General features: G+C 45.4%; 1 protein-coding gene across 1 annotated transcript; it reads right to left on the reverse strand.

The window, feature by feature from the left end:
• Positions 1 to 323: 323 nt before the first annotated feature.
• On the reverse strand, positions 324 to 38,863 carry PARP1 (poly(ADP-ribose) polymerase 1). The gene is made up of 23 exons (XM_049833631.1): positions 38,686 to 38,863; positions 34,590 to 34,752; positions 33,591 to 33,709; positions 32,301 to 32,515; positions 26,672 to 26,768; positions 24,887 to 25,003; positions 23,722 to 23,898; positions 23,140 to 23,281; positions 21,368 to 21,508; positions 20,386 to 20,628; positions 19,302 to 19,370; positions 18,438 to 18,570; positions 16,810 to 17,005; positions 15,388 to 15,516; positions 7,484 to 7,567; positions 6,552 to 6,674; positions 5,990 to 6,118; positions 5,539 to 5,637; positions 4,821 to 4,973; positions 4,404 to 4,531; positions 3,948 to 4,009; positions 2,714 to 2,828; positions 324 to 1,171 (listed from the first exon to the last, which is right to left on the reverse strand). The coding sequence occupies exons 1-23, from the start codon at positions 38,803 to 38,805 to the stop codon at positions 1,090 to 1,092; spliced, it is 3,036 nt and encodes a 1,011-aa protein (XP_049689588.1). The 5' UTR covers positions 38,806 to 38,863; the 3' UTR covers positions 324 to 1,089.
• Between the last annotated feature and the right edge of the window lie 33,226 nt (positions 38,864 to 72,089).

Below are 72,089 nucleotides of genomic sequence, written 5' to 3' on the forward strand. Positions count from 1 at the left end.
ACCGCCAATGCAGAGCTGTGCCTCTGTGGGGATTAGCCAACTTGCCCTAATAGCTCAGGGAAATCAGTAATTTTTGAAAAGAACTGATGTTGCTCTATAGTCAAGTACTCCTATATTGCTCAATGACTTACTGAAAGTGAGAAGTAACAAACACCACTAAAACATTGAAATTATTAGTTTATATTAATGTTTCAAGACAGGGATTTCAAGACTACCCACAGAGTAGCAATTGACCTCACTCCAGGTCATGAGTGCAGCTTGAGCCCAAACTCAACTTACAGCTTTGTTAGGACTTGAGTCTACAACAACCAACTTACATCACGTTGAAGGTAGATATTAAAGGAGATTTATTGGGGCTAATACTAAATTCAAACAGCCACAAATTCATTTCCATGTTTACCACACCAACCGTTGACAGATGAAGTCTCAGTGGAAAGTCCGAATTTTCATTTCACCTTGACTTCCTGAAACGTGACTACAGATTCCAATATTTGGCATTTGATCTTCAGAGGGAGATATCATGTTTAAGAACATTCTACCAAATACATTTAAATCATGACTCAAAACCCAAACAGTTTGGAAGTTTTGAAACATAAAGCTGTTAGTATGAAATTAGCTTTTATTTTTTACCTCAAAATAAATGCACATTTATCATTTATTCAAATGAAAACTGAAAAAGGGTAAACTTAAACAAGAGGGAACCTTAACAGAGCAAATATCGCAAACATCCTAAAGTTCCTTCTCCTGCTATTGCCCAGCTCTGTTTGGCTAAAGACACAAGCTTGTTTTTTGTTTGTGGGTGGGGGTTTTTTTGGTCAGTTTGGTCAACTAAAAGAAACACTTAAAAGCCCCCAAATTAGAAGTGGTACAAAACAAAACCAGGTACTCGTTCTCATCAGAATTCAGGTCCATGTGTTGCCACACATTTATATAAAACTTTCACTAAGTGTCGTACTAAATAGGATTTAGTAACCTCTTCTGCAGTTTAGCTCTTGATATCTTGGTAAGAGAAGTCAATGCATAAGCATGTCAGAAGTCAACGCTATAGTGTAACTACAGTATAACTCTAACAGGGCTTCTAAATACTGTTCACCAGAGTGATGTCTTATAGTTGAATTTCAATTTCAGCAGGTACTTCAGATTTACCTGAGCAACATCATACACAATATATCTGGGAAAAATGTTAAGGAATAATTATAGTTGTTGATATTAGTAACACAGAAAAACCTCAAAACATAGTAAAACTTTACCTTTGAACTTAAGTTACAATACAGATGCTTGTGTAATTAAGCAGTTCTAACAGCTCAAACCACAACTTTAAATTTGACTTTTCTTTGAATCTGAAAGTGTTTTATACAATAGTTATAAACAAACAACAGTCATACGGAGAATTAACGACGGTGCAGCAGGAATCCTGAATGACAGGCAGGTGAACTGACTTAGATACAGGGCTGTAGCTCTTGAAGATTATTTTTTGTCAGCCAGAGCCATAACGCACAACATCTCTCTTGCTATCTCAACAGTGGAGTGACATAGCCTAGATGATATCTGCAGTTACAGACTTGGCATCTACAGTTATAATCATAGCTCTGTTGCTACCTTCCAGCACAAAGTCATTAATGTCCTCTTAATCTCCCACCAAAAACCCCAAACTGGAATCAGAGAGAAGAGCTCTACAATGGTTGGCAGTGCTTGCACATTCTATGACCACACTGCGCCATTTTGTTTTTTTCAGAGGACAGTCCCAGCTCGCCTATTTGTTTCTCAATGCTTTAGGCCTCAAACTTACCTCTAATCCCAATTTTAGATGAAAAGCATCCCCATTAAACACAGTGTAAACCAAAATGAATGCAGATCATCTTACCTCAATTAGCTATTAACTGTATTATATCTTATCATCTGACCAAGACAGATGCTGTATTTAAGAAAACTCAAGATAAAAAACAGTGCTGCCCTGAGTTCTGTTGCCAAGACTGCTTGTAAAAAGAAAACAGCTTACAAAGAGACAAGACAGTTTCTGCCCAACCCAGAGGTTGTATTAATGGGTCACTTGCTTCACTAGCAGTGAAGAGAATTATCTGGGACCTCAAACATCACTTATTCTTATGACCTCGTGTAAACGTTGAGCACACATTCATTTGGGGGCACTTCTGCCTAGAAAGAGGCTTAATGGCTACATCTCATACATTACATCTCTGATGGGCATCTGAGCTTTACCTCAACGCTTGCAAAGGGTCTGGGGAACACAAGAGAAGCTGTGTGATGATAGACTCCAACAAGCCACAGAGCTGGCTCCCCCACCTCCTCCCGGCCAAGCTGGCCAGCCACAGCACCACAAGGAAGAAAGCAGACTGGAGTGATGTGAAACCACAGGCTGCATTCCTCTCCCCTTGTCCTGGCACCTCTCTGGGCAAAGCAATACTAGGCTGTGCTGCCTGGCCACTCCGATGCTTTCACGTATTGAGTCTTGTTGGGGCAACAGCTATTTGCTACATGTATTGTTTCCTTTTTTTGCAGAATAATAATTGAAGAGTGAGAACTGTAAAATCATCTCCCTTGGAGAAGAGACTCTAAATTGTCTGCGAGTACTCCAAAGCAGATCTAAAAGAAACAAAACACAGTGTGCCAAACTCCTGACCGATGTTAGCAAGGTCCTGCTAAACTCAGCAACACTCAAAACACAGTGTGCAGCCAACGTAATAGCAAAGGATACTCATTATACAGAAGACAGGTATCATTAATTCCTGTTGAGATCCCATTCCCTAAGGGAACCTCTACACCACCAAGGGTGGTAGTGGCTGTGGGATCAGGTGCAGTTTTGCCCAAGCCTAGAAAGGGGAAAAACATTAGTTAGAAATCTAGAAGGCAAACACAGACTGTGCACATGAAGAAATGACTCAACCAGCCAAATACTACTTCACATAAATTTTCAAATGCTGACCAAGTGCAAAAGTATCTTAAAAAGAACACAAAGAATACAGTCTGTTTATTCAATTCAGCATCACCATACTTAGGGTAGTCATACTCAGCTATATTTAAAGTAGAGAATTTTAGACTTTTGGCTACTAATTGTCTAATCTGTATGATCAAACCTAAACCAGACCAGATTTATAGCTCTCATATCTGAGGTCCATTAATGAAAACATGCACACTGCGGCATTTTCGGAAGTATAACAAACCAATTCTTATTCTCTTTAAACTCTTCAATACAAATCTGATCTGACATTCATAATAGTGTGAGTAGTATGTATTGAAAAAGATGCTAAATCACATTTTATTCTATTTTAGGCAACTGATTTTTTAAGCCTCTCAAAATAAATAGTTTAAGAAAAGCCACTCATTACTGAATGTTACTGTTCTCCGCTCTCCCATCTTGGTACAGAAGATAGTCATGATTACCATTTCTTTTGCCTGAATTAGAGAGCTAAGTCTTTTCTCTCATCTTCTTTTTCAGTGCAATATACTGATACTTTTTGCAGATAGAAGTGTAATGAGAACAGCTGTTCTATCTGAACTTTTATTCTTAGCTTTTCCCTTCTCACCAAGCTTCTAAGGCACTTTGAAGGCTAAACAATTATTCTTCTGATCTACCAAACCTCTCATCTTTCTTCTAAAATACATAGTATTGTTATGATGAAAGCGAGTAAGAAGCTGGAGAACACACCTTACATTTTCTCTCGTGTGATGTCAAATGAAAGTTTCCTCCTGAACTTCAGGCAAGACATTAACTTCAGTCTTAACATTCCAAGCATACTAACTCGCACCTCAAAACACCACATACACATATACAGATGCAACTATAGGGCAACATTATGCAAACCCTTAAAGGAAGTACTGCAAACCCTTAAAGGACAGCTATGAAATTACTATAGTTCTCTTCGCTAAGCGGAGAGCCACAATAGTTTGCCGTCAATAACAGATAACCGATGACAACTGCTAATGCTTACCTTTCACACTGTGTTTTCCCTTGGGCAATTTTGTTATGTGAGAAGCATTCTTTAGCTCATACCTGGACAGCACAAAGAACACGCAATAGCATTTTACATTCATCTTAAACTACCTTGGTGAAAAAAAAAATCACAGTTTTTTCAGGCTTCAGTTTATGGCGAGTTAATATAAAGTTAATTTAGATTCTAGACTTCTAGAACTCGGCCGCTTTCCTTCTTTGTCTCAGTTACTGATTTTAATGATATTGGCATTTAGTACAAGACTCTAGACCTGCAACAGTGATTTCTGCCCCCCCCTCCCCAATAGCTCTCATTTTAAGAAAAAAAGAAATCTTGTTTCTACAGGAATACCATGTGCTCTTTCTTTACACTGAAGAAAAGGCTTGCAATTTTAACATCACCTTCTGCCATGATATATTAAGCATGTTCGGCAAATAGTCTTCATAAGTTACTTACATATTTCCAAGGGCAACTTCTCCCAGTAGTATTAAGCCTATGGGATCAGCCTGAGATGTGTGACAGTAGTTGGCACTCTTGGATACCATGTCTGCAAAATAGATGCCCTTCCCAAACATGTAGCCAGTCTGCAAGCAGCAAAAGAAGAAAAAAAAAAAAAAAAAAAAAAAGAAAATTGGGACAATAACACAAAGGCAGCATTGAATCCACCTGGCTGGGCTCCCAGGAGAGCAAAGCTGCAACTCAAGCTCTTGTGGACAGCAGTCAGCAACCAACGCTGGACACGCAATGTTGCCTGCATGCTGAGAGAAAACATTGACCCTGCCCTACAGAGAAATTCTCCTATTTAGGTTGTCTCCAACTGTGGCCAACTCTGGGCACAGGGATGGAGGCAGCCAGAGAAGCTGTTTAACGTACCACAGGAGCTTCAGGGGGAGCTATCCGGAGACCCTGTGAGAGGATACCAGCGAAGTTGGTGGTGCGGGAACCATGCCACAGCAGCTGGCGATTATGAAGCTGCTTAAATGGCTTGTAACGCTGACTCTCTCCTTCACGCTCAATCCTGAAGATCTTCAATTCAAAAAGAGATAGAAAGAAAAGAACAACCAAGCAAATAAACCATTACCTTCATGCAACTAATCAGATGGTGAAAAAAAAAAAATCATCTATCTAGTCTGGAATATACACTAATCTGCTAGGAAAATTGATCTGGATGGTTTCTAGTATTTGCAGTTTGCTGTATCATGCTAGCAAAAAAGAGGTAGCATTGATCACACAGTACTTGTTATTGATTAATTCTCTATCTTCTCTTCTGCATTTTCATGAGATCATAGTTTTCTGAAAAATCATTCAGTGGATGAAGGCTCAGTTTTAGAAGATGATTACTCCTCCACCTCCTTTTCAAGGCCAATTAAATTAAAATAAAAAACACACCCCCACAGACAGCTCAGTAAGCTTAGACTTATCTCTGTCTAGACTTTTACTATTCTATTAAATAGCAATTGGTCTATCAAACCATCCCTTCAACAAAAGAAACTAGATAAGCTACTCAAAAATAAAAGGAAACCGCAAACAAGTCAGTCAACTTAGAAGAGTCCGTCTTCACAAACTTAAACCCCAGTATTGCCCAGCTTACATCCACGACTTTGAGATCATATGCATTGTGAGTAGCAGCATGAGTATTTTTCACATATTGTTTAATAATCTTGGCTTCTTCTGAATCTTTGTCAACAACCTGCAAAGAGGCAAATGAGAGAAGTTTCTTTAGTGTACAAACTAGCAGGCTTCTTATAACGTGATGACACCCACCATATGCTTGCAACTCCCCAGTTTAAAGCCTCCTTTATCATTTAGGTGGAAATCTATTCCCAGCTAGAGAAGACGTACAGATATACAGACAGCACTCAGTCACAGAATGGCTGAGATGGGAAGGCACCTCTGGAAATTGAGATTTCCAACTCCCCTGCTCAAAGCAGGGTCAGCTGAAGGAGGTTGCCAAGGGCTGAGTCCATTTCAGTTGTTGTACTCTAAACTAACAGGAAACCAGCTTGTATTCACAGTCACTCATTTCCTTTTATTTCCTTTACCTTAATATCAGTTCGAAGTTTTTCATAGTTGATGTCAATTGGGTCTTTATCTCCATCTTCATTTCCACCTCTTAGAAGGCTGTAAGCAACCTCAATATCAAGCAAGTTGTCCAACATCTGTACTTTAGCCTGAAGAATTTGAAAAGGTTATTTTACTTGTGCCTTTGACATGTTCAGAATAACTCTGGAATACCCCAAATGATAAAAGTGTATGTGAATCACTGGCCACATACTGCTGTCTAACAACACAACATTGCCTTTTTTTTTAAAAAAAAAAAACCCAAAACTTAAACATCCTAAAATACAGACACATATACACATATATATAAATAAGACTATAATATATAACATATGTATCTTCTAATACTATACATATATAATTATTTGTATGTGTATACACACATATATACACATAAACAAAAAGGTATTCTGAAGAAAAACAAGCTTAACCTCATGAAAGCATGAGGTTAAAGCAAGTCTTAAAACCTCACAAATTCTCTGTGTTAGATGTCTGATAAGAAGACCTGTTGCCTGCAGACAACATACTGTTTCCATTCAATACCTGAATGTATTCCAAGTTATTTAGGAGAGGTGGTTTCTTCATCCCAAAGTCATGAGGAATCAGAGTGTAGAAGCGGTTGGAGAGGTCCAAGATCTGGGATTCCGAACCACTGTCAGAAACCGCCTAGACAAAACAAGCACCGAAGAAAATTGCTGAGTAAGATTAAGTCTCCATAGCAATAGACACACACAAGATACTTGAGGACTAATACACAGAAGCGGCAATACAGTGTTAAAGCTGAAACTCCCACAGAACTAAAAAGGGCAATTTATTTAATTGTTTTGCATGTAGTAAGTCACAATACGTGCACAGAAATGCACAGACTTTCTGGTACAAGAAAAATCTAATGGGGATTATGTTTCTGGAAGGCAAAATAAAGGCTTCTGGATATGGAAGGGGTGCCTGTCCTTGGCAAGGTACTGGTCCACTCTTAACATCTGAAGTAAAACCTTATCTGCACTTTGGCAGGGAGCCCATAACAAAAAGTAGGGTATACTGGTACACTTTTGCAAGCTGTTTAAGGCAATACTATGTAGTGATTCTTGGAATGGTCCAGATCATGATGTGTAAATACAGTAATGTCATCAAGCCAGACCCTTTCCTGTGTCAACGTAACCTTTATTCTCATCCTCAAACAGAATTCTCTGGGGTGGAAACACCAGCTCGCTACTAGATCAAAACTCTGGCTTCATTTGCTCAACTGCCATTTATGCCTGGCTCAGCCTGAAGTTTGTGCTACAAAAGTGTGAAAGATACAAGTACTGCCCAAACTGGTATAACAGGGAAGAGAACTAGTTACCTGTGGAAGCCACATCCTCTTCTCCAGCGAGAGCGCACACAGATCTTTATACACACAGCTCAGCATTCACCCCGCTCCAAGCCCAGAACAACTTCTGAATTCCCCTCTTGCTTTAAAACTCTTTCATGCTCACCTGCTGAACCTCATTAAGGATGGAGTATGCGCTCTGGATCTGTCGCTTGCTCAGTTTTCCCAATGGCATCTTCTGCAGGTCAATCTGATGAAGATTTAAATGATTAAAAGAGGATTTCACTACACTGAAACTATTGCAGGATTCCCTCTCTAGTTTTTAGGGAACAAATCTCTCCATCCTGGTAGGACTGACCCCATGAAGAATGGAAACATTTCAGACTTGGTATTAATTTTCTGTGGATTGAGGAATGATGTCAGAAGGACAGTGCACACTACTGAGAAGACATCCTATAAACAAAGGAATACTGCAATAGGAAACCAAGCATGCATGCTAGGGCAACAGAAAAATAAGGTATTAAGCATTGGCTAGAAGTTTAATATTGACCCGGTGTCAAATGCATGCCTCAATCACTTCAGTAACCATACATTTCAGGCTGGCAAAGAAGCAAACTGAATTAAATAGTTCTTGTTCATAAGATCATCTCTGTCTCTAGGTACAACCTAGCACACCACCTTCCAACATTACCCTACAATTATCAAGGGTCAAATGCAAAGAGGTTTTTAAGATGCTTTGTATTCATTAATGAAAAACAAATCAAAAAAAAGCAACTAAGTTAAAAGCGATGTCTTGTTTGCCTACATTTAGAATCACAGAGTCATTTAGGTCAGAAGAGACCTTTAAGATCGAGTCCAACTGTAAACTAACACTGCCAAGTCCACCACTAAACCATGTCCCTAAGTGCCACATCTACATGTCTTTTAAATACCTCCAGGGATGGTGATTCCACCACTTCCCTGGGCAGCCTGTTCTAATGCTTGACAACCTTTTCAGTGAAGAAATCTTTCCTAATATCCAATCTAAACCTCCCCAAGTGCAACTTGAGGCCATGTCCTCTTGTCCTATCATTTGTTACTTGGGAGAAGAGACTGACCCCCACCTCACTACAACCTCCTTTCAGGTAGTTGTAGAGAGTGATAAGGTCTCCCCTCAGACTCCGTTTCTCCAGACTAAACAACCCCAGGTCCCTCAGCTGCTCCTCATAAGATTTGTGCTCTAGACCCTTCACCAGCTTCATCGCCCTTCTCTGGACACGCTTCAGCACCTCAATGTCTGTCTTGTAGTGAGGGGCCCAAAACTAAACACAGGACTCGAGGTGCGGCCTCACCAGGGCCAAGTACCAGGGGATGATCACCTCCCTCCTCCTGCTGGCCACATGATTTCTGATACAAGCCAGGATGCCGTTGGCCTTCTTGGCCACCTGGGCACACTGCTGGCTCATATTCAGCCGGCTGTTGACCAACGCCCCCAGGTCTTTTTCTGCCGGCCAGCTTTCCAGTCACTCTTCCCCAAGCCTGTAGCATTGCATGGGGCTGTTGTGACCCAAGTGCAGGACCCAGCAGTTAGCCTTGTCGAACTTTATACAATTGGCTTTGGCCCATCAATCCAGCCTGTTGGCTTTGGCCCATCAATCCAGCCTGTCTAGATCCCTCTGTAGAGCCTTCCTTCCCTCCAGCAGATCAACACTCCCACCCAACTTGGTGTTGTCTGCAAACTTACTGAGGCTGCACTCGATCCCCTTGTCCAGATCATTGATAAAGATATTAAACAGAACTGGCCCCAATACTGAGCTTTGGGGAACACCACTTGTGACCGGCTGCTAACTGGATTTAACTCTATTCACCAGAACTCTTTGGCCCCAGCCATGCAGCCAGTTTTTTACTCAGAGTGCGCCCATCCAAGCCATGAGCAGCCATTTTCTCCAGGAGAATGCTGTGGGAAACAGTGTCAAAGGCTTTAATAAATTCCAGGCAGACAACATTCACAGCCTTTCCCTCATCCACAAAGTGGGTCACCTTGTCACAGAAGGAGATCAGGTTAGTCAAGCAGGACCTGCCTTTCATAAAACCATGCTGACTGGGCCTGATCTCCTGTTTGTCCTGTACGTGCCGCGTGATGGCACTCAAGATGATCTGCTCCATAACCCTCCCCAGCACTGAGGTCAGACTGAGAGACATGTAGTTCTATGGATCCTCCTTCCAGCCCTTCTTGTAGATGGGCATCACATTTGCTAACCTCCGGTCAACTGGGACCTCCCTGGTTAGCCAGGACTGCTGATAAATGACTGAAAGTGGCTTGGTGAGCACTTCCACCAGCTCCCTCAGTACCCTTGGGTGGATCCCATCCAGCCCCATAGACTTGTGTGTGTCTAAGGGGCATAGCAGGTTGCTAACCATTTCCCCTTGGATTATGGGGGATTCATTCTGCTCCCTGTCCCTGTCTTCCAGCTCAGGGGGCTGGGTACCCAGAGAACAACTGGTCTTACTATTAAAGACTAGGCAAAGAACTCATTAAGTACCTCAGCCTTTTCCTCATCCTTTGTCACTATGTTTCCCCCTGCATCCAATAAAGGATGGAGATTCTCCTTAGCCCTCATTTCGTTGCTAATGTATTTATAGAAACATTTTTTATTGTCTTTTACGGCAGTAGCCAGATTAAGTTCTAGTTGGGCTTTGGCCCTTCTAATTTTCTCCCTGTGTAACTTCATGACATCCTTGGAATCCTCCTGAGTTGCCTGCCCCTTCTTCCAAAGGTCATAAACTCTCCTTTCCCCCCTCTCCCCAAGTTCCAGCCAAGGCTCTCTGTTCAGCCAGGCAAGTGGTATGTCCCACTGGCTCGTCTTTCGGCACATGGGGATGGCCTGCTCCTGCACCTTTAAGATTTCCTTCTTGAGGTATGTCCAGTATTCCTGCACTCCTCTGCCCTTCAGGACTGCCTCCCAAGGGACTCTGTCAACCAGGCTCCTAAACAGGCCAAAGTCTGCCTGCCATAAGTCCAAGGTAGTAGTTCTGCTGACCCCCTTCACTTCTCCAAGAATCAAAAACTCTATCATTTTGTGATCACTATGCTCAACACAGCCTCCAACCATCATTATCACCCACAAGTCCTTCTCTGTTCCCAAACAAATCCAGCTGGGTGCCTTCCCTCGTTGGCTCCCTCACCAGCTGTGTCAGGAAGGTAACTTCCACGCACTCCAGAAACTTCCTAAAGTTTTCTCTCCACTGTATTGTATTTCCAGCAGACATCTGGTAAGCTGAAGTCCCCCAAGAGAACAAGGAAGGGTTAGTGATTGCGAGACTTCTCCCACCTGCTTATAGAATATTTTGTCCGCCTCTTCATCCTGGTTGGGTGGCCTAGAACAGACTCCCACCATGACATTGGCCTTGTTGGTCTTCCCCCGATTCTTACCCATAAACACTCAACCCTATTGTCACCATCATTAAGCTCTAGACAATCAAAACACTCCCAACATACAGAGCTACCGCATTGCTTCTCCCTCCTTGGCTATTCCTTCTGAGGAGTTTATAGACATCCATTGCAGCACTCCAGTTGAGTGAGTCATCCCACCACATTTCCATGGTGGTGACTATATCATAGTTTTCCTGCTGCACAACGGCTTCCAGCTCCTCCTGTTTGTTGCCCATTCTGGATGCGCTAGTGTAGATGCACTTTCAGATGGGCTATTGATCCCACCACCTCTTTGGGGGGAGAAGCCCTAAACCCTATGTGAACATTCTCAGGCAATTTCGTGGTTTCTAACACATCAATAACCCTTGCATCTTTGCTGCCACATGGATCTCCATGCCCTACCTCCACTGAGACAGCAGACCAAAGGACCTTGCTAGCATGCCATCCCCAAGATATTGGTGTGCCACCCCCTGGCTTATCTCTAGTGAGACTAGTTTTATACTTTTCCCCCTTCAAACCTAGTTTAAAGCTCTTTCAATGAGCCCTGGTAACTCCTGTGCAAAGATCCTTTTCCCCCTTTGAGACAGGTGTACCCCATCTGTTGCCAGGAGGCCTGGTGTCATGTAGACCAACCCATGATCACAAACGCCCAAATTCTGCCAGTGACACCAGGCTCGGAGCCAGGTATTGATCTGCTGGCTCTGTTTCTTCCCTCATCATTACCTGCAACTGGAAGGACAGAGGAGAACACTACCTGTGCTCCTGACCCCTTAACCAATTCTCCCAAGGCCCTGAAGTCTCTCTTGACTGCCCTCGGACTTCTTGTTGCAACTTCATCACTGCCTACCTGAAAAATCAATAATGGCTAATAATCTCAGGGCCATACCAGGGTAGGAAGCTTTCTCTTCACATCTTTAACCCAGGCCCCAGGGAGGCAGCAGACTTCCCTAAGAAGTGGGTTTGGTCTGCATATTTGGCCTTCTGTTCCCTTCAGAAGGGAGTCTCCTATGACAATGACCTGTCTTTTTTTCTTTACGGAAGCAGTTTTGACCCAGGGCATAGGCCAACGTAACCTCAGTGACACCTCCAAGCTAGACGAACCATCGTCCTCATTACCGTTCAGTTCCACTTGCAGAGCCTCGTACCTATCACTCAAGGGCACCTGGGAAGGTGGGGTAGTCACAGAGGAGACGTGCCGGCTACGCCTGGCAGGAACTTATCACCATTGCCCCCCTTAAGTCACTGCGTTCAGCCGGGCGGAGAGGACGGGGAATCCTCCGTACCGCACGTCCTGTCTGCCTGTCTCGCCTGTCTCAGGGAAGGTAGGGTGCAATTCCAGTAGTCTCTCTCACTCCCTGATACTCCTCAACCCACTCACCTCCTCCCGGAGCTCTGTCACTAAGTGGAGGAGTTCCTCTCCCCAGGCACATGTCTCACGGCTGCTGGCCACCACCGGCGTAAGAGCAGGGCACAGCCTGCAGCCTGGCACCGGAGTGGCAGCCTGTTCCCACCGGGCAGCTGCCTCGGTCGTGGTGGGTGCAGAGCTTAGAAAGGCCACGGCTTTCTGCCAGGTGGATACCATTGCTTCCTGGTTGAGCTGGCAGGGCTTCAGCAACCCTCCTGCACGCCCCTCTGCCCAAACTGCCGCCCCACGCCCTTGATGACGCACCACACCCCCGTATGCCCACCCTGATCGCTGGTCGTCCCCAGGGACTTCTTTTGTAGGCGTGTGGGAGCTTGCCTGCTATTGCTCCTGGCCCTGCCCAGGTCCCGTCAGCCGCTGTGGCGTGAGCTGCGGGCTCCCAATGGCTCTCTCGGCTCCCCCAGTTTGGGAAACCCCCTGTGCACTGCACGGGAGCACTCTGCTGCGGATCCTGCTGGCACCAGAGCTGCTTGCCTCAGCAACTGATTTAATTTCTATGCTGCTTTTGTTTGTGTATTGATGGATCTTGGGAGAGTTTTGGATTTGCATTAAATCCTTGCATAGTTAAGGACCATCTGAATGGAAAAACATTCAACAAAAGTCAAGTCCAATGGAGTCTTTTGCAAAGATCATACATACACCCTCTGGACCCTTGACAGTACTCACCATACACCCCGCAGGTCAGATTAGCTTTTACTTAACTTGATGGGTTTAAGATTCAGCTCAAGGACAGAAGATCCTATGAAACCATGTATATCATGTACCGTCTGGGTAAGTTCCACATTATTTATTCAATATGGAGCTAGGAAACCCAGCTTTATGCAAATCTTCTCTGCAAACTGAACTCAGGAGGTTCCTCCAAGCTACAGACGGGTGTAAAAACCCTGAAGCGATTTTGCATGGAGATTTCCACCCTGTACTGGGCTTAGGAGAACTTTCACCTTGAGCTGCAGCTAAGCATACATAAAACCAGATAGTAAGAAAAGCCAAGATAGACTGCAAGAGAGAAGACAAGCTTCAAAACTGACTGTGTCTTGGGGACACAAGAGGCACAAAGCCAAGATTAATAATCTAATGAAAAACAACTTGCAATAGATTTGTAGCTTCCAAACTTTTGGGGCCCATACTTTCTTGTTGAGTACCATCTATCCATATTATTTAATTATTAGCTGAAAAATCATGAAAGACATGTAAAAGTAAAATGGGCCATTTACCTTGGATGTGCAGAATAGCTGCAGACACGTATACTAACTGTAAGTTATATAAACCTATCAACTAACACACATAAGCACCAACACATAAACACTAACACATATAAACTAACACATCCTCCAACAATGCGACTGAGTAATGTATCTCTTACATGGCCCACATACAGCCAAAGGGCTGGAGTTTGTCTCCTATGAGTCATAGGAGGTGAACAGAGCCCTGCAGAGCTAATAAGCTGCATCCAAAGCTTTATCGTTAGACACATCAAAAGAGCACAGCAGCCAAGGGGTTGGGTCTAAAACAACAGCACTGCAATTACTGCCAGATGCACTGAGGGTAACATGAAGGATTAGCTCCACATCACAGATGTGCGCACCAAGATTGTCAGGAGAGGCAAGGGAGATGTTTGCCTTCCACCCAGGCAAGAGCAGACAGAGCACTGGAGTAGACTCAGCCCTCTAACTAGCCTTTTCATGTAAGGCTATGACACAGATAATTGTAATAAACTCCTGTACGCTTGGTGAGGCAAAACTCTTGAAAGCTAAATTTGAAGCAGGAAGAGAAATGCATCAGATAAATCTATTTTAACAGAAAGACTAAGAATTTGCTACAGTTTTGACAGAGCAAGAGTGCCTGGATGGAATGAAATACTTGAGATCAGGCTGATTAAAGGAACGAAGCAGCCATTTTCAGAGGATGCACAGAAACCTCTAACTACGAAAAACATTATTTCCTCTAATGGAAAACAGCTGTTCAGCAGCAAGAGTACAGGAAGATAAATCTAATAGGAAGACAGGCCCATCTGGACTCCCAGGTCTCCTACAGATCTGCAGCTGGTGTGAATTAACATTGTTTCAACAGAGTTCTACAAAGCCAGAAGACATCAGATGATGATCAGTTCAGAGTCTTTAGCCAGTTCCACTTACAAAGAATTATTAATATTTCAGGAGACTTTGATGTAAAGAACCACTGAAGATACAGGAGAACACAATTAACCCAAGGTACTACAAAACGTTGGCCAAGCCATCTGAAAGCTTTCAGATAAGCTGTACGAAATGGTGCAAAGCCTGTTCTGAAAAGTAGATACATAAAATACTGATACAGAGAGCAAACAACAGCTGCTTAAATGTGAAGTCTTAGAGCAGGATAACTAAGCTGGCTGAAGAAAACTGAAACTTGTTATTTAGAATTAACCCAGTCTGAATGGCTGCATTAAAACAAACTGCAGGACCTCTGAACACCAAGTAAAACTGTTTCTACGTAAGGAGAGACAGATGATACTACCAGACCACTCTCTGAAATCTTGTTAGAAACATGGATCGAGAAGTATGGAGGAAAGAAGAATGAATGAAAACAGGGTATCATTACAACAAATAAGAAATAGAACAAACAAAACCCCCTCAAGTTTGGCCCTGTTCAGACAAAGATCTGGACTTTTGTCAAGGCACTTCATTAGTGCACCTATCAACTGGCAGCATTTCTCAAGCCTGAGCTGCATGTTCATTTGCTACCTAAATTAGTAGTAGTGCTGCCCCCCCACCCTCCAATGTGGTTGACAGCTTACAAAAAAAAAACCTCCTGCCTCACATCACCAGCAAATTGGCTGTGTTAATATTTTAAGAGCATTCAGCAAACAGTGGTCATGATGCCTGTGTCACTAGAAAACAAACAACCAAAAAAACCAAAACCCCATAGAATGATTACTGATTCCAGGACTGGCAGATGAGTTTCTCATAGGCTTGTTAAGTTGAAGATGCTGATACAGACGTTTGTTTCCCCACTGAAGAACAAAAGGCAGCACCTACATTTTAAAAACTGCATGCATCATGGCTAAGTTACTATTTCCAGTGCTTGGCAAATTCTGGTCAGACTCTTGCCCTTATTATAAGGCTGATCTAAAACTCACACTGACTTCTGGGAAGTATGATGCACCCTGGATTGCAAAAAACTTGCTTCTGGCTGTATAATTATGATGTAATGAGAGAAAGGAGGATTAGAAGTGGGAAACATGAACATGTGTGGTCACCTCAAATTCCACCATTGCTTTCTTCATGCTCTCCACATCAAAGATCATCTTAATAAGGTCTTGGATTGGCTTAGCAAGTTTTGACTTAGTCCCGGCACCCACTGTCAGCTTCCTGACAGCTTCTTCATCCTGGGAGGTAAAAATAGTATCAGAATTAGCAAAATCACAAAGGATAAAAGTAACAGGCTGGCTGCCATGGTAACAACTCAAACCCAATTTAGTGTATGCATGCTATGACTAGCCTGAAGTTCATGGGGAGCGTGCGACATTGCTCTGACATTTTGGAACCAAGTGGATTTAAAAATCTACCTACTCAGTTATTTGGTATACATTATTTCAAGAGGTGCCACTGTAAAATATAAGTAGAATTAAGAGAATAGAAACTCTGTGTGCACCTCTGCTTCACCTCAAGCAATGGTATTAATTACTTTTTCTGCAAGCTTCCTGCTGCACAGAGACCTTGATGTGAAAAAATGACTGTTTACTTTGTTGCTTTTATGATAAAATAGAGATGTAATAACTAGTTTCACTAAGTTTTTGTAATAAAAACTGTGACAGATGAGTACAGGAATCATCAATTAGCCACAATTCCATCTAGATGCTTTATTGGTACAATGCTCTATTCATGAAAGCACCTGCCAGATGCTTCAGAATATCACTGTACATTGCAGTGTAACAGAAACTTTGCTGCTGCAATATTCAAATTTCCAAAAATAAAGCTAAGCATCAAGCACTTCACACTGAAAGATGACATCCAGTAATTTGGCCACAGAAAAATGCAATGGCTTAAAAATATGTTCTCTGGTACCTTTACAGCTATTAAAAGCATTCAACTATTTCATCTGAAAATAGTTTAAGTTATGGCTATGCCTTTAAATAAACATACAAACCCCCGCTGGGCAGAAGGAAGAGAATTCTCATTTAGCTTAGCTGTCTAAATAGCCAAATCTTACTGGCAATGAATAATTTCTCTTTCTCAGCCTGCTCAATATGTGCACTAAGCAGAATGCTGCATAGGAACTGCTTCACTGTTTGGGAGGATTTTGGATGCAGAAGACAGATGAGAAATATCTATTTTAAATAAAAGAAAATGGTGTTTTCAGACAGGATGTATGTGAAATGTCTGCCAAATTAAATTCAAATTAACATCCTTAAAAATTAGAGTAAACAGGAAAGCACTAAAGGGACTTCGGACTTGACAACGGAAAACTACTTGGGTTCCCAAAACATCTATTTTAAAGTGTGACGCTCGTTGACCTACAGCCCTCTTTCTATAGCACAGAGAAGATGCAACAGTTGCATCTGCACTTCATTCCTCAGGTTTGTTCAGTGCAAGTGATCCAACAGCAACTGCTGAACAGCACAGCTATAGCAAAGCACCTGAGCAATGCTCTGTCTGGTACAGGGACATGTCAGAGTTACCTGTCCATAATCTATTTCCAGTGGGTAGAATTTTTTTGGATATTTAGTGAAGTTCTTTGAATGCCAAGAATTGCCAGTTTTCTCTTCATACAAATTCAGGAAGTGTTCAACGGCATCTTCTTTTGATGGCATCTGCTCCAGCTTGTTACTCCCGATTACAGTGCCCACGCGACCCCAAGATCTGAATACCCAGTATCTAGAGAAGTGAAATGTGACAAAGGAACAGACATAAGACACTCTGGCTCTAGATATCAGTCCAAATGAAACCGACCCTGCAAGAACCACGCGACTGCATGCGAATCCGCCATTTGCATACAATTAATTTTATGAAAGACAGTCCCTATCAGCAACTGCAGGAGAGCAACACAGGAGCCACCACAGAGCATATGTCCAAGGACTGGTGTAAAAAAAAAAAAAAAAAAACAAAAAAAAAAAAACAAAAAAAAACAAAATCAGTGTTAACACACCAGACCTACAACCCTGAGGATAAGTGTGCACAGCAGGAACAGAGAGGATAATATCTCAGTCTTAATGTTTTGCAAATAAAAATCTTCAGATTATTGGGGTCATATATTTGAAAAACAAACACCATGCATCTTTAAACCTGTGACTCAAAGTCCTGGAGTCCAGATTTTTAGAGACATCAAGTAATTCAAGTATTTGTTTGCATTACTGACACCACCTTGGGTGAGCTTCCATAGTATTTATAGGGATACAATCAACCTTTCCAATTCATCAGGCACAAAATGTAGGCAGAGATTCCTCCATGTACTGCATCACAGATCCAGTTACAAACCCCACATGCAAGAGCCAGCAATAAAAGCTTATTATGAAGATAGTAAAGTGTGATAAATCCAGAGCTGAACCAGGGTCATCACTGACAGACATTAGCTCCCCTTAATTTCTGTGCATCCCTTATGTGCTATGGGGAACAGTTTCACCTTAAAGAACCCTCTCCATTTCTTTATCTATTCAGTAACACAACCAGCTCTCCCATGCATTTGATGAGACTGGAAAGCTAAATACATGCTTGTCCCCTGACAATTTCAGTGCATTTTGTCAAGCCTCAGGGCACTCAATTCAGGACTACATGTGGCAGAATAACCAGAACCTGGTTTTGTTTCCCAAGCTTACAGCTCTGCAATTAGAAGACAAGAGTAAGTTTGAAAATATGGGAAAGATTCCCAAAATCACAGACTTTACACGTGGGGTCTTGATGTTAGACCAGAGGAACCTTCACCAAATTCTGCTTCTGTACTTTCAAGGGCAAGAGCACTGTGGCCCTCCTGTGAGCCAATTAACCCAGACTCCAACCATACGTGCCTTGCTTATCCCAGGATGCAGGAATGAGCACTACCAGAAGCAATTCTGCAAACTTACTCACCTCCCAACTTAAACTTTGTCAACACCACAAAGAAATGTCTCCATGCGGAGCAGAGATCTCCCCGGGGGTGGTTTGTTGTTTGGTTGTTTTGTGGGTTTTGTGTTTGGCTTTTTTTAGATAAATATATCTATTCATATCTCCTCACAAAGACATTTTACTCATACTTTGATTTTGTAGATGCCAAAACCCCGGTATTTATTGGAAAAAAGTGAACAAAAGTATTTCTAGTCAAAACTAAACTCACCTGTTCTCTCTGTCATCCTCTAGCAGTTGCAGTTTGTAATAGGAATTTGTTCCTTTCACAATATCTACTAGGCCCAGGGTTGCACTGAAAATCTTTCCACCTTTTTCAAAGACATGAGCAGAATCCTCCAAACCTACAGAGAAGAAACAAATTAGAACACAGAGAAGGTTACCATTGTAGGTCTCCTTCCTACATTTGTGCTTACCCAAACATTTTATGAAGTAGTGTGGATCTTAACAAAAATACCACAAAACCAGTAACTACGTGCTCATAAATTGTGTGCATGCACCTTTAGACACACTGGAGCGAACATCAATCCTAACTAGAGAACAAAAAAATTGTAACTTTTGATAAAGGACTATCTAAAATCTAGTATTTAACAGTGCGTGCCTGGCTGAAGGAATTCTCAAGAGAGATACAGCTCTGCAGGTGTCACGTTAGCAAGTGGACTGAAAACCCAAAGGCTAGCCTTGGATGCAGTATGAATTCTCAGAACATCATCTGTGCACCACAGGTTTGGAGAGTAGCATCAGCTGCCCCCTGGAGAGTCTGGGGGCAGATGCTCATGCCAGACCTGTGGCTCTGCTGGCTGAGCCTTTATTCACCCCACTGACAGATGCTCCTGAAGTTGACCAAGGTGCATGCCTTAGTTGAAGTGGTCCTTCTGAAAGCTGCACTAGAAAATCCTGGAATATCCAGCTTTGAATGTCAATCAATATCATTCCTTTGATAGCAAGAAAAAATGGTTAAAACGTTCATGTTCCTTTTATGCAACGCTTATCCTTTCACAGAAAAACATTTTGCAAACAATCCCACATCCTGAAGACTGTGTGTGGTGCAGGCGCAGCCATTGTTACCACTCACCAGAATCAGGATCTACTGCTGCTCCACCCTTAACTGTTAGCTTCATCTTCTTTTCAGACTTGCTAGGTCCTGCAAGGAAATAAGAGTTAATTTTTTTTTCCTAGGCAGGCAACACAGTCTGACTTAAATCAGCATTTAAATTCTCAGTTTGCATAATTATCACCCTAAGGAGACTTCAAATTGGATTCCCAATATATGACTTCAATGGCTTTCTTAACCTGGCTTTAGCAGCCAATTCATAGCCCCCACGCCGCCAATTAAATGAAACAGATATAACCTGGGGAGATCTTATCTCCTTCCTCCCGGCCCCAAGGGGTGGGCCATATCATTTTTTTCACCTGGACAGCAGACAAAAGTCACATTTGTGGCTGTGTTTAAGTGGGATTTAAAAACCTCACAGGGCATGGGAGGTGTTCAGGTCCCCTGGAGATGCTACTGCTGTGACAGAGTCTGGCAATAAACATACCCAATTGTATGACAGAAACCTATGCTTGGAGGACATGGACAAGAACAGGGTCTGAAGACAGGCAAGCATATCTGATGGTTTTGTTCACTGTTCAGCATTAATTATGCAAGCTCGCTATGGCACTGGTGAGGAATGCCACTGGTATTGGCTATTTTTCCTCCTCTGTTAAAAACTGTTATGTTCTAAATCAAGTAGAACAAAGACCAATTGCTCTGGACCCCATATTTTCTCACTTGCTAACACCCCTTGGGAGTCACGGTAGTGTCTATCACATCTTGGTACCCCAGCAACTCCTTCGAGCTGCAACACTGACCCAAACTTGCAGAGAAGCTGAGGTGTTATGAGGAAGAGTCTAGACGGATGTCAGGGAGCCTGGGCACATACAGCACAGGAGATCTCTGAAGCAAGACTGAACTAGGGGAAAAGACAGCCAGCTCAGGAGACAGCTTCATGTTTACTTAAAGGTAGTCTTGCCCTGAGGTCTCACTATTTAAATTTATTATGAGAAAAAGGGCAGAGAACTCAAGGAAAGGTCAAGAATAGACTATACCCAAGTTTGCTTTGTGCATGCACAGCATTGAGAAAACAATGCGGCGAAACAACCGCTTTGCTCTTCACCTTGTTCTTCTTTGACCTTCCCAGCACTCTTCGTACTTGGGGGCTTGCTGCACTTCCCATCCACGGCCATTTCCTCATGCTCCATTTTCACCTCCGCACCCCAAGGTGAAAGTGCATGGAGAGACACAAGCTCCTGGAAGTCCTTGCTGGAGGATTTCACATCCTGAAGAAACTCCTCTGAGACCACACGGACTTTGGCCTCCTTCACTTCTTCCATCTTCTTGCTCATTTTCTCCACATCCTCTGCAGAGGCAGGGTGGGAAATGGAGAAAAAAAAAGCATCAGTGATGTTTCAGACTTTAGCCCCTCCCTCTGGCCACGATTCAGGGCTTTGTAATGCTTCGCGGAAACACAATTCCACCACAATTTGGATTCACCATATTCTTTGGAGACCAAAATCCCCATTGGCTCAAAGCTGCAGCATGGGCTAGAGCAGGAACACTCCTGTTTTACCTGGCTGGTCCAGCTCTCCCCTTCCCAGAGCCGGGCTGGGGCTGTACAGTCCCTCTTGGACCTCCTGGCAGGTGGTAGCAGATCTCCTACTTCAGCAGCCAGTTTGCACCTTGACTCCAACAGGGAGCAAGAGCAGACCCTAAGTTGCTAGCAGAGAAAACTGCCCTCAGGCACTCACAGTCAGCTCTGCAGCTTCTCCAAGGCAAGCACAGATACAGTCCCCAGCACCCATCACCTCAACAAGGGTGGCTTGCACACCACCACGGTCTGCACATAGACCAGAGCTCCAGCTGCTACAGACCCAACAAAGCCTTACGGCACAACCTGCAGGGTTAACGTGCTAGGTAAGTAAAAATCAAACAGCACACATCTGTCTTTACTTTTCCAAGCATGCTGAGGCCACGTGCGCACACAACACATTATTCCTAATCCAAACACCGATCTCCAAACAGCTCCGAGGACACTCGTCCTCTGTAATCTGCTCAGCTCTGTTACCAGCACTACCAGTAACCACGGCACGGCTGCTCACTCTGTGTGCTGATGCACAGGGTAGCCTTGTTAGCTGTTGTCGTCATCTTTCCTCCCAGGTCCTCCACAATGCTCTTCACCTCCTCCTTGTTCTTTGACAGTTTTCCAAGAACCAGGATCTTCATGTTGGTCAGTGGTTTGTCTAGGGGTTCAGAAATAACACAGCATGTTAGCAACAGGCACAGAGCCCCCCAGACAAATAACAAGCACAAAGGGACAGCATCCCCCACAGTCAGTATAATCAGCCCAGCTGGCTGGGAGACAAGGGTCCAAAAACAGGTCTGACCTGTGCTAAGCAAGTGGGAGGAAGCTCCCCTTCACCTAGGAAAGGCAACAAAGCTCAACACCTGTCAACAAACAGAAGGGATGAAAGGCAGGGAAGATGGATATGTAGGCACATTATTTGCCTGCCTTTTTTTTTAAATGGAAAAAAAAAAAAAAAAAAAATCAGTCTTCTTCAGCACTGTGCTACTGGAAGACTGTGCTCTGCTTTCCTATTCTTTTGATGCCTGGACAGCATGGGAGAAACTCACTATAACATGAAAGCTCCTGCCTCTTCAAAACAAAATCTGCTTTTGAGAGGCTGGAGAAAGACGATTGTCTCTCAAGCAACAGTGTTCCTACATTACAGTACATTAGATTCTTGACCTTATAGACAGCACAAGGTTGTATCACGCGAACCCATAACAAGTCAGGAAACAAGCCAGGAGCAAACTGCTAACCATCTGAGGCTCCATCACATCATTGTGTTAACGCTCTGCAATGCAGGTGGGTCCAGGACATGGCAAGTGCCTAAGAGTATATCTGCACTGCTAAAGATAAATGCTATTAACTCTGGTTGACCAACTGAGGGTTTTGTTTCCTCTCCTCCCCTCAACTCAGATTAGTTAGGTTGCTTAGCAAACAAAACAACCTGGCTTTAATTCTGGTCAATGTTTTGACTTTACTTTCAGGGCACGCTGGGGCTGGAATCAACTTGCCAATCAGAACCAAGACCTGGGTTCCTTTGTCCTCATTGCTAAAATAACACGATCTGGCTAAAATTAGCTTTGCAGAATTGCTCCTCCCCTTTTCACCAAGTAACAATAATCCCCTGCTCCCAAAACTATCGCCAAGGCTAACAAGGCTGAATAAGAAAGAAGTCAGCATAGCTCTTAGAGGACAGGCTATATCACCAAAGCATGCAATTCATTCCTACAGCCTACAGGGAATTTCTGGTGTCCAACCTTTTGCCAGTTTGTGGGCTGGAGACAGGACGTTAATTTTGCATAAGGGGAGTCAGTGATTCGTAAAGCTAAATCCCAATGTAGGATTTAAAAAAACAAAACCAAAAAAACCTCTTGCCCTTAAAACCTAACACAATATGGAATATCTGGCATTATGGAGGTCCCTGGACGTTCCCCAAGAAACCAAGCAAGAAGGCATTTCACAGCAGGTCTCCCTTGGGACACACTTTGCAAGACTGGCACTTAAGTTTCTGATACATTGCAAACACATCATTTCCTCGCCATCAACAAATACCCAAAATGATTTGTTAGAAAACAACCAGGACCTCAAGCCCATGTCCTCAGGCAACCTGCCATATCAGGGTCTACCTGCGCTAGGAAGATGAAGCACATGAGACTCTGCTATGCGTTTTTTTACCAGGAGAGCTCTGACATGCTTGGGGGCAGGAGAACAGCACACGCATTCAGGGTGGTGTGTTCATCTGGCTGGGAATGGCATTACACACCATCCTGAACTCCACTGACCCATGCCCAGCCAGCTGCTTACCTCTGGGTGCGGACACAGTCTCTGCCAAAGGAGCAGATGAGGAGGGAGGAGGCACAGAGTTCACAGTCGCAGCATCTGGAGGGAATACCCTGTCCTGCTTCTTACACTTAAATTTCTTCAGGTAAGGAATTTCCCGAAACTCCTGTGGGATGGAAGTGTAAGGAGAGTTTAAAAACAACAAATACTATTATAAGATTTAAAGGCTCAGTTGAGCACTGGCCAGATGTTGGCATATACTGCACGTCTTGGAAAGGATTTCCAAGACATTCATACTAAGGTAGGCAAATACCCACTTTACTGACTGGGAAAACAAAGCTAGAAGAGGGTAAATGATGGGTTTCAAATCAAATCAGCAACATATCTTTCAATCTGGAAAATATATGATTTAGTTATGCATTAGCTGCCTACCCCTGGAGGGATGTAGCTGTGACAGGACTTCCCCACTGTCACAGCTGCTCAGCACTGCAGCACGCTCTGCTCTCTGGCATCCAACACTGATTGCTGCTTATTCAATCTCCTTACAAGAGGCAACACCAGTTAAGAAACGTGCTTCAGATCATCAAATTTGCAGTAAACACCCACCTTTGGGATTACCCAGTCCTTCCTGTTGGGAGTCTGCGTTTTAGCAACACACTTAGTCCAGGCAGTAATATCCCCTGAACAGTAGTATGCGTCACTCTTGAACACAAACTGCCCCTTACACTCCTCGCAGGGAAGAAGAGCTCCAAACGCCATCCCATCTGCTACTCGGTCCAAAATCTAAAGCAACAAAGAATACAAAACAGGTCATGGCAGAGGAAGCTGGAAACCCACACGCTACATTACACTGGGCTGCACAAGAAAACTACTGTCAGGCTGCTGGCACGCAGACATAGACGTTTCCAGTGCTTGTCATGCATACACTGCACTGTAAGCCAAGACTCTGACCAGCGCTGATTGATTTATGACCCCTGAAAGACGTTGACACCAAGTTTCCCCGGTCACACCATATCTGCTCACACCCACGGCTCGCAGTCTCTCCTGTCCAGCTTTGACACTCAGGTGAGCATACCTACCGCACAGCACCTGACCAGGCAGCCGTGCTGGAACAGCCGAGGAGGAGATGTGAGCTACTGCATCTGAGCACATGAGTAGGTAGGTGGGAATGTAGGCTCAGACAAGTCCCTGTTTTCCTGCCTAGAGAGTATTTCTTGACCATTTTGGGTCTAGACACTTCCCACATCCCAGCCCACACTCCTTACAAAGAATCTTAATAAATACAAATACTGAAAGTGATGTGTGGCTCTGAAAAAGAGACTTTCACAAGTTACAGAGACTGAAAACTGACTGTTTTTAGAAAAGATACCAGGAAAGAATTTGTGCAGGTTTTGCTTCTTTTGGCGTAATTTAACAGTTGAGGGAGGCAGTGTGAAGCGCCTTGACTAACCTGCTCTTGGAGAGCCAGCAACAAAAAAACCCCCCAAAACATGGACCAGTTTGGGCATAGCAGAATAAAGGCACATCACCGAGACTTAACACGTAGAATTCAGTATCACACGCCACAACACAGACCTTCACAAGCAAGCATAACAGCAATATCATCAGAGTCCTGGGACAGAAGTCCCAGGACTTCGCACTGAATTTCTTTCTGAAGTGTTATGTTAGGAACCTGCTTCAGACTTGTGGACCTTGCAGCAATATTGGTTCGGGTCGGCTTCAGTGATTCAAAGACCCAGCACGCCTGCAAAGCAACTACAGACCAACTCACCGCATTCTCCCCTGAAGGAACTTCCTGCTTGTTGGCGATCAGCAGCTCTTTCAGGTCATTAGTGGAGCAGACCTTCCTCAGCTCATCTTTGATGCCCCAGATCAGCTCTGTCTGCTCCTGTTGACAAAACTCAGCAGCTTAGCTACTTGCAATAGATTGCTTTCTAAGAACATTCCTGGAACTGCAGTATGTGGACAAAGTTTTGGCAAGCCTATGGTATCTTAAACACAGACGGTGAGATAAGAGCACCAAGAACCAGTAGCTTTACCAAAAGGGAGAGTCATGCATTTTACCCAAAAACCTAGAACAGGACTTTAAAGCCACATGCTTCAGATTCCAGTATGAATTCATGAGCACATTGCGGCTTCAGCAAATACTCTTCTCTTCTCAAGATTATATGCAGAAGGACATCCCTATGGGATTCTGTATAAACCAAGGCTTCTCTGTCATGTACACGTGAAGAAAGGCCACAGAGTAACTTTCACAGCACTACCCCACATAAGAAGGTACAAGCCATACTAACAAACAGCTTCCTTTTAGGTAGAGTGGAACCCACGTTTCTATCACAGTTCTACCCTTAGCAAGCAAGTATCACCTAACTAGTTGACACTGACAACAGCGGGGATGTAGCTGCATTTGAACTTTGCATTAAAAGAAAAATCAGAAATGCTGATCGGCACTGTTCTTTTAAGCTACCTAAGCAGAAGAAGAATTTCTACCAGATCAGTCACCTGCAGCAGTGCAGAGGAGCCTGTACATTCTTTTGGGCCTTTCTACAGAAGGTGAAAGGGTTACACAGCAAAGCAGCACCCTAAAATATCAGAGATAGTTTCTGAATGTTATTCACTGGCTACAGTCAAAAATCCAGTCTACCCCAGAAGAACTGGTTGACTGTGTTAAATGGTTTAATTTTCAGTATTAATGATCGTGCTTGATGAAATGCTGTTAAAAAGTATTAGAGAACCCAAAGTTAACCCTGATCTACAAATTGCCTTGATCCTTCCGAAACATCTGCACTGCAGCAGAAAAACCTTGACAATGTCTTGGCTAAGTTTTGTTGAAAATTAAGGTATTGCCACACAACAAAAAAGAAAACTTTTGTTCAAAGGCGGACACACCATTTTTCTATAGCTCCATTAAGACTTCAACTGCAGCAATAGCAGCTTGTTAATTTTTTCTTGAAAAGTACCTATGCCAAACTTTCAATAAATACAAAATTCCTGATGCTCTGTTGGGAATTATTCCCACACGATTCTAGAAAGTGAAAGGCATAAAGCTGTGATCTATCACACACTTTGTACCCAAGAACCAAACACGGCTCCCCAGAGGGTGAAAGAGATGTGATTTCTCATTAATCTAGTTCCGCATTTTACCTCTGTTTAATTTTTAAATGAGCTATTTATTGGTTTCCAAGCTCTTCTGCAACAGCGCTTGGGCTCAGAGCTTCAGCCACCACAACCAGATGATATAGGAAGGACCACAGAACCAACCTCCCTGAGAGAGAAGGTATTTAACGTAATCTATTTAAATCCAATAAGCACAAGTCCTAGAGAATTTCCTTCCTGTCTTTCAGGAGAAAGCAGCAGGGTGAATTGCCTTCAGCAAAGCCTTAGTGACAGGGCATCTCCTGTGCCAGGACACGAGGACCAGCTGTGCTGCGAGGACCTCTGCTTTGTCTGGGCACGAGGTACAGCCCCTCTCTAGGTGCCACAGCTCTTCGGTTAGTGCCTGACACTGCACTCTTCTAACGAAGGAGTTTTTAGGATGTGATCAGCTAAAACTCACCTTCAGCTGTTTTTCCTGCTTTGATTCTTTCTCTTTTTCTTTCTTCTGTTTCTTTTTCGCAGTCACATTTCCATCTACCTCTTCTCCTTTTCTCTTTCTAATAGAGAAAACCAAACCAAAACACACACACATGAAAGGAAGTTATTTAAATGCCTGTCCAGCAGTCCCCAGAGCTCAGTTTACTGACTGCTGATATCTGCAGAGGCTTGAATATCCTCAGTTTTGGCAGGCGAACCCATTTTTCAAATTCCTCAGTGCTAGATCGTAGACACATACTTGGCTCTGCAACACTAGCTGCCTCAACCAGGTCATGTACACTTCGAGCTTTTCCACAGGGTAACTGTATGGTCTGGCAGAAGAGCACATGAAATACTGCAACATTTTCAGGCATATTCATCTACATCTGTATTAGTTACACCAAAGGCATACCTAAGAATCACTGAATATAAGTGTACGTCTCCAAATCTGAGGAGGTGTAGCAATGCAGGTTCAAAGACTATAGTGTCTTTCAGCTGAATCAACAGCTTGATTTTTCAGCTTAGACAGTCCATATTGAAATAAAGGGTAGCAAACGTGGTAACTTTAGTAAGCTAACACACTGGGGAAACGAGGTACTTCCCAGCTAGTTTCTCTTCAGACTGGAATTAAGTCACGTCTCTGAAATCAGACAGGAGGAAGTTTCTACTCGCAAAGTGCTCCCAGGCTGATAGTGGTTTTGTGATGTACTACTGTGCAGTTGTGTGTGAGGGAATTTATTGTTACTCGCTGGGGCCTTAGAGCTGTGCAGCGAAAAGTTACAGAAAACGCTGCTTGAGAAAGACTGCAAAGAAGAGGAAGCCAAATGAAAACTGGGGGATTTTGGCAGACTTCAGAATGACAAGAGACCGCAGAGGAAGATAATTTCTGTTTCCAGAGTCATGTCATCCCCTTGGTCTGCCTGGCTTCAAAATACATCAATATCAATAAATCAAATCAGTGTGTGTGCTCTCTTGAGGAAATAAAGGGAAAATTTGCCCCACTTGAGGCAGGATGAGCCTGCAACTTAAGGCAGAGCATGAACACAGCTTGGATCTTGCACTTCATTTTGACAGAGCTGCTATGGTTTTGAAACATCAGCCAGGTTTCTTTTTAAGAAAGCATCTGTCTTAACTTTATAAGCTGTGGCTGATGGTTAAGCTGTAAAGTTGACATTCTCTATTGCTCTCCTACTTATAATTTTAAACACTTCACTTTCTAGCACTTCGCTACTGTTAAGACTAAGACTGTATGACAGCTTATTAGCTATAAAACTGCAGGAGGATGTCAAAAGGTACTCTTCTCCCAAAGACTCACGCATAAGAGACCTGTAAGTTCTAGTAACTGTTCTGGCCCTAAAATTGGGCCAGGTTCTCATTTTATTTGCAGTGGCCACCACTAGCCTGTCATTAGCACCTCTGACCAAACCAGATTCAGAGCACTTTGCAAGTCTTTAAAAGGGGCTGGTTTTGCAAAAGAGCTCCGTCTTTCAGCTGTCCCCCTGCAAGGTCCCATCAGTCCAACTGGGGCTATGCTGTAAGGTGCACTGCCTTAGGCAGGGACAACAGCTGCCCTGTGCTACTAGCAATTGCTTGCATTTCTTGAGAAAAACTCCCGTATTGTTTTCTAAATCAGGCAAGCAGGAACCAGCATGGCAGGACTGGATACAGCACGCACCCAGCCATGCCTTCGAAAGTCCCCAGGCCGTGCAAGTCCCCTTTCTTCCCCGGCTGCAGCCCCTGCAAGGGGCAAGACCAGAGAATCCACTGGGCCCCACCACGAGGACAATGACATCTGTAAGTTTTAAGAGAGTCACAGGTACGCAACATAATCTGGGAAAAACGTATCGGCTTGAGTGCAAAGCGCTCTGCTGCACCTTCGCAAGCCAGAGGGCTTAATAATGCAAGAATTTAGGATGGGTGCCCAAACCCTGTGTATCTGCAGTGCCTCTCCCTCGGCAGGCTGACAGCCAGGCTGCCTCCAGCAAGCCAGCGCTCACTCCCATGCCGTAACTTGTCTCCCAGTCTCCAAAAGGAGGAAAGCCAGTCCACCAACTACTGGAAGGCGATCACCCTGCTGAGAGGCCCTTCGACCCAGGGAAAGCATCCAAATTCCAGCAGGGACTCACACTTTTGGCAGCTTTTCCTCAGAGTCAAGGGGACAGCGGGTTGCTCTCCCAGACAGTGATTACTGTACCTGTTCCGGTCACTTGAACAAACTGCAGAGTGGGAGGGATCATCCCAATTGCAGAGAGGCATAAAACTGTCAGTCACCACCTTATCTTTTGTCCCTGGCTATGCCCAAGGCTTAAAGCAAACTCTCATCATTTTCTACAGCCTGGAGAAGGGGATGGCAAAGCCAAATTCACCTCGCATCGTCCCAAACCAGCAAATTTTAGAACAATCAACAAAATACACACTCACTGACACACACATCGATTTTATCTTCCATTCTTGGGACCAAACACTCTGTGTTGCTAACAGCAGCTGGGTGCTACTGTGTATGCCCTTTCTCCTGCTGGGGAAGGGACAGACTTCCCACGTTCAACGGGTACGACCCAACAGCTTGCTTAGACAGACTGGTACTTCCCAGCCAACGTAAACCACTTCTTCTCACCTTCATGGAGAATACACAACTAAAAGATTTGTTTCAACTTTCTAGAAGATGAAGAGGCAGGTAAACTGTCCCACTCTAGCCTGGCCCTTCCTTACCACCTACTCTCCATTTCTCTATGTTCACCACCCCACTACAATGAAAATGAAGGGCGGAAAGGACAGTCACGGCAACCCTGGATAAAGCAAGCAGCCAACGCAGGGAGGAACAAGAAGTGCCCTTTTCTTCTCCTCGCCGTAAAGCACCACCAGATTGCTGCTGACCTGCGTACTTACCCTCCGCCTCAGGCAAGCCCTGCAGTTAATCCGGTACTGCATGACATCTCCAAAATGACATTTTGCTCCTGTCCTGGGCAGCAATTCTACCCAAACAAGTGAGGCAGAAAATACAGGAAAGTATTAAGCATGGAGCAGGAGGGTGAAACACATGCTACCAAAGTAGCACAGTCAAAGGGAGCTCGCAAGCTGCTACTGCATTTCCTACATCAGTACATGAGCGCTCTTTCCACAGAGAAGCTGCTGGCAAGGACACAAGATCCTCCTTCCCCAGGCCTGCAAAGTGCTGGCGCTCAGGCACGACAGCCCGTAGCCCAGGGGAGGGTCGGCATGTCTCACCCACAGCTGACCCAGGAAAGAAGCCAGGATCCTTGCAGGAAACCTTCCCATTTTTGCCCTTCAGAGGGAAGGGATTTTTCCAACCTATTCTCAGCAGTCCTGCTCAGCACCGCACTTCCCTCATCTGCAACAGGCACATCAGACCACTGCTCTTACAGAAAGGGCTGACAAGGCAGTCCCAAAGTCTGAGCTTCTCCTTGGAGCATGGGCTAGATATGCAGAAGCAGCACATGAATTTGGATGTGTCACGTCTGAATTGCAGAGACATCTGAGTCAAGATATAATTTGGACACAGTGCAATTAGAAATATCTTTAAAGATCATTTTGAGAATCTCACCTACAGCAGATACTGCAATATCATTTCTGCAAGATGCTGTAACTTCTGTCGTTAATTTCTGTTATCTGATTGAATGTACAAGATGAATTATCAGAGGCAACTGCATCTCATTCAAGCTTCTGGGGTGTTTTTCTTTTGGCTTCTCCAGAACTTCTGTGCTTTCTTGGCAGAAAATCACCAGGTAGGAAGCACACCACACCTCTCCACTCCTTCTGTTTATTTACACTCTCATTCATTCAGTTTGTTTGACAGACAACTATTTTTCCAATTGACCCTTAATACCCTCGGCTCAAGCACGCAGCCCAAACAGGAGAAGAAAGGTAGCGGAGTGTAAGAGCTGGCCAGCACCTTCACGGTTGAGGGGCTTGTTCATGCAGTGCTTGGAAAGCACGAAAGATGAGACGTCCTGCTGCTTTTCTGGCGCGAGGTTCTGGTTCACATTACCCTACATCACCAGTCTAAGCTTTTTTCCACTGCAATTCTAGGCTTTTATTTACACAGTGACTTGGCAAACTACTCTGTGGCTTATCTTTACAAAGCCTTCATATTTTCTATCGCATCCCAGAAGTGGCCCAGAAAAGCAGAGTCAGGGCAGACAAGAGAAACACTTACACAGTCAAATCTCTAGAGCTTTGCTGAAGACTTGGGAGAAAACTACAAATAACCCTATTAAACTCACACACTGTTCTAGGACAAAGTGGAACACTCACCTCGGTACAAAAAGCAAAGGACTACCTGAAAAGCTGCAAGCGCATTAAAACACTGTACTTGTACTCACACCTGGCAACACACACAGAGGTAAAATGCCTGTGTGAAAAGATGGCAGGCTGCCGGGCAGACGCAGACAGCTCATCTCAGCCTCCAGTGGTTCAGCCAAGTGAGGTGAACAGTGCGGAACCTGATGGGGCTCCGGCAGGAGCACCCAGTCCGGCGGCACTGCAGGACCCTCCCCACAGCATCCGCACCACTGCTGAATGCTTCTGGAGCAACTGCTTGCCAACCAAGAATAAAGCATGGAAGTTGCAGCCTCTTAACAACACATACATCAGTTTATGCACGCTCCGCTCTGTTACCTCTGGCCAAGGATGACGTTCACGTACACGCCAGGCTCTGAACAGTACGCCACACCCATCAGCCACATATCTGGAGGACCAATACTGACAGAGACTGCACAGATTTGACTTGGCTACAGCTTCTCAAAATCCAACATCAGTCTCACTGGACAGTTTCATGGTCAATCCTTGCAAAAGTAAAGCTGAATTCAGTCTACAAAGTACACAGGGAAGCCAACCGTTTTACAAGAAGATCTCTCCTATTTCTAGGACCCAGAGACACCTTATGTTCCTTCCTCCATGGGGACAATGCAAGGCTGGCTTGTGTTATGAAGCATGACTCCAGGCAAAGCCACTTTGAAAACAAACAACAAAAGCCTTCGTTAACAGAGAAAGATTGACCAAACCTAGCAAGTCACCTGGAAGTGCTTCTCTGTCAGTACAAGTTCTGTCAAGAGCCTCCACTAAAAAATTCAATGCGAGGCAATGAAATTTCAGATGTACCATAAAAGATTTAGCAAACAAAAGCATCCAAGTGTAAGCACTACGCAGCCAATAAACACCATTATCAGATTCGGTGCCTGTCACAGATCCCCAGCTCATAGATAAGAGATGTCAAATCAATTCTCTAACAAGTGGTTAGAGCAGAGAAACCATCACTGATAACAGCATCACACAAGGAGGCACAGAGCCCAGTATCCATTTGTATTAAGCATGCATTATTTTATGGTTGAAAGCCCCACATCAGTCCTCCAAGTCACAGCTGCTGGTCTCTGCATTTTCTCAAGGCAGTCACAGGGGGCAAGTGGACTGTACGCTTCCAGGGACAGGGAATTTGTCTGTTGTCATCTGCCTAAGGTCACAGGAAGGACCAAACCCTCCTGCGACCAATATTCTTTTAACAGAGACAACAATGTCACAAAACATTTACCATGGATGTATTTGAAGGCAAGCAATGGCTCCTCTAGTCAACGCAATTTCTTACATTGCTCACGTACCCTTCACTCTTGGTAGCCGGGAGCTGCTTCTTAAGAGTTTCTTTATCTTCAGCTTTCAAGATGCTGAAGCCCAGGAGCTGGGTGGCCCCATATGCCGGGAGGAAACCCAGCTCTGCTCGGCGGCTCACAAAGCAGTCCGGATGGTACCAGTTATCTATCATTCCCAGCTGCGGCTTTTCAGGATGCACCATCTTCTTGGAAATCCGAATCTGGCCCTGAGGTAGATTAAAGTGACAGAAGAGCAATTGTTAGGCCATTCTGGCTAGAGCAGGATGGTAATAACTTACCGACATGCTTCCCCTTGAACACCCGTAAAATAGCAACAGTTCCTTTATCAAAGCCTGCAACTTTTGTTCAAGCCCTTTCACTACAGCTCCTCTGTTCTCTTCAGTACTCTTTCTAGGTCAAAACCCCCAGCTTTTTAGGTAGTTTTCTGTTCAAAAACCACTCAAAACTGGTAATCCTGCAGTCTTTACTTCAACTCCCAGTAAGCTTGAACAAGCAAAACTCACATGACCAAACCCCATGTAGGCAACTCTAAAAATTAACTTTATGTCCCTACCACTCAAGCATCAGTGCTAATACGATGTCACCCTGTCTTACTGCAAGTTACTTTGCAGATGCCCAACAAGTAGTTGTTTTAGGTGCTTTTAGGCTGCAATACTTCATGCTCCAACAAGCAAATGTCTACACAAGTCGCCAATGTTTCTGCAGATACAAGCATACCAGCACTGGTGTTTGGCCCTTGCCAACTTTACCCAACTGGCAGGTCTATTCACATCTATCAGAGGCTCACAACTCCCATTCTGCCAACTGTCTTTAAAAGCAGAACACCAAGACGTGTTAAACCACAGGGCCGCATCATTAGTCAGCTGCATCACTGTTTTTCTCTGCTTTCATGGAGTTAATGTGGATACACTGCACACAAACCGAGCTGGTCTGGCTGAGGAGGAGGAAGAGGCCAACACCTTTGCAGTGCTGCACCAAGCAGGAAAAGCTGCAGTTAGCAGTGGCTTTCTTGCTACGGAAATGCTAGCGAGCCACGTTCCCTCCTGCTCTAAAACCCAAGAGAAAGGAAGCATCAGCAGGTTTGAAGGCCAGGCTACAACGCCTGAGGGATGCCTTTACTGTCAGCTGTCCAGGACGCAGCTGCTCCTCAGACACAGAAATGCAGCTCTGCGAGTGCTTTCCACATGCAGGACAGACAGGAAGCAATTATAAAAGTCACTGTTTGAATTGGAACTGGTGGGAGAAAAGACAAGAGATGGAGAACTAAGAACGGCTTTTTACCTTTTCTATTTTCTGTTCACAGCCTTTGCAAGTACTTCTGTTAGACTTGGCATATTCTGCAGCAAAGTCGTTCAGGCTCTTCTCAGCCTTGCCACCTCCTTCCTGTTCCCCTCCTTTTCCTGGAGAACAAAGCAAATACAGAGTTCAGCTTTAAGAGGCATTCTCCTATTTTCTTATTCTCTGCCTCAGATTGTTAGCAGTCTGGATTAATAAACCTCTGTGTTCCAGCAACTCATCTGTCAAGAATTTGAATACAGAGCAAGATAAGCAGTCCATGCTCAAAAGCGCTTTTAAAATAGAAAGAGTTCTTTAAACGGCCAAATAGCAATTGTACAGGATTGCTTATTTAATGATTTTAAAAGACTTTCAAAGGTACACAGAGCTGACCCTTTTTACCCCTTTCCTGAAAGCAGTGTAAAATGAGATCTTACTGGAGAGCTGACTGTAACAGGAGTCACAAATAGCTCTGCTTCAAAGCAGAACTCCTCTTCCCAACTGCTAGTGTCCTTTTATTTTTTTGTATTACTACATTTCAACAGGCAAACATCAACCTAAAACTTCCCAGCATCCTTGGTTTACGCAGAGACGTGGTGAGTTTAGTCTGGTCTGTACTTAAGACCCTTCTCACTTGTTCCTCTGATTCACTAGTTCATGGTATAACAATTTCAAAGAGCCACCATAACCATACGCTGCAGTGAAGGTACCATTAAAACAACATACTACAACAACTTTTGTTAATATTGAAGAACTGAAAACAAAATACACCAATCATGGTAACAAGAAATATTTGGCAGTACATCTGCCAACTGACTTGGCTTTTTACCTTGTTGATTTTACATGCTGGATCATACTGCCAGTGTCCTAGCCCTGGAGTGCAGAGACGCCACAACAATTCTTCCGACACCACTTGCTGAAGGGACACGGCAATCAAATAACCATAACAGCAGCTTGACAAGAGGCAGCATGGTTCCAGCCAAACACCAAGAGACCTCTGCTTACCTCCTCCAGGGCCTCCAGTTTCAATGGCTTTCTTGATTTTTTCCTGATCTTCCCACCGGAGCTCAGGGAAGCCATCAATGTCTGCATGGGACACAATTCGAGCCCGCTTCCAGAAGCAGCTGTAGTGGTGCCAGTGAGGGACTTTGCCATCAAACATGGGTGACTAGGAAGAAAGCACATTAGGCCGAGATGAAGCAACTCGGACAGAATTAAGGAGAAAAAAAAAAAAGAAAAAAAAATCAAGATAAAAAGGACTATCTGGGTAAACACAAGTGATTTCTTTTTTTTTTTTTTTTTTTTAATTAAGAGATGGATACTATTTAGGACAAAGTCTAAGAAGAAAATCTAATATGACAGCCAAGCTGCTGGAGAGATGTCCGAAAGGGGATAAACGTGGAAGGAGCATTTACCTAGCTTAACCAGTTCATCACCCTGCTGCTTAGCCGTCTGTTTTACTCGAAACAAAAAGGTCATAGCATCAGCGTGGCTATACCAACCCTGAGCAGACAAGGAGAGACTTCTTCTCTGTGAGAATCAGACCATCTGCAGGCACGAGCACAGCAGAACAGAGGTTGTGGAAGAAGTAACACCAGTAGCAGCACGTGGCTCATCTGCTACAACCTCCTTTGAGACTGCTGCAGCACAAGAGGCTGCTGGCCTTGCTCTGCTGGACCTTCAAGTGCAATGCACAATCCCTTTGAGAGCCACTTCAAGCAAACTGCCCATGGCCAGGCACAAGACAGGAGGAGCAGCTCCAAGGACTGTGGCCTGAAGAAATTCCTGAGGGGGCTGCAGGCAGCAGAGGCAAAATTTAAGGGAAACACCAGAGCCCAATGAAGTCCTGCATCAGAACAGAAGCATCACCCCAGTCCTCCCCAAAGTGCAGCTCCCGAGTGCCCTGCCTTGCACCAGCCCCGTCATGGAAGTGTTCCTCCTGCTTATGACTCAAACACGTTAAGTACCAACCTGGCATCGTTCCAGCTACCCATCAGACAAAATAACCGTATAGTGGCTTGGCTCCAAGTAATGCACAGAAACAACTGCTGTACTAATAATACTCAGTGTTGTATAATTATTATTACCAATGATACAGAATTAATGACCTAGGAAAGCATTCTACATATCACTTACCAACAGGAGGGAGATCTCCAAGCTGAAAATAGCAGAGTTTCGTGCATGAGCAGGAAGGAGGAGGAAAGGGCTTTGAAGACCACAGCGTGGGACTAGGAAAGCTGGGAGCCCCAATTACAACTAACCATCAACCAAAACCGCAAGAGGACTTTTGTATTTCCAGCCGGACTCTTCCCACAAGCCAGCATTCGGGTTACCTGGTTACCCTCACAGTAGAACAGCCACACGACAGTCACTCTGGGGTTGCTCTCGACAAGGCTGGAAGTCACACGCAGCTCTGGCACTGAAAGTTGGTCACCCCTGAGCTCTGGGCTCACGTTTGGAGTTTTGCTGGAGGTCTCCTCATGGCTCTGTCTCTAACACAAAGGCTTTGGGGGCACAAGGCACTGGGGTGCATGGAATGGGGCAGAGCAGGCTCAATCTTTAAGACAACCATGCAGCGAGTAGATCTCCTCCGTTACATAGAGTTGCGCACCTGGAGCACGACTTCTCTCTGTGTGGGAAATGAAACTTCCAGGCAAGCTAGACCTTGTTTACACAACTTCCCTCAGCTCACCTATCTCTAGACCATAGTTTCCTAAACAAACTATGGAAAAAGGAGAGACCAATTTGCTTTCATATCGCACATGCAGGTAACAAAAGCTGCTCAGTTGCAGCTGGAAGCGAAAGTCAAAGCTGTGTCGGTCCTGCAGGATGTGGGTGCCCACCCTGTGCCAAACACCGAGCATCCCTCTGTCATTCAGAGCTCTTCACTTGAAAAACCAAAACAAAAGGGCTGTTGTAGTAGAAACCCAGCTAATAACTTGGTCTGAGCCGCCCTTTAATTTCTTCTGCACGATTTGCTAAAGACCTCCCATCGCAGAGGCTGCTCTGCAGGGGACTTCCCCAAGAGGAAATGAGGGGCCCCCGGGTGCTCTGGTCTGGTGAAATTCGGGCCCCGTGGGGTATGCTCAGCAGCAGGGTGTGAAAAGTGCTCTGCTGGCACAAAAACTGGCAATGGGGAAGAAAGAGGGAGCCCTTTGCAGAAGAGATCAAGCAAATTCAAGAGGGTGGGGGGGGTGGAAATTACAAGTGGTTGGTGTAAGACCAGCAGTTTGGCGAGACGGCTGGCTAACAGGCAGTGGCTCTGTGAGGGGTCCCAGCTGTCCCCCTCCACTTGCCCCCAGGAGATGGCTCAATAAACCCGACCCTACAAAACCAACCTCACTCCCTGAACTAAGGCGTGCCTCGGTCCCACAGGACCCTGTGCGGAGGACGACCAACCTGCCTCGCATCAGCTTAAAGTGCCGGGAAAGACAGCGAAGGATAACAAGTGTGAGGGATACCGGAGAAGCAGCAGCTGGAGCAGAGGAGGAGGAGGAGCGGAGGAGAGCAGCCACCTCCAGCGAGCGACTGAGGGCAGCAGGAGAAACAAAAGAAAAAAGGCAGCAGGAACACGTGCGAGCAAAGGCTGCAGCTTGGCACCGCACGATTAAAAACGTCGTTCCCAGGGGAGGGAGGGAACAAAAGCGGAGGCAGGTTATTTCCCCTCCGGGGAACCAGCCCCTGCCTCCAACCTGGGCAGACCTGGCCAGCCCTGCCCCCCCCCCCCCCCCAGCCGGGCGTCCCCTCAGGGGGAGCCAACCCCCCCCTCCGCCCCAGCAGCCCGGGGCTAAGGGCGACCGGGCTCTTCCTCGCCCCTCTCAGGCGCAGCCTCTGCCAGGGGGCTCAAGCCGCTCTCGGCTGCGCAGGCTGGCCCAGAAATTGCTCCTCAAGCGGCTGGGAACCACAGCACCCATCTGCAGGGGCTCTGCTCTAGCGTTCGCATCCCACGTCCTCGCTAGTCTGCCATAAAGATACATCCACGCATTTGCTTATCTTTCACAAGACTCGGCAACAGCCCCGCTGTCCGCCAGAACGCTGCGGGTGCCTTTTCACCTCCCTTGCCTAGGGAGAGGCCAAGGCCCACAGCCTGGGCAGGCAGCTCTCCGTCCTTCCCGAGCAAACCCCCACCTCCCGGGAGAGCCGCGTTTGCCTCCCCTGCAGAGAGACCGATTCCGCCCCTCCATCCTCGCACGACAGGGTGCCGAAACAGCAGCGCAGGTCTGTGCTCAATCCCCAGCCCTCCCAACACCAGACGGGGCCCTCCTCTTCATTTTGAAAGGAAGCCGAGCAAGCCTTTTCCATCGCCCAAAAGGCAAAATAACCTGAGGACGGCTGACGGCAAAACACGCCTTCGCGTTCAGTTTGCTAATTGCGGTTCAGCTCTCCGTTTCACGTCTGCAATGTACCACTCGGCTCTGTAAAAACACCCCTCTACTGCTGCCAGCCGAAGCCTGACCGCTGACCCCACAGCTCCCCGTGCCGTAAGGGGAAACGGAGGGGAAAACGCTGGTCTGCGCACGACCTCCAACGCGCTTCGGGTCTCGGTTCTTCCGTCTCGTATGCAAAGCACGCACCAAACCCAGACCTTCCCGGACCCGGCACAAAACACGCCAAGCGACAGACGCTTCTCAGGGCACAGAAAAGTCGAGCCACGCAACACGCCTCCCCCTCTACGCCCACCTCCCGCTCCCCCGCAGGACAACAAAGAGCCTCTGCCAGCGCCCCCGAGCCGACCCCTCCGCCTCTGCAATCCTCCGCTAAGGCACTTAGCGGTGAACTTTGCACCGCTTCACCTCCGGGCGCCTTTACAGCCCCGGCTGCCGACGGCGGCAGCTCCCACCCGACCGCCCCGGGGGCGGGAGGGCGGCGGGCAGGGGCGCCGCGGGGACCGGCGCTGCAGCGGAGACCGCGGGCAGCGGCGGGCCAGGGCGCCTCTGCTAAAAATAGGCTGCGCTCGGCTCCCGCGGCGGCGGAAGGAGGCCCGGCCGAGCGGCTCCGCACCGCCGCGGCGGGCGCAGGGAGCGGAGCCCCGGCCTGGCCCCGGCGCGGAGCCGAGCGGTCAGCCCGCCCGCCCGCCCGCCCGCGCCCCGCCACGCGGTACCTGCACCATGAGGGCCAGGCGCAGCGAGTCCTTGGCGATGCTCTCGCCGCATTTCTTGCAGGAAGCGCGGCCGCTCTTGGCGTACTCCGCCCGGTACAGCTTCTCCGCCGGCTCCGCCATCGCCGCCGCGGAGCCGCCCCACGCCGCGCACCCACCGCCCCGCGCTCCCCGCTCCCTCCCGCCCGCCCGCGGGAGCGCTAGCCGAGCGCCGAGCGCCCACTGCCGCCTCAACGGCGGGCCGGATCTGCCGCTCGGGGATCGATTCGGCGCGCCTGGCGGCGCCTGGAACGTTCCGGTTTGCTACAGTGTATCAATGGGGGGGTGGGGAGCGGGGCGGCGGGTCACGTGGCGGCGGGGACGCGCTGCCCGGGGACACCCGGGAGAGGCCGGTCCCGGTCCCCGCCGCGACCCTTCGCCTCCCGTCCCGGCAGCGGCCCGGGAGGGGAGGGGGCGGCCGGTTGGTTCCCCGGCCCGTACGGGTGTCCCCTTCCCCGTAGAAGGTCCCGCGAGAAGTTAACTCGGTAACAAGAACGGGGGGGGGGGGGTGCGGAACGGTAACCGGCTTCTCCCGGTGCCGCTCCCGCCGCGCCCCTCGGCCTGAGCTCTGCGGGCCCGGCAGGTCATCCCGTACAGCTGCACGGACGGCCGCGAGCTCCCGGAGCCGAGGAAAGGGCTTTAATTAACGCCGAGCAAACGTTTAATTAACGCCGCCTCCCGTCCCGCTGTCTGTGTCTGTCTGCCCGCGGGCGTTTTGTGTCCAGACGCGCCGGTGCCTGAAGTAGCCGCTCCGGCCGGGGCCGGGCCCGCCGAAGGCAGGCTGCCCAGGCGGTGGGAGAAGGCGTGCTTAGCGGCTGTCCCTCAGCCAAACACGGGACAGACGGCTTCGCCCCCAGGCCCGAGTTCCTTCCACAGTGTGGGGGCTGAAGGCAGCAAAAAAGAGCTCTTCGGCGAGTTAAATCTCGGCTTTTTCTCTTGCAGGAGGCAACAGCCTCTCGTATCAGCAGAGGGCGTTGCGTTGGTTCTGCAGCTTCGCTGGAGAAAGGACGAGGAGGGCACTGAAGTTACGCCAAACCCTTGCCACGTATTTGTCGTTAGTTTTGTACTGACTCTGGAATTGGGCTCCAGCTGAAGCAGGTTGTTCGGTCCCGGGTGGGCTTCAGACACCTCGCAGGCATCAGTCGGAGTTGCACACCGACATCTTGGCAAACCCGTATGGCCTGAGGTGTTAAGGCACCGCCGACCTTGTACTTTCCATCTCCCAGGTTGTCACACGTTTGCTATGAACGTACGCAGCGTTTGCCTTCGCGGTGAGCCCTCCAACAGCCTGCAGACTAGCAGTGTGCCGGGGATGAAAGGATGTATCCTGAATACATCACTACACGTTTGGGGATGGAGGAAGAAAAAAAAAAAAAAAAAAAAAAAATCTCCGTAAAGCACTAGATGGTGCTGCGTACACGCAGTCATATACAGGCGCTCGACACAGCGGGTCTTCGTTAGTTCTAATTGCTTCTTACAGAAGCTCTTGAACCAGACGCCAGCGGTGCAGAGGCAGATCAGCGCATTTAGTCTCACGCTGGAGAAAAGTGAAAGACCCGGAGAGCTCATCCAGATGATCTGAGCGGGAGCCAGGGGTGGTTGCTCCCCGTGCTGCCCGGCACGCCTGCCAGGGGCTTTGCCCGGTTTGAAGGTGACTAGCAGTGAAGTGTGGAGTTGCGTTCACCCATTTCAACAAACCTACTGCCACCGTGCTCCATCCAAGGTTTTCCAAGGGAAAAGCAAATTACATGTCAGCCAGGAGCTGACATAAGAAAGGTCAAGCAAGCAGTACTTGCTCTCCCAAATATTTCCCAGCTTCCCAAGATGTGTGGCTCAGGGATTTCCTGCATGCCATCATCCTGGGGGGAATTTTTCTTCCAAGAAATTGTCCAGTTTCTCTGAAAATACTCTTTTGTTTATATGGTATTTATTTATAGGGTTTGAGCAAAAGAGAAATGGCTTCTTGTTCGTGTTTCCTTGGCTGGGGCCATTTTCACTTCTAAAGAAAGGCAGCCCTGTTTAAATACCAAAGCGCTGTTCCACAACCTGCAGCCCAGAGACCAGCAGGGGATCTGTAAGAAATCATGAAGTAGTCTACAGAACCATACACAGACATTCACAGGCACGCAAGCATGAAAACAAGCAAAGAAAATGACAGTAACAAATGGCTGTTCAAAGTTCAGCGCAATTTTTTTTTGGTTGTGAATGCAAACCACTGAATTAATACTAAACAAAATGGGGTTTAGTGGATTTTCTTTTTTAAAAAGGGTAGGTGGTTCCTCTGTATGAATGAGCTCGAACTGCTTTAAAGGATCAGGCTCAAAGCTCTGGGTGCTTTACCTTTTCAACCTTACTTGAGAAGGTGTACAGGAGTTTGTATGGTTATAACCAGCCCGAGTCTTGCTTTGAAACAGGAAAGTCTACACAAAAAATGACATTGTTATGATTCTTTTTACTGCAATGTAATTTCGTCTGTAGGCAAAACATCATCCCGGTTTGTGGTGTTAGAGTTGCCAAATCGCGTTAATCCCTTTCATAAATCTATTGATCTCGACGGACCTGCCTTGCTCTGTGTCTTTGTTTCCCAAGTGTGGATCACAACACATCCCTTCCCCTCTCCCAGGGCAGTGGGAGTCCAGCGAGTTAGTGCTCACGCAGGGCCCTCGGTAATACAAACAGCGCCGAGGGTGCTAAGTTCTGTTACAAAACAGAGAATGCTCTGGTGGCAGCATCCGCAAGGCCACTTTCCTGGGGGACAATCCCTTTAAGTAAATCCAGTATTTCAAGAGCCCCGGTATTTGGCTGCTGGGTTTTACCAGAGGCTGCAGCAGGAGCAGGGGCAGTTAAAGAGGGAAAGATTTTTATGATCCCATACAGGCTGTCTACATCCTTGTCTAATAATATTTCCACCTCAGTGGACCGCTGACTTTTGGGATCTCGTTGGATGACAAGTGCTGCACAGACATGTGAGACCAGTGGTTTGTTTTTCCTCTCTGTTACCAGAGCAGAAGTCATGGGTTACAGCACCAAAATCCTTAGAGATAAGTTTTGTTTATCTCCAAATACTGACGCTGAGATGCCAAACTGGCTGCTGGTGCTTACAATGAGGTGCTTGCCAGGAAAAACCCATATGACACATGCAACCATAGACTCCCATAGCTCGCTGTGCTGCGGACAGGAGCGTAGGTGAGGAAGGGGATCTAATCAAAGGGTCTGATTTGCAGGCTTCGTCATAAATGTCAGTATATTTGGCATTTTTCTTAAAGCCTCTGTTTCTGGAGTCATGTGATTATATAGGAATCTCACTTACCTTTAGGATGCCGCCAGCTATTTCTGACCTCCAGAGGGAAAAACCCCCAAAACAGCAAAGAAGAAAAGAGCAACCCAAGAAACACCAGCTCTGATAGTTTTGAGTATCTCATGATGTGAAACTCAATGCCAAGCATTCAGGTGCCTGGCTTGTGATTTCAGGGCACCACAGAGAATTGTCTTTTCCTTTCTGGGCCACTTTGCATTAGATTCCTCTGGAAGCCAGAGGGAAGTGGGTCAAACTCCTGGTACCAGGAAGCCATAAGATATCTCCTCAGTGTCACAGGACCAAATGCTTCCCCTCACATTGTGCTGACAGTGCCCTGAGCACTAAATCTTCCAGACTGCATTGCTTTGGGCTCCATTTCTGACACATGCTTGAGATGCCTTCCTACAAGATTTCCACCCCACTAAGCATCTCATAAAGGGTGAGAAAATGTTCAATGTATAGAGGGAGCATTATTGCTTATAGCCTGTAGGGGAGTCAGAACGGTCCCTGCTCAAGTCTGGATTTGTTGCTGGGGTAGATGTTACATTATCTGGACTTTGATATTGGATAGCTTGAGAGTTTTGTTATAAAAACCCATGCAGTGCTAGGTTATCCTGTCTATATTGATGATCCAGTTCTTTCATGCCACTGCACATAATCAGCATGGCTGGTATGACCCTGTTTGCATTTAGGCAATAGGCTACAGGCAACAACTGCTATGGCTTGGCTGTGATTTCCTTGCTTATGCAACTGATCGTCCAATTGACATCAGTGAGACTACTCCAATGGAAAAGGGATGCAAGATCATGCACCCCACATCTAGCTGAGTGTCATATTGTCTTTTCTTTCCACTGAATAAATCAGAGGTCTTACCTTGCTGTCTGGGGGTTCTAAAAAATGTTTTGAATAGCTTAATAACTTCCCATGGCTCCTCTCTCCTGGATGATAATTACCATATGCAATCTCTTAAACTGAATTTAGAGTGTTCCCACAGTGCAGAGGTGAAGTTTTGGTGCCCAGAGCTGACTTCTTTCTCAGACCTCCTGAGCAATTTGGCATTACAGACCAGCAAAGAGGCCTCTAGGAAGCAGCTCTGATGCTTCCTCCATTCTTTAGAAAGCTTCCTTAAATAAACCTGTTTTTTCAGCTTTCCAGATGCCTGGGAAAATAGATGTGGGAAGAAGCAAGGAAGGAGGGGGTGACAGAGGAGAAGCAGCATTTCAGACTGACTGGGAGCTTAACTGAGCAGCCTTCTCTCAGTAAATTCAGTGGTAACATAACAGTGGTGTGACTTACACGTCCTGAGTCTGGGGAAGTTCACAGTCTGAAGTCAGTGGCAGAGAGCTGAGTGCAGCTACAGTATTTGCCATAGTTAGTAACTGGGTACTTGCCAGGCTCTGAGGATATTCACTCTGACATTAGCCCCGTAGAGGAAGGACTGTGCCATTATCCCTGTTTTACAGTCCCCATGTGGCAACTGAGACACAAATGACTATTTGATGAAATTAGGGAGTGGGGAATTAAAAAAGGGTAAAAGGAAATTTGTTCTCATGGCAGGTTAATTAAACCAGAGTCTATAGCCAACGGCACATGTTGTGGCAAAGTAATGCTGAAAGAAATTATTTAGAGTTCTCCTAACTGCAAATGTTAAAAGCGACATAAAACACTGAGCTTTGGAGATTAAGCTCATACATAATTAATGATGGTCATGAGAAGACGTAACATGGGGAAAAGATGATCCTCAGTCTGACTGTGGGGCCTTCCTTTGAAACACCCAGTCCAGTAAGTTGGAGATGGATAAGCACTCGCCGAATAGGCAGCTGTGGTCCATTCTTGATTTCTGCTACCTGCCAAGAAGAGTAAGAAATCATATCCAAGCAAAAAGCAGATTGCAGGTCTCCCAAATCTCAGGCTAATCCCACAGCCATTTGGTCAGCTTTGGGCACAGTTCATGAAAAAATTACAACAAACTCCTTCTTGGGCTACCTTGCTACTTTTTTGTGTGGATGCTGCCCAGAAGCTTGTTCCCCCACCTGAGTTCCTAAGCATCATCTTTCCCCCATGTGGTGTAGTGTGGCTGTTAAGCATCCTGCCTGTGTGGATGCCTCTTGTAAAACACTTTGCTGCCAAAGGAATGAAGCACCAGCTGCAACAATGGAAACGTTCAAGAGCAGGAACCAGGAGAGAGAGTTGGAAAGTTCGTGCTCTGAGACCTGTATGTGCCAGTCCCAAGCTGTAGCGTTATGGAGAAGGAGTTTAGTTAATGCTGGCAGTTTCCCCATCCAAAGCTCTAATCTCAAATACATCTTGTCTCCCCATAGGCTTGAAACCAAGCTGTGAATCCTGACTAAGAGCACCACGCTGCTCTGGCCCCGTGGCAGATGACCACACCTCTGGGGTGGCAGATACCTGCTCTACCCGTGCCAGCAGTCTGGGTGTCCTCTGGCCCAGCACAGCTGCTAAAATATGTATTGGGCAGCACAAGATACCAACTAGAGAGTCTGGATATGGCTCCCAGTCTGTGTTCTTGAAAATGAATAAACAAAAGCAAAAAAGAAGAGCCAGGGGGCTAAAAGGGATGGAGTAGCCAATGACACTCTCAGTAGCATTGCGCTAATGGGCTACAGAAGAAAATGACATTTCCACTGTTTTGTGTATGCTTTGTGGTAGATTCAGGCTGCATGAATCTATAGGCCCCTTCCACAGGTATCACCTGTCTCTGAAACAAATCTGTCTTTGAAATGGCGATTTCTTACAGCATCCTGTGTTCTGTTAAAAAGCAGTGAAACTGCACATGGAGTTGAAACATGTCAAGTTACTGACCCACCTAATCCCTATAATTTATCCCAAATCTAAATAGCATCTGATTTTGATGAACACAAACAGTTGAGACCTTGCTTTCCCAGCCCGGCTGAAGACAGACTTTACTTTGCTTGTACCCACGCTGGCTCTTTTTGTCAGCCAAAGGCCAGACATAATTTGTTCAGATGCTCTGCAGTTCTGCCCAGGTGAGCAGCAGGATGTTTTTTCAGGTCTTTGAGGACCTATTATGTGACTAATTCCAGTAGTTCATTAAATACAACAAATGAATGGTGACAGTGGAGGCTACACTACCCCATAATTCATCTCCCTTGCCTCTTGCTGAGGAGGTTTCCTGTTACCCTGGACAGACCTGTCCTCATCGCTCTCCTTACAGGCTCACTCTCATTCTCAGTTGCCTTCAGACACAGACATGTCAGGTCCCAGAAACTTTGTATGCTCTTTTTCCTCGGTTGCCAAAAATCTGCAAGATGCTTCCTGTCTATAGGACCCCGGGTTTAGCTAAGAGCTCAGCATTGCTTACACTCATTTAGAAGACCTAAATATTTCTGCCTGGGTCATAAGTTGGTAAAAAGCCAGTCTAGCTCCTCTGTAATCAGCTGGTTTCAGAAAACTGTGAACTGCTTGTATAAAATGCCACAACAAGGAGCACTCATCATTTATCTAATCAAGTTTCCTTTCTGAAATATTTCTCAGCTTTGACTATTATAATCACACAGCTTCATGTCAGTATATATCTCCAAGTATGGATTTTATTGTGACAGTTGTCTTTTAAATGGTGTATTCCTGGTAGGGAATCTTAGACTTCCTTTGTAACTAATAACTGTTAGGGGTTGCTTAAAGGATAATTGGTTTCTTTGTCTTAATAAAAATGAATGTTTTTTAAGGGCATCTGATGTATACACAAATCTGCAAAATATTCAGCCAATAACTTAGGCGCCTTGCATTTATTCAGAGTTCTAATTCTAGAGATCCCATTTACACAATTTACTCTGTAGTGATCACACAGAGAGGGAAGGCTGGAAGCAGAAGCCAGGAGTCCTGATGTCGGCTCTCCTGATCTTGGAGAACAATGTCAACACTGAGTACCCACACTTCAGTGTTGCTTTGATTAGAGCAAACCATGTACAATCAGATTAACTTTGCACCGTGTTTGTAGACAAACTATACATAAAGCACACCAGAGAGCTAAAGCATACAGGACAGTGATAATATATGGCATAAATTAAAGAAAGCAGTGATGAAAGTGACTACTTGATAAATACATAAGTCCAGCCAAAGGCAACATATTTCAGAGGAAGATGTTAGTTTTCAGTAAAGCTGCAGCAATCTCTGCGGCTACTAAGTGAACTTTACAAAGGATTAGCAGCCCTGGAAACTGAAGTCCACTCTTCACTCAGAGAAAAACTGCATGAGGGCAGTACAAGGCCAGTTTTGCCACCAAGACAACTTATTCCTGGGCACACTGACCTCTTGGTAGGGGTAGGAGGGGAACCAATCCACCTCTTCGCTGAGGTCGCGGGCAGCCAGAGCTGGCTGTGCCACTGGTGCTGAGGAGTGGACATGTCCCTTCTGCAAGTGAGCTGAAATGAGGTGCCCACTTCATGAGGCTTAGCACATGTTCAGCTGCTGGCAGCTAATTTTGGGTACAGACAACTTTCAATTACCTATGGGGAGCTTATATGGCCCTGACTTCCCGCAATGCCACTGACTATGGTCCAGTGCTGTGGATGGTGATGCAGAGGACGAGCAGCTCTTGCCTGCCTTGATGCACTGGCAGTGGCTGTTGCTGCTGCAGAGAAACTGGCTTTGGCATTTCTCAAAGTGGAAGGCTCTAACTTTGTTCACCAGGTCTTGTTAACAGGTACTTTGCCTTATCCCTGCTTTTGCTCTGTCTGAATAAGGGAGTTATTCCCACCTGCCCCAGAGTCAGCTTTGGCAGAGGCCTCATTGCTATTCTCAGCCTCCTCGGGTCATGTTCCCTCTGCTGTGTCAGCCTGATCCCATGGTCTACAGTTACAGTTCACAAACTGCTTTTGGAAATCGTGGTCCTCCTTTACAGTGTCTCTTTAACAGAATCAGCTAGTTGCAGGGACCAGTGCCGAGACGGTAATGGTAATCTCCTGTTTCATTAAAGGACCGACAAATCAATGACCTCTGGGAGAGATCCTGGAGTCCTATGGTCTTCCTCTTTCCAGGGTTGCATGTGTAGTTGCTAATTTGTTGTCATGTGCATGCTTATCTCAGTGGCTGCTCATTAAGTGAGACCCATTATCATTACTGCTGACGGGAAGAAATGCTCAGACCCCCCACTGAACTGAGAATCTGTAGGAGTTAATGCGATATCATAACTTCATTATCTCCTTCTCTAACACCAAGAATTCAGTGACCAAAACCAGCAGGGAACATGTAGCAAGGAACTTGTATCTCCTAGCCAAGGGAAAGCATATGAAAATCAATTATCTAGGGCATGAAACACTCATGGTTCTCCCAAAGGAAAATACTGTTTAGTTTAATCATTCTGCAGCTAGCCTTAATTAGTTTTCATGCGTCATATTTCTATTCACATCCCCAGGAATCAAAATAGGCCAGTATATGACAGCGTATGCTTCTCAGGACAAAGTAAAAAAAAAAAAAAAAAAAAAGAAGAAGAAGAAAAAAAGATGTATAGCAGCACTTTGGTTTACAGCAGCTTTCACATGGCATAGCTTTCATACTGCATCTCTATTTTGGCCGCTTGACACCTTGGAGGTCACAACATCCTGGCCAGGGAGGACCCTGGTACAAAGCAGCCCCACACAGTTGCTCCTACCTGCACAAGCTGGATAAGCAAACTGAGCCCAGAGCCGCTCTGAGGAAGTTTGGTGTCAGTTGTCCTTGTCACCTCCAGTCTGCAGCGTCTGGCACATGGGGGCAGAGAAGTCATGTGAGGGCGGGTGATGGCAATGCCATGGTGAAGCAGTCAATGCCATTTCTATAAATCAGCAGTTCTCCTGGCCACACTGACGCTGCTGTGGTATCATTACTGAAACTGTAGCCCTGCTGCTGAAACAGGCACTGAATTTTTCTCCAGTGCCTGTGTGGTTAGTGGTGTGTACTTTTTTAGCTGCTATAAGGAAAATGATGACCTTTGGACTCATGTATCCTCTAGTTTTCAAATGCCACTGATTTAAAAAAAAAAGAGGAGCTAGCAAAGCTTTCTGCTCTCCCTATTCCTGATTCAGCAATGTTTCTGAATTCACTCCTGTGCATAGGTCTTATATGCCCGTCTAGAATTAAACATACACTTAACATGTCTTGTTGGATTCTTAAGCCTGACACCCAACACATATTTTCTTCATAATTTTGTATTACAGTTACCTATCCAGGTGACACTATCACCCATAAGTGAGCTTCAACAGGAGAAGAAACTTACTATAGCTCTTCAGATACTTGAGAATACAGTTCCCAAGAGACCTCTTACAGTTCTTTAAGGTTTCCTGTTTCACAGATGTTACTCTTGTGATCCTACATTGCTGCCTTTGCCATCAGGTGACCAATGCAGTGAGCCAAATTCAGGGCTGACCTTGAAGTCTGAACACATTGACAGAATTACAGCCTTTTACTGTCTTTGGCTTTGACTTATTATACCAACCAGTTTTAAGGGGATATTCATTCCTGAGGGGATCAGCACTTAGCATCACATATCAAATTGACTTGGAAGGACAAAGGGCCATCTCAGACATGACTACCACAAAGTGTTGGGGCATTCACAGGCTTTTTCAAAAGAAAATTGGACAATTTATTTGGAAACTTGTTTGGAGAGGAGTTTCCCTTTGGCTCTTCTTAGTGACAGATCTGGTCTAAATTCCTTGATCTGTGCAAGGCTCTGAATGATGTTTGACTCTCAGATCAAACATGATTTTTGTACATTTTTGTTCCTCACAGGTGATCTGAACCAGTAGCTCAGGCTAATTCCCTTGGAGTGTAATATCTGAAGTCTCAGTCTGGATATACATTCTGCAGCTCTGCCCGTCTCTTTTTTCTTATGTGACCCAAATTCTGTTAATTGGGAGTGTTTAGAGAAGACAGAGCCAGACCCTTTGGAAAGGTGTACAGCAGAAGGATGAAAGGCAATAGAGACAATTTGAAACACAAGAGATTATGACTCTGATAGCAGGAAAAAAGGATTATCATGAGTGTGATGAAGCACTGGAACAGATGTCCAGGGAGGCTGTGGGATCTCCATCCTTGGAGATACTCAAAATTTAGCTGGATGAGGCCCTGAGCAACTTGCTTTTGCTGGGCTTGATTCAAGCAGAGGCCAGAAGTGGTCTCTTTCCACTCACCCCAATCTGTGACTGTTACGAAGTCTGTTAGCAGCACATGGAAAAAAGTAATAATTTCCACATTTTCTTTAAAGGAGCAGTAATTCCTGTGTTCCTGGTGAAGAACCAATGGGGTAATACGGCATTTGACATGTCACCAAGGAGAAAGAGTCATAAACTACATACAAGCATAGGGACCAAATCCTGCCAGTAGCTCAGCACATGCATTGAGCTTAATGAAATTTGAGGCTGTTCATCATTTTGTAAGATCAGTTTTTAAGAAAGGGAACCAGCATGAGATCCTTTTCACACTAAAAGTACATGGCAAAATGTCCAGCAAGTTCAGTGAATGCAAGCACAGATGCCTCAGTTTTCAAGCTCACAATATGCATGGTAGTGGAGTCTGATAAAGAATTGTGCAAAGTGCTTCACCCCATCCTTTTTTAAAGCTAAAACCAGGACACACACCTGGAAAGGTGACACTGTGGCTGCTTTCTGAAGGGAGGCTGAAATCACAGCTATATCCCTTCGGTTCCGTCCCTGGTGGCCTCAGCTGTTCTGGATGGCTTTCTGAACTCCAGTGACTTTTCTCAGCAAAACCTGTCTTCACATCGGATTTCAAATCTCACTCGAGCTTTTCTTCTTCACGGAGGAAAGACACAAACACCAGCTTGTCTCTTTTCAATCAAGGAACATGCAGTGCCAGAGGATGAAGCATCAGATTCTTTACTCTTGATTGAGGCTAATTACTGTTTCCTCTAAAGAAGATTAGAAAAAAAAAAAATCCACTGGGTATTCAAAACAGAAATTGCCTGAAGTCACAACCAGAGCAGTGTTGCCTGAAGGAATTGGACTGCCTGGTACCACTCCAGAGGTTTCCAAATGCTTGTTTGGACATCTCATTCACAGGTGAGGAGGAAAGCCCACTGAAGGCAGCTTCTTTAGCTTGCTTTACAAACAGCAGAGGTCTCTGCATTTAAGAAGCTACAAAAAATCCCCACACTTGGAGAAAGTATGTTTCTGCCCTTTTGAGCTCCTCTGACCTTCACAGTAGGAAAACCAACCATATGAGGCTCAGGAATTCCTACTGTAGCCTGCAGCTGTGGCCATAATCAGGAATTTAACCCCATCTTTCTGAGCAGGGGAGGCTCCAGGACTGCAGCCTGGTGATGGCTCCAAGAGGCTTTGAGTCAGAAGACAGTAGGGGCTGAAGTCCTTCCCTTCTTTGTGGGCTGTATTGCCCGAGTCCTTAATGTCAGGCATGACAGCACTCTGGCTGCTCTCATGCTTACTGAGTGAGACAGACACAGTCCCGCTCTACAAACTCATGAGTTGGGGGCTGTCCCTCAAAAAACATGGCATCACCCCACTCTGCTCGCAGTTGGCAGCACAGAGAAGTGGTCCTGAGCCCTTGCCTGGCTCCTGCTTTTTCTGGGCTCGGATTTCTGCACCTGCTCCACAAGGAGAAAAAACATGGTAGTCCTCACAGGGAGGTAGACTCAGCAGTGAAAGTATTTTGTAATACACAGTCTTAATGGCACAGGACACTGAAGCTCTACATAACACACACTGGGATGAGCAAAGCAGCCAAAGGAATAAACCTCTTGGTGTTTGCTTGTCCAAAGTAGCTATCAGCACATACATATCTGCCTCCCCCTCCCCAGCATTCAGAGTGTGGGCAGAGATCTTGGAGGACAAGACCTGCTGTAAGGCTCTGCAGCCAGCTACCCCCCACGCCCTGCACAAGCACAGTGGATGCATTGCCAAGGAAAGACTCTGGCAGAGCATTTCTCTCTGATTCCTCACAGCTGACCAGTCTTGCTTTTCTGCTGGGTGTGGATGAATGGCTCTCTGTTGTTTCTGCCTCTGGGGTAGGTATGTTAGAGCTTGGATCTTTGTTCTCATCCTTTCCCACCAGAAGTTTGGCTTCACCAATACCTCCACTTCAAGTCACAGCGACTGGTGCACAGTTACAAGACTTTACCCTCTCAGCATTTCAGCATATTATGACTGTAAACTTTGCTTTCTATTTGCACATGCAAAATGAAGAACATCACACACACAGGTTTCATAACAAGTCACAGCCCTGGAAGAAGCTGCTGTTTTGCACACGCTGCTGCACTAAATCAACAAAACAATTTTTCAAGGCCTGATTTGCGGGGCAGGAGCAGAGGTCTGACTGGAAAAGCCAAGTGCCAATACCACGTCCGTGACTGAAAAAGAGGTGCCTGCCAGGCTTGAAGGGGTTAAGGAAGCTGCTGATTAGCCTTCCGCCCCAGGTCTCTGTTTACTGTCTGTGAGATAGGAGGGCAGCTGGTGCCAGAGCTCTTTCCCCACCAACAGGACAGCGGGTCACACTGCAAACATTTCTTTGCATCCAAGTAGAGTACGGAGCCCACTTAGTTTAAGAAGTGGCTTCACTTTGTGAACCTGACCCCCGTCTGTGATGCACGACCTGTGGATGCTGTACTCTGGGCTTTATGTATTTGCACGTAACAAGTGTAATCAAAACGTCACTGCTGGCACCAAAAGAAGAGATTCTACTTCTCCATCTAGTGAATTTTGTGCAGAAAACTCAGTTCTAATACAGCATTCCTCCTATGTTAGATGCAATACTTTTTGGAGAAAGAAATTGTCACCTCTGACTTTTAGAAATAGGTGTTCTAGTGTTGGCAATATGAAATAGTGAAAGAATAAGATGCTACAGAAAAAAATTATCAGCAGATAAGTAAGAGGAGAACTAGGAGGAAGATAAAAATGAACAGAATAGGAACATAGAAAAAAGAAAGATGAAGGACAACCTCAGGTCCAGAGCTGGGCCTTTCCCCACATCTTAGAGACAAATTTAAGTTTGAGGCTCAGGCTCTAGTACCTCCTCAAACTCTGAGATCTCCTCAAGCTCTAAGATCTACATTTATGGCTGATGACTAGTTTTACAGTAGGCCAAAAAATCTCTACATCTGAATGTAGCTTGACTGTGGGGAAATGTCCCTCTGACCCCAGACAGAAAGCTTGTGGCCTGGACACAATTCTTCTCATTTACTCCAAGAGATTTTTTTTTTGTGGGATTAAGCTAAATTCCAGTGCTTAATGGTAAAGATCACGTGGATTTGTGCGGAACAGACGGGAGAGGTATTGCATAAGGACTGGTTCCTGTGTTCTTTGATTAGTGCCTATTAGCCTTTATCTCAGACTCTTGGAAACACCAGCTTTCTATCAAAAGGAAATGTCACTGCTCTAGCTAATACACTTTTTTCTTTCCTTTGCAAGAGGCTCTAATTGACTTTTTTCTTCAGCTGAGTACAGCTTTAAAAAGGAATATTTAATGTCAGGCATTAAAGTTTCCATATTGGCTTGCAGAGGAAATCTCAACTCATAGAGATGCTTGTCAAGAGAAAGAAAAGGCAGACCATGCCTCCCTTCCCTGCCATACACAGGAAAGGATTTGTCTTTGTGTAGCTCTGCTATCCGATCACATAGGTGATTTTATGTCTGAAAGAAGCTTTTGCCACCCAGTCCTTCCTAAAGGGCTCTGAGTGATGGGAAAGCTGCCTCCAGCACCCACTACCTCCAGCATCGGCACATTCCATTCAAAGAGACACTGAATCTGGCAGGCCTGTGGCTCACTCCTGTCCAGAAGTCAGGGAAACCTGCCAATTGCATGGAACCAGTGTTTTGCATTTTTCCCCAGCTTTACAGATCAAGCAAGAGGCATTAAAATTGCTTTGCAATACTGAATGCCAGGCCCTCTGAAGCAAATGGAGGACTTAAAATTATAACAAATCTGTTGAACACTTGTTTAATTTTGTGTCTCTGCTTAAACTCCTTGATGGCAGACTTAAAGCATAAGCATATGCTTTGCGCAATAGTGATTCAAATATTTGCAGAATCAGGGCCATCTGAGGCACTGTTCGCATTACATGACAGTCTATGTAATAGCTAGATCACAGCCATCTCCTGCCACCCCATGACAGCCTGATGGCTGATGCCAAAGCTGTTTAAGAAACCAGTGTTAATTTTAGTGAAGTGCCACATATAACATGACACACTGAGCTCTAAGGGATGACTATGTGTTCAGAAACTGCCTGCCAGCCACCTTGGCCCTGCACTGTGCCACCACCCTCACAGCAGTAGATGCTCTCCCAGACCCCAAAGCACACACTGACTAACCCATGGCACAGGCTACAGTAGGCTCTGCTGCTGCTGCAGACAGACAGACACTTGCACCTTCTGGAAAGACCAATGAAATAATAGCCTGACCTGCAAAATGCCAGATACTTATTGTCAGCCCCTTCCTTTGACTTTTGCCTACAGGAAAAGGAAAAATCTTTGACTACTGCAAGCAGAAAGCTGGCTCTGGCTGTCACTGCAACCCTCATACTCCAGCACCAAGCCTTATGTCAAAGTTTGCTGTTTTAATCCAAGACTAGAGACAGTACTGCAGTCCTGTGCTCCCCTGGGAATTCCCTTCAAGTGTATTTTTGTGAATCCTGGGAATATTAATTGGTTGTTATTATTAACAGCACAATATAGTTTATGGGAAGGCACAGGCTGCCACATGCCAGGAGGCTCAAACGGATTTTATTGAGGACTACATTCAACAGTAAGAGTTTGCCAGATAGGAACAGATCGCACTCACCGACTGAGTATCTTGTCCACCTCCATGATGTTTCAGGGGAAGGTCTGAGATTGTGAGCTGAAAGAAGCTATAGTAATGCAAAGCACTATCATGAACTAGGCAAGACAGATGAGTAGTCAAGTTCTTTTCAGAATGGGAGCAAGCAAATATCAACAGGATGCTCCAAAGTTATATCCCTTCCCGACCCTGCCTAAGGGTCAGTTTGTACTATGAAGTGTGAAAATTTCCATCTGTGTTAAAAATGGTAAACACTGCTTTTATCCAGGGGAACATCTGATCCTTTCTGGTAATCTACTAAACCATTTGCTGCCTGTGCAAATCATGAAAGGAACATTTGAATACAGCTAATTGCTAAAAATAGCCCCATTTTCAGCAGCAGAAGAGCTGGCAGTTCTTTCAAGTCATGTTAAAAATACTGCTTTAGCATGACTTCAGCAGAGAGCTGCCACCTGTGCATGCTGCAAGAGTGGGACTGCATGGTCCCTGGACGGGATTTCCTCCAACATGTGACATGACTTGTGGGTCCTACATCTCAGAAGTAGGTAAGCTACAAGGTCTAAAATCATGACTGGAGCAGCAACCGAGTGGTTGCCTGTGGTTTCTTCTTTGCAGCTCTGCGTATTTCAAGTCCAATTTAAGGACACATCTCTCTGACTATTAGGTTGAAGTGAACAAAATGTTACTTCTTATTATGTAGGAGCCTTCTGGTTCCTTTGGTGTGCAAGCCTGGTGGTCTGAAGCTACAAAAATGACATGCTGATTGCTGTTGATACCTGCTAATGAAGAAGAGCAGAAAGTCACATGTGCTAGAGAAGTCCAGACAGCCAGTGATCTCCCTGGGCTGGGTGTTCTCCACTGGTAAGGGAAAATGGCTGTCACCTACCAATGACTGCCATTTTAGTGTGTGATGGCTTGGGACATTTTGGTTATAATACAGTTTAATAAATATGTGGAAGGTCTTTGGATTTTAGAAGGTAGCCTGCTACAAATCCATTTTTCTAAACAATGTCTCCATTTCTAATATAAAAATCAAGAGATTGCTGTATTTTTGGGTAGAAATGTTTGAAATGTTAGAAGGACATGATTTTCACTCAACATTAGCAGGAAGCTTTTGAAAACAGCTGGTTTCTGCTACTCAGGATGATGGAACTCATGCAAAAAATGCAAGTGCTGTGCTTTTAAATCCAAACCCATGATGTAGCTGCGTTTCAGTACTGAATCCTGTTTCTGAAGTTACTCTTTAGTCAAACATTTAGCGTTAGCCCAGCTGTACTTTAAATTTATGGATCTGGAAAGTGGACGAAGAATGCATAGCTCACAGAATATTTAAGATGGTTCAGCTGGAATAGGACTGGAGACATAAGAGATGTGAATGTGTCCACACAATACACCCACTGTACAAGAGTGTAGATACACTGATAGCCCTAAAGGAACAACATTACAATCAGTTTGTGCATGATGGTCAAATAGCCTTTTGCTAACCTACAATCAGCAAATGCTGGGCTGGAAATACAAGCTTGCAAATTGGGACCAGCACCACAGGTGACCCAGGTGCCAGCACTGTCCCTGGACAGTGGGTCCTGCAAGCCCAAACCAAGGAGCTGTCAGTGGAAGCATGTCTTTTAACCTTGGCTGCTCAGATGTGCCAGCCAAAGAGAGATGATAATCAAAATGTACCTGACCCAGAGGCTATACTCTGTCCTGTTTAATTAGATCTAATTTTGTTTTGCTGCCTTTCACAAGTACAGGATAGTGGCCAGCAAGGCAGCAAGGTGTAACCATCTCTGGATTCTTCCTGTGAAGTAAGGGCTGGAAGTTGTTTCCTCCAACTTGTGCTAGTTCCCAAAGGTACATGGAAAGTGCTTAGTAGGACCTAGCAAAGAGCAAAAATCCCAGTCAGACCAATATAACTCAATGGCCCAAAGGAACAGTGCAGCCTTCACAATTGAACTATACATCTTTCTTTTTTCTTTTTTTTTTCTTTTTCATTCTACCTTTTTCCTTTTATCCCCTAATCTAATGTTTTCTTGCCTTCACTGCTTCTGCCAGGTGTCTCTGTAAATCTGATATCATCACAATCCAACATCTAACTAGAGAGTAAAGGTTTAGGGGAAAAGAAAGGAAGAATTTACAAAACATGCATGCTACATTAACCAAGTGTCCTGGTTTCAGCTGGGATAGAGTTAATTTTCTTTCTAGTAGCTGGTATAGTGTTATGTTTTGGGTTCAGTACCAGAAGAATGTTGATAATACACTGATGTTTACAGTTCTTGGTAAGTAGTGTTTAGACTAAGTCAAGGATTTTTCAGCTTCTCATGCCCAGCCAGCAAGAAGGCTAGAGGGGCACAAGAAGTTGGGAGGGGACACAGCCAGGACAGCTGACCCAAACTGGCCAAAGGGGTATTCCTTACCATGTGATGTCATGCCCAGTATATAAACTGGGGGAAGTTGGCCTGAGGGGGGAATGCTGCTCAGGAACTAACTGGGCATCGGTCGGCGAGTGGTGAGCAATTGCATTGTGCATCACTTGTTTTGTATATTCCAATTCTTTTATTATTATAATTGTAATTTTATTATTGTTGTTATTACCATCATTATTATTATTATTTTCTTCCTTTCTGTTCTATTAAACTATTCTTATATCAGCCCATGAGTTTTACTTTTATTTTTCCCCGATTCTCTCCCTGTCCCGGTCGGTGGGGGGAAGTGAGTGAGCGGCTGCATGGTGCTTAGTTACCAGCTAGGGTTAAACCATGACACCAAGAAAGAAATTCCTCATGTTCTATCTAATGCAAGTTCCAGCTGAGCACTCACATTTTATGGGACAAAAAAAAGCAGTTTGAAGAGATGCTGTCTTATAAGTAAAGACCAGATCCAAGGTTCTGTAGGTGATGGAGGGAAAGGAAGAAAAAAGGCTGCTGTTCATGAACCTAAACCCAGAAATGAACTAGACTCACTAAAGCTCATACTGGATGCGATGATATGACACACTTACTACATAGTCACACACTGAAATTGTGTGTTGGAGCTTTTAGGGAAAAGGATGCGTTCACAGTGCAGTGACTGTGTCCCTCTGGCACGTAGCTGCTCCTGCTGCCCTCCCAGAGGTCCTGCCATGAGGACCATGTGCAGTGCATGCCTTGCATGCAGGACTAGGAAGAGGGGTGGCTCTGATGAAGCAGGGAGCCTTGCTGGAGAGGAATTTCTGCTAAAAAGCAGGCCTAATTTGTAGAGACATTGTGTTTCTAACAGTGATGGGCTAACCTTAATAGGGCAGATGAGTAGCATGTATTTCAAAGTAAGAAACCCTAACAATTCAAGAAGGAAGTTAGAAAGCTAACAAGTGAGTTTGCTGAGCAGTACCAGAGGTGGTTTGGGAGCCAGGGACCAACGACTTCCATCTGCCCCTGCGCTAAGCCTGAGCTCAAGTGTCATAAGCACATCCCTCTTCCACACCATGAAGATAAGCCTGGCTTAGCAGCACTGCCTGCTCATTTTAAGGGTTTTTGAAATATTTCCATTCCTTGTGTTGCTCCCAGCAAATTAAATACACTCTTATCTGGTAAACTTTCTCACATTAGTTGAAATGATATATTCATCACCAGTTAAACTTAATGATATTTGTTGCTGCTAGCTGAATACAACAGCTACCCAACCTGGGTCCTGCAGGAACACAAACAACCCCTGCTCCTGCCTCAGGAACTGCTTCTCTAGATTTAATATACAGAAATATAAAGAGCTAAATATTAAAGCTCAAGAGATTAATTCAGTGGTGTTACACTGAAACTGTACAGCAGGCAAAAATTAATTCTGCCTTCCCAGTCCTGACTTGTTGCACAGCGACGCTGCACACACTCTCTCCCTCCCCTCCTGCCCTTTGCATGCTCCGGCAGGATAACAGCCTCTCCTTATCTGGTCATAACCCAGCCATGTGGCACTGGTGCCAGTAATTTAACACTCCCATTGCTGCTACATAGATGCAAAACATTTTATAGATGTGTTTGGGCTGACCAGCTCCCTTAGCTCCCCTGAGCCAAGATTACAGGAACATCTATGGTGTTTTGGGGCTGAATAAAACTCTCTCCAGTCCAGGGCTGTGGTCCCCCTGCTTCACAAGACTGCTGATGGAGCCCAAGATTGGTGTCCCAGCATTGTCATGTGTTTTAGGGGACAGACAGATCAGTTTTCTCGACCACCTAAAATAACAGACATGCAACATGCACATACACATGTTAAGCATCGCTCAGTGTTTCCCCTCAGCTGGGAACTGTTTTGTCCATATTGCCTAATTCCTTCTCCCTAAAATTACCCACCCTTTACAAGCCCATCCCATGTGCTGCAGCCTACTAGGCCCCAGCACAGTCTGGCAATGTGCAGCACCAGCAGAGCTCTGGTCCTGCCACCCTTTAAGACTCCAGCACTGCCTCTTTTTGTGCACCTAGGAGAGCTGCCTGAGGGTCAGGGTTTTTATTTTGCTTGCTGAACAGCATACTGCACCCTCGCAAGGGAGTTTCATTAGTTAATTGAAAGAAATTTGATAATTAGAGAAGATTCCATTAATAAATTAATGTTCCATCGAGGGATCTCAAAACATTTCTATCAACATAAACTTCATTTCATATCAGCTGAGTGCGCAAGGCAAAATTCAGTAGGGTCTCTTTTGCAGAGAGGAAAACCAAAGACAATAGCCCACTGCGCACCAGAAGTCAGGACCCCCCAAGTCTCAGTCCCTTGCTCCAACTTCTGGGTGAGCATTCTTTTGGTGACAAATCAATTGCATATGCGCTATATGAGATGACAATGTTATATAAGTACGAAGTAGTAGGATTATGGGTGTGGGGGAGAAAGATCTCCTGGGGAGAGGGGACATTTTGCATCAATCACTCCCTCCCCCACAGCCACCCACTGACTGCAGGGATTTTTCAAAGCACTAAATATTATATAGTTTGGTACATTTTAATCAGTTTCTTACCCCATAGAATTATGGTAGAAACATTGCTTAAAAAAAGTAGACACACAGCAATTAGGGGCTGTGTAACCTGCAAAGGAGCTACACATATGTGAGAGCATGTGCTCTTCAGACACCATGGAAGAGACCGTAGCTACCACCTGATGCCTCATTTCACCCCACTGGACAATAACTGTGTTGAGTACTAGGACTGCAATTAAAAAGTGACAGTAATTTGGGTGCAAAGTAGAGCAGAGAAGCCTGGGAAAGGGCTGTGGCAATGGGAGACGAGATACCAAGATATGTATTTTGCCAGGAGAAGTGAGGAAAACCAAATTCTGTTCCAAAAGGAATAAAGGGTGTTAGAAGTGGCTAGAGGAATGATGCTCTGATCCTAGTTTGGCACTCTAGAAAAATCCTTGGTGCTAGAAGTCAAAGTTGTGAGCCAGATCTTCCTCAAAAGAACAGTGAAGATCTCTGTCCCTGTCCTCATTTTCCTCTCAAACCTTCAAATATTTGTTTTCCTGTCCTGGCCCACAGATATGGAGAGAAGGGAAGGTGCTGAGGCAGCTCTGTGGTCCAGAAGTGTCAGAGGAGGAAGGGAACAGCACCCTGGGACTACTGTCATCACAGTGGCTACAGCTAAATCTGGCACAAAGTGGTAGTGTTTGGGCTACTGTTCATCTCTGCTTCTGTTACGGTTGTGCCTGAAGGCCTCATCCCTAGAGGGGGGAACACCAATAGTGTAGAAGAGGGCAAACAAATGCCAAAATGAGAGAGAGAAGTCTGGTCTGCTGCATGCTGTAGTAATCCCTTCTGGGCCATAGATCTATTATCTCCAATTTTAACAAACTGCCTGAATCTGACACTCATGAAATATAATATAATCTAGACTAGCTATTGAACCACAAAAATGTGTTTTATTTCTCTTGTTCATTGAACAACCATAAGAATAAAAGAAATACCCTAATGGGCATCCAGACCTCCCATTCTGTCTCAGATCACCTGAGCCTGGCCACTTTCTGCAGCCTACACCCTGCTTAGTCCATCAGGATGCACAGCTGTTGCTTAGGGATGCTACAAGTTATAAATCTGCAGAAGCTCACTCCCAGCTGTCTAGAGAGGTACACATTATTTCTCTATGAAACCCATCCCCTACAAGCTTCAAGTCCACCTTAGCTCTAGTGCTGTGTGATTTGGTGAATAACAGCACTGTGTTCATTTTACCCCCTGCCTCCATGCTGGCCTACTAGGAATGCTGGTACAGTGCCCAGGGAGGGAATCTACAGGCTGGAGGACATGCTCCCTAAATAGCAGCCTGAGTCAATGCTGCAGGGCCAGATAAGTGTTGTGAACAGGACCCTCCATGGAAAAGACTGCTAGGGAAAGATGCTTTGGAGGACACATGCTTGGTGGAAGGTCCTCCGTGTGGATTTGTCTCATCTAAGACATTCAACTGAGGTATTTATGGTGAAGACTAATATCACTAGGCTCCTCATCTTATCAGTAGAAAGGCTCAGCCTACCCTTGAGAGCAATTTTGTCCATGTGGGATCACCTCAGGGTGCCTCACAATTCTGCTCGCTCACCTGAGCTGCTGTAGTATGGCTGGTTTATGCCTATATCCTCTGTGGGTAGGCAGTGGTGTGGGTGAGAAAGGAGGGATCTACCCTAACAAATTGATATCTCTGCTAGTTTTTCCTGCAGTCTTCTCTGGTTAAGAAAGAAGTAGCCAGAGAGTGCTTAGATAGCTACACTGTTAAAGCCTATTGATTTACTCCTGCTTTATGCTAGTGTGAGTCAAGTAAGGCAGAAAGTTTGTCTCGTGGAAGCTAATCTTGAATACCTATTTCTGTTACTTTATAAATTTTAAAGATTTGGGTTTTTTTCAGGGGCAGTGCTTATTCTTGTGAAAAATCATTATCTGCCATACATGTTCTGCGCTGTGACAGCACTGTGCAGCTGTGAGGAAGCAAACACAACAGCAAGGGAAGCTCTTTCACAGGCTGCACGTGAAAGAGAGAAAGGCATGGGATAAATGTGGATTTAGTGCCATTCCTCCAGTGATGCTGACTGGGACATCGTGGCATCCTGTGATATAGCTGCTCCTGCACAGCTTCTCACCCCCCTCCCTCCATTTGGGCACAACAGCCTCAGCTCTTGAGGGATATGCAAAGTCTTCACTACTGCTGACCAGCAAGCCAAGCACATGGACAGCACACAATGTACCGCAGGCCCTGCACATGTCCCCAGGAGCCAGAACCAGATTTGTGTCCCTCTGCGGGCTCTCATGCTACAGCTCAGTGTGAGCCATGGGGCTGAGCCCACCCTGCAAACTCAGCTGCAGATCTGCAGCAAGCACCAACCCTTTGCTGGGGACTGTCCCCAGCAGAAGCCCAGCAAGAGACCAAGCTGCCAGCACCCCATCCTCTGCACCAAATATGCTGCAAGGGGAGGAAGCAGACTCAGCAACAGGCTTAGCCCATCTGCTCCTAGCACTTTGGTGCTGCAAAATTAGGAAAACATCCTCTTAGCCCCTGCCAACAGCACATAGCAAAGAGGGGATAGTGAGGGATCAAATGCAGGCACATAGGCTCCAGCCCCACTAACTGCAGAGGGGAGGCTTCCTGACCCACCAGAAGAGAAAAGGAGTCAGCCAAGGAGTGCACGCATGCACTCTGGCATCAAAAAAATCTTCCCAGGTTCCTCTGCCAACACAAACACCAGTGCAAGAGCAAAGCACAGACTTCAGGGCTCTGTGTGGCAGTGCTCCTGGCATGAGAGTGGCTGGCGAGCACTGCGCCAGAGCAGCTGGCTGAAGGGACTGGGTGCTGCAAGCCAGCAGGGGGGCCCCAGCACATGCCTGTGTTGCAAAGAGACATGGGGACACAGGAGAGCTTCTCTCCATGCCATTCCCAGACATACCTCGATGTTGTTAATGGGCCAGGAAACCTCTCCCAAGGACCATGCAGCAGCTCTCCTGAGCGATAACACACTGCTGGCTCCTGGCATAGGTAACCAGTGACCCTCCAGCTGGGCACATGCTGGAGGTGGTGAGAGAAGCAAATGCTCAAGTGCCATGTTTCTCTCAGAAGCAGAAAACAACATAAAAATGATGCAGACAATCCTCTCAGCCCACACTAAGCTGGAGTGAGAAGCGAGGGCAGTGAGGAGGCAGCAATCCTGGGCAAGAGAATGGCCCCTGGGGCAGCTCCCTGCTGTCATTCCTGGGGTTGGACACAGGTCACAGGCCCTGATCCCATGGTCGAAGCACCCACAGGCTGCCACTGACACAGAAAATGCATACAACAAAACACTGTCCCTCTCCAGCAGCTGCTTGGTGCTTTGTGCCATATATATTGGTGGTGTTGTCTTGCCAGTCTGGAAACTCAACTTCTCTCCCTTCTCTCAGCCATCACAGCGCAGCAAGCTCAGCACTCCTTCCAGCAGCTCAGCGCTTCTGCCTTTACCCCCCCATCTCGTCTGCACCCCCACCCTGCAAGTGATTGAGCTGTTATTAATGGACATTGAAAATCTGCCAAGAAAATCTCCTGGCCCAGATTTTGCCTGTCCTTTTGCTGAATAACTCCAAAAAGCCTACTGAGAAACCCGCAGCTGTTGGAATGCACATCTTACACAGCAAGATGAAATCTGGCTTTTTTTTTTTTTTTTTTTTTTTTTTGAACAATTGCTTGCTTTTAGTAAATGGAAGAGTAATCTAGAAAATGCTTGACTACTGGGCACACCCTTCCTTAGCATATCTGTTTACACTACCTAGAAAGGTGGTTTGATAATTCAGTTAATATCAAGTGCGTGAGATCTTGCAGCCTCTGTACTGCTGCCAGCAAATGGGCAAAAGCAAGTCTAATTTATCCATCTGTTGTAGGTAGCATGAAGCGGAAAGTCGCCTTCACTATAAGACAGAAGAGGCTGCAAGCGAGACATCTAGAAAACATCTTGACACTTCTGTCCAGGTTGCAAGACCTTTTGTGTTTGGGCTGGTAGAAAAATTTCCAAAGAAATACATAACTTGGAAAAGGACACTTAAATGTTGAACAAAACTTGAACTAGGAATAGCCTAAACAAATCTTGCACCTTAAACCAGAGTCTGATAGAACTGGCTGAAAGTTGACATGAAGCCTAATGTGTGGGAGCTCTCAGATGCCCATAGCTCACCACCACTCCTACAGAGTCTAGGCACAAACAAGCCTCTGGGGCCACAGAGTTTATAATACAGAGCTGTTCTGCTCCTGGCAAAACGCAGCAGCACGGAAAGCAGCTGTAGGATGGTCTGTTTTTAGGCTAGATTGATTAACCTACAATCTCTGCAGGATGTGGAAAAGTTTGTTCGGTGAATATGCCTGAATCTGCATCTGAAGCCTTCCTGTCAGACTCTAATGGGGAGAGGGTTCAAGAATTCAGGGGAAAATTTGAACAGTGTTACCCTTCGCCCCCTACAGGAGAGCAGCATCATTTCAGCTTGCTGCCCAGGTAATGAGTCCTCCCAGATCTGGAAGCTGAGACCGAGGGTCTAAATCAGGCCACTGCACTGGGGGAGGCAGTGGGAAAGAAGGACAGAAGACAGCAGACAACCCTCTTAATCCTAGTCCTCCTGCAGTGAAGGTGCTCTTATGAGACGCAGTTTTGCATTAACTGCCTCTCTATGCTTCACTTGCTTTTTCCTCCAGTTTCCACCAGTCCTGACTGCTGTTCTACCCCAGGGATGCCTTCCTTTAGCCCCACCAGAGAAGCAATTTAGTGCTTATTTCTTAAAATGGCACATCTCTGCCTAGGGCTGTCTGCTCAGGCCCAGCCATCCTAGCGGCAGCTCCATCCCTCAGGCCCAACAGCACCTCCAATGCTTCCTACCTAGCAGCTGTGGCTACCTCCTCAAAGCCATCACAGCCACTTGCTCTGGTCCAAGTGCCTGTTCACTGCCTCAGATCCACTCAGGTACCCATCTGAATCTCATAAGGAAGAGTCCATGTTACTCTTAACAGAGATTTTATAATTAAAAAAGGCCACTACACACACACACACACACACCCCCAACCCAACAAACTAACCAATCTCCTTTCCTTTCCCTTTTTCCTTTTTTTTTAAGGGTCCCTTACAGGGCAGCCTCAGGCTGAAGCTTTCTCAATGTGGTGATTTCCCTTCATTAGGTGACAAAACGCCCCAAACTTCACTGTACCCGAAAAGGCCTGCCTGTTATTTTCCACCACTCATCAGCAGATAGTGACAAAACTTCCTTCCTCACAGGGCTCCTCTCCACCTCTCATAGTTGCCAGCTGCTCTTTTTCCCACTTGGGCATTGCTGCTTGCAGGTGGTGGAGGGGTGAATTGATTCCCATCAGGACTGGAGTGGCCTCAGGGAAGTTGGCTCCTGCCCTCCCCTCTTCCCTGCCTCTCACCTCTACTAAGATCAGCTCTCTTTGCCAGTAGCATGAAGAGCATAACATTTAACCTGAGCCCAAGGGGATGAGGTGAGCAAGAAGAAAACAGGGCCAGAACTGCCTTTGCTGGGGCCTGGGGCTCAAAGGTGGTATCACTGGAAAAGTTGGTGAACTGCTACTCGAAGGGTTTCTGGACAGAGGGATTTTACACTAATGCTGTAATCAAGATTAGCATACCCTAATCTGTCAGAAGAGAAAGGAAAAGCCCTTTCCAAGGCTTTGATTTCTCTCCCCTCCACTCTCATGCTCCTCAGGAGAATCAATATTTATGGTTTGTTGTAGCTTCTCCCACAGGCCCCAACGTCCTTTGCAGTGCACTAGGAAGGTATTCCTGGCTCCATGCACACGGAGATGGTCATTTGTGCCGAGTGAAAAGATATTTGCTGTCTCTGATGGATTACTCCCCAAGAGACAGCAGTAATAGCACTCTTTCCTAATTGTTAAAGCAGCCATCGCAATACCAGCTGGCTTTCCCAGGCGCAAGTCAGTCACGCAGCTCTGCTCCCTACGCCCTCTGCAAATGACTGAGCAAAGAAAACAGTTTCATATGGTTGGTCTCCAGAGACTGACAAATCTGCACCTTCGTGCCATCACACAGCAGGAGGGAGCTGGAAGTTATAAACATGTAGGTGGTTTCCACTCATGAGCAAGAGAGAAAGGGAAATGCCAGTCTACCCCTGAAGTGATTAATCCTGCAACTTAACCAGCATTTGCTTCATCCTAAACAGGAATGAGTTTTCTTTAATCAACATTGGTTTCCATTAAAGTTGCTGGCCCAGATTAAATCCAAGAGCTTATTCTCCAACTCCCTTGTCTCTGTGGAAGGGACCAGGTGCCACTTCTGTGCCACTCTGAAAGATTGAAGAGGCTCCATGCTCTGCAAAGGGCTGACACATCCCTCCTCGAGGAGGCTGGCACATGGACTAAGGGCTGCACAAATAGTTTCTGTGCTGAATTTTGGGTGCTAAGCCAACCCAAGTCTTTCTGAGAACTTGACAGCAACTACTAAAATCTTCCCAGGCAGCTGAGCTTTGAGAATCACAGAATTGGCAGGCCTTTCAGCCTGGATTCAGTTTAATGTTTTTAGGTACCTCTCAAGCCACCAGTGCAGGTGTGACAAAATAAAGCTGCGTCAGCTGAAGTGCTTCCATCCAGGCTTATTTGGTCCCAAATCCTGTAACTACTTTTGGGTCACAGGGCCTATACCAGGAGTGGCCATAAAACAGAGAAATCAAACCAGAAGTGATTATAGATGTGAGAAATTGAGAGGATGGAAGGGTGTGCATGGGGAAAAAAAAGTCAGAAAGAAATGCAATAGGTAAAGACCCACATTCAGTTAGTGGGCACACTCCTAGTGAAGTAAATGGGAATGAGTCTGGGCCATTGCATATCTTGACCTATGATCTTGCAAAAGAGAAGGAGAATGAAATTTGAATTGCAGAAAAACCCCCAAACAAGAAAAAACACTAAACCAGCATTTGGTCACACTTTGACACTTGATGGAAATACTTTCTTTTGAATTATCAAAACAAGGGCACAGAGCAGCAAGAAATAATCACAAAATGAAACGAGACTGAAGATTAAACCAGTGTGATTGAGAGGCAATACTAACAGCTGGCCAAGTCAAACAGTGATAGAACAAGTACCCCAGCTTACAGTAAAAGAGCTTAGCCAAATGCTGCAAGTGGAAGATTTGTCAGCGCAGAGCATCTTGTTTTATTAGAAATAGGGTCTTTACAAAGTATGAGAAAAGAAAGCACAAGTTTTGCTTCTAACATTTTTTTCTTTTCTCTTTTATGTGTAACAGAAAAATTGTTTCATTTCCACTTGCATTGCCAGAGATGATCAGTAACACATGCAGGAGAAGAATAATGAAAAAAGACTAGAAGGCACTGTGCACACAGTGTCTTATTGCTGAGGAAATGAGCACTGCTTATAATGATGTGTCCTGACTATTTCCCCTTTGTAAGGCCATATGTTCAGTGGCCTCCAACTTGGAAAAATTTTCCATGGAGCAGATTTAAGATTTCCATGTCAAATGCCTACTCTGGGTCAACTTCTGGTTCAGACAATGAAGAAAGAAGGTATCTGAATAAAGGGGTTGGATTATGCTGTGGGAATAAACTCCCCTAAATGAGATGCATAGGAAATGACTGACCACACAAAGAGGAGCCTGAGGAAGAAAAGGCCAGCCACATGAGACTCTACTTGGCTCCAGCGTTTCTTATGGGATGAAAGAGCAGAAAGCATCACTTTGAATAGAGCCATGACATTAATCACTCCTGCTGTTATATTGCTGTGTCTCTCTGATCTGCCTCTCAGTCTTAGCCACCTTAAGAGTCTCACCTCTCAGACTATCAGCTCTCTGCAGCATGTTTGTGCAGTGCCTCAGACAATGGGGCTTGACCTGCTTGACTTCAGAGAGCTATCACAAAATAAATGTTTAAAAATAATGGTAGCTATTATGCTGAAGGCTTTTTTTCAGCTAACCCCCAAGCAGACAGAGGCTTAGTTATGGTCCTACGGTTGTACTATACATGTGTGAAACAGCTGCTTGACTGCACATCTTTATTTACAGGGTCTGTAGGTTCGTCTTTTTGTTAGGGGGTAATCATTCACTTCCTGATTTTCTCAACATTTGAGTTGGACTTTTAGATGTGTCTCATGTTCCAAGACTGGGGAGGCAGAAGTCCATGCTGTGCAGTGGCAGACTCCATCTTTGCTTTAGCATGTGTATCAGCATCATGGTTCATGAGGAAGAATATCTTTAGGGCAGTAAGTTAACCTGAGATGTTTCTGGCCTTCTGTTTAGCTGAAGTATTTCTAACAAACTAATATCTAAGTAGAGAAGCATTGAACTCAACATAGATGGAAATCAGCAGGAATAAATATGAGAAAGCCTTTGTATTTCTTGCAAAATAATGGAAGCCCTAACACAAGGAAAAAAAAAAAAGAAATCAATCTTTCCTTCAGCAGCCTGTTGCTGTGATGGGTTTTCTGTCACTTTCTACTGATAAACATCATAGATTACATTCCAGTGTAATACAGAGAATAATAAAGGTCTTTCAAACGCTTTTTGTAATTAGGGGAGATGAGAGAAAGGGAAGCTATATTTTGATATCTGTCTCAGGCAATTGTCTGTTACCAATTAACTTAGTCTCTGCACTCATGACCTTTAATTCCCTTATCCTCACAACTTCTCTGTGAGGGCAGACAGTGTTGCTATCCCCATTCCAAGGGCCTCCAAGGAACCATAGCTCAGAGACTCAAGGGGCTCTGCACTGCAGCAGCTGAGCTGTGTGCCCCTTCCCTGTGGAGGGAGATCCTGTCCCTCTGATGCAGTCAGTGCCAGTGACTGCATTTGGCCTGGCAGCCCTAGCACACCCTCACAGTACTGGTGCCCTGCCGCATGGGGCCAAAAGCTGCTGAGGGAGGTACCCGTGGTCCCAACTGCCAACCTGGCCACCGAGGCTGGCATTTGCAGAAGTGGGGCTGGAGAGGCAGGCTTGCAACATATTGCCTTAAGAAGCTCCAGTTCCTGTGGCCAGAGCTGGTCTTTCCCACCCCAGCTGCCAAGAGCATCTCACTGACCCAAGGAAGCTCTGCGCATCACTCTTGAGTCGGCAGGAGACAACAGCCTAAGTACTTCTGTGGCTATGGACCTAAGTGGTCTGACTCAGGGTGACACAGCGAATCAGTGGCAGAGCTGGAACTTGAACACTGGTCTCCCAAAGGCAAGGCAAGTGCACTTGTGAATGCCTTCTCTTTGCATTTTGCTGTCTGATCCCCACCAGGTTTAAGTCATGGCAAAGTAGTACTTGGAACTACAAAAAAAAAAATAAAAAAAAAAAATCTGCTCATCACTGTAAAGGAAGAGAACACCAAGATCCATTCTGCCTTCTTCTGTAATAGTTCAGTGCTCAACTCTGCTCCTCTCCAAGTCAGTGTAAGTCAATGATTTTACACTGACTTGCTTAATCAAGACAGGCCTGAGGTCAGGGTTAGGTATGAATCCAAATACAGAATTTCAGGCCTGCTTCTGTTCATCTGAACTGGCTGATCTATTTCAGTGTTTTAGAGAGAGTTGGTCCACTTGGTGCCACTAGGAAAGGAAATCGCTTCAAAACATTCTCTCTTTTATGTAAATAAGCTGCAGCTGCAGCAGCTGGTGGAAGCAGCATGATTGCAACTGTTTTATTTCAGTACATATAATACAAGTCCCTGTTGGTTATTCAGAGTATATATAGTGCTACATGCACTTGGCAGACTAAAAGGAGAATCTATGATTATTAGTCCCTAGATACATGCTTAGTCTAGTGATAAGTCATTTGCTCAAATATATTACCTGGGTATTTGCTTGAATGAAGATGTGAATTAGTTTGGCTTCATACATTCTCCATTCACTTATCTGTGTTCTAGAAAATGAAATTCTTGGTATATGTTTGCACAGACACAATACTTTTAAAATTAATTCATCCAAGTGAATCCAGACCCAGGACAAATCCCTAAATTCCATGATCAAACAAAATGGAACAGAATTACACTTGGATCAGCATGTCCCATCAACTCCACCCCCTCTGAAGTTCAAACAGAGAGCTGACAAATCACCTGGAGATCAAGAATCATATTAGAAGAATAGCCTCACACACACACACAAATCATTCTTTACGCCCTCCATGATTTTCCTCAAGAGGACTACTTATTCAATTTGTGAAAAGAAAGCAAGAATTGCCAGTTAAACTAGTCATTTTAAACTGAGCAGCCAGCTTATTAATGATATAATTCATTTCAGAACTATTTTCCACAGTAGACAAGAAGAAAATGGTAGGCTTATGTAGAAGGCAAGATTTGCCTTAATAAGAAACCAACTATATAACTACACCAAACTACATAACAAAGTCTTTCCTGATTTGTACAGCTTCCACTTACACTTTCCAAAAGTTAATAACTCTTTCCAGAGATGTATGTTACAATTGCATTCAAGTGCAGTTTGTATTTTTTATTTTAGTTACATATCCAATTAAAAAAAAAAAAAAAAGTAAATGAATACCTCATTTCACTTACCCACAGAGCACCTATGAGGTAGGTGAACATTTCCATACTTCCCATACTCCCCTCCAGCTGTGAAGGGTCCTTTTTCTTTTCCCATCTTGTCATTATGCTGATTCAAGAGGCTCAGACTCGCTTTGCCAAAGCCACCCCATAGGTCTCAGAAGACAAAGAGCTGCAGTGACTGCTGCTTCAAGCTGGTGGTCTATCAGCAAGATAACTCAAGTCCCATTCCCAGTCACACATGATAGTTACTTAAGCTCTTCCCTTTCCCCCCAAATTACCCAGCTCATTCAGAAAAGGCCATTTTGCTTGTGGTAACCGCACACAAATAATCTCAGTTTCCACAGCACTGTTTCTCCCCCACCCCCAGGAAAAGGTCAGGGTAGGAAATATAACAAGAAAATTATTTCCAGCGTGTTCCAGCTGCTGGATCACTGAGCTCCATAGCCCATGCTAACTGACTTCTGTGATAAATCATTGTTTGGAGATGTCACTGCAACAGTGATCTACACTTAAGGCATAGCTTCCTGCAGAGATGATTTATTCTTTGAGAATCACCTTGTTATTATTGCAATTAAATTGTTCCTACCCTACAAACACAGTGGTAGTTGAAGACTTTCTGGTAGCATTTTTGTAGGCAATCTGAGTGTAACAAAAGGACATTCATTTAAGAGCTGTATGTTTCCATCAAAGACTTTAATCTCCTGAAAATGGATTTCCAGAGCATATTTCCAGCACAGCTCTCTAACCAGAGGATTGCTAGGGGAAGTAAAAGACTTTTGCAGGTAAGGCAGTAGTTATTCACAGGACCTGACAATTGCTTCTGTTACAGGAAATTGTTTGCAAATTTGAATCAAACAAAGTATTTTTGATTAGAGAAAGAAATAAAGAAAAAAATCCAAATGCAAAATAAATAAATAGTCCCAAGGGGACTTAGTGCAGTCAAGACCCACAATCACAGCCTATCTCAAAACTGGCCACAGCTCAGAGCTGGATCTGCTCCATTCCTTTCCCAGCCCTTCCACAGCTCTGCTCTACCACTTGCCTGTTGCTACTGCAAACCAGATCCCAAATGCTGAGCCGGTGAAACTCTGTCCTTCCTCTTCTGTGGAGCTAGGGCTTCTGCCAGCTTTGCTACCTGAATTTAATTTCTCTGTGGCCAGACAAATGCCAGAGCTGGTATACGGAAAGCCATAGGACAACATAGGGGTCAGACAAAGAAAACCCCGTTCCCTAGCTGGCAGCTAAATCAATGTCTGATGAGAAATTGCACCCTGATGTGCCATTCACATATTCCCGCCCTTCCCTTTCAGCCAGGGCCCTACTCAAACATCTTAGCCAGGAATTGAGCTCAGCTGACTCCAAGCACCTTCCCAGCTGAAAAGGGTAGCTGCTTGTACAGGTCTTTAACAATGGTCTTTTAAGTCCATCTCCCTAAGTGCCTTATTTGCACAGCCCTAATAATGAAATTATGCCCTTGTACCTGATGACAAACTTTTTTTTTTTTTGGTAAGATTAAGAGGCTACTTGTGTATGGATATTCCCTAACACAATGATGGCCAGATTATAGTGTTTGAAAGAAATCATGCGGTGGCCCCATAGCAAGCTCTTTGGCACCTACCCTAGCTACCTGCCAAGCTTGTCATCCAGCCACCAGAGATACATCATTTATTTCAGGGTCACGTTCATAGGCAGGGAACAATCGTAGCATACCAAGGGGGTTACACTGCAAGATGACACTGCAATGGGCACGTAGCTAGAGTCGGCAGCAATGTGCAAACAGGATCCCAGAGGTGCCTGTCTCCCTTTCTTCTCAGGGAAGGGGAATTTCCCAGCACGTCTGTGCCTGTGCAGTCTCTGTGGTGGTCATGGTATGTGGCTGGGGTGTGTAAGAGCCACACTTCAACTGCTTGGGTGCAGCCTGGGTCTTCCTGTGGAGCTGTTCTGCAAGGGACTTTTCTATCTGTTTTTCCCACTTGGAGAACAGGAGTAACAAAGGAGTTCTAACCTTTTCCAGAGGCACAAAGGTCACCAAGATTCCAGGGTCACAGCCTCTCCTCTGCTGCTTTCTAAGTGTATGATCTCTTCCTTGGAAGTCTGACGTAGGTCTTTAAAAAAGAGAAAGAGATGCTACACTTCTATATCACAGGAATGGTGGTTATTTAGGCTTAACTAATGTGTATGAGGTGCTTTGCAATTAGGTATGATACGTAAGTGATTACTTTAATAGACTTTCACATAGTACTAACATTGCTTTACCTAGGCTATTTTCAGCAGCATTTTCAATATGTAACCTGGATTTATTCTCCCTTTGCCTATTTAAATTGTACCAACTGAAAAGGCTGAGGGCTCAATAAGAAATTTGAATATTACCAGTGTATTTTATCTGAGGTGGCAGATTTGACATCTCTGAATTAGTGTACTGCTCTGTATTACAGTCTACTAGCAAGGGCTGTGATCTTGTCAGATCTCATAAACTAAACAAGGTCGATCCTTGGATGGAAACCTTAGAACACCCACATGCTACGTGAAGTAATATTTCACCTTCTGAATCATCCCTCATACCCCTGAGTCATTTCTATAGCAGGAGTTCAGCTAGGTGTTTGGGGTACTTTGTTGATAGTTATTATAGTTACTACATTCAAAATATGTTCAGAGGAAGTCCTTACTATCTGTGGTCATTAAAGAACTCTGAATTTTTAACCCACAAGAACAAAACTATGTATATAGGTATTTTACCCAGGTAGCAGGCTATACTTTATCTTAGGAAATCCTGCCAGCAATTTCATTTGGATTCAGTATTTTTGTCCTTTTGTCTGCCTGGAACAATGACAAACTGCCACAGGTTT

This window comes from Accipiter gentilis, chromosome 30 (genome assembly GCF_929443795.1).
Source record: "Accipiter gentilis chromosome 30, bAccGen1.1, whole genome shotgun sequence".
Taxonomy (NCBI): domain Eukaryota; kingdom Metazoa; phylum Chordata; class Aves; order Accipitriformes; family Accipitridae; genus Astur; species Astur gentilis.

Coding starts and splice junctions, on each gene's coding strand:
- PARP1 (XM_049833631.1), bottom strand. CDS start 38,805: ATGGCGGAGCCGGCGGAGAAGCTGTACCGGGCGGAGTACGCCAAGAGC. Junction 17,006..18,437: donor GAGGATGACAGAGAGAACAG/GTGAGTTTAGTT, acceptor TCACTTCTCTAG/ATACTGGGTATTCAGATCTT. Junction 2,829..3,947: donor GGGAAAACACAGTGTGAAAG/GTAAGCATTAGC, acceptor TCCCCTTTCTAG/GCTTGGGCAAAACTGCACCT.